Source organism: Typopeltis vanoorti, chromosome 21 (assembly GCF_054136105.1).
Source record: "Typopeltis vanoorti isolate ZY-2024b chromosome 21, IOZ_Tvanoo_1.0, whole genome shotgun sequence".
Taxonomy (NCBI): Eukaryota; Metazoa; Arthropoda; class Arachnida; order Uropygi; family Thelyphonidae; genus Typopeltis; species Typopeltis vanoorti.
In genome coordinates this window covers 43,528,903-43,600,991 of record NC_143569.1, presented here as the reverse complement: position 1 = coordinate 43,600,991, position 72,089 = coordinate 43,528,903, and the positions used below count along the sequence as shown (strand labels likewise).

General features: G+C 37.1%; 1 protein-coding gene across 1 annotated transcript; it reads right to left on the bottom strand.

Moving 5' to 3' along the window:
• Positions 1–21,682: 21,682 nt before the first annotated feature.
• On the bottom strand, positions 21,683–67,370 carry LOC150094798 (cilia- and flagella-associated protein 300-like). Its single transcript, XM_090411665.1, has 6 exons — positions 67,249–67,370; positions 65,740–65,821; positions 62,453–62,692; positions 48,561–48,733; positions 43,660–43,726; positions 21,683–21,816 (listed from the first exon to the last, which is right to left on the bottom strand). The coding sequence occupies exons 1-6, from the start codon at positions 67,368–67,370 to the stop codon at positions 21,700–21,702; spliced, it is 801 nt and encodes a 266-aa protein (XP_090267791.1). The 3' UTR covers positions 21,683–21,699.
• Between the last annotated feature and the right edge of the window lie 4,719 nt (positions 67,371–72,089).

Sequence of the window (72,089 nt, the reverse complement as noted above, 5' to 3'; positions counted from 1 at the left end):
AAGTCGGGCAGGAATGAGAAATTATTAAAACATTTCAGAAGAATGGTTGGTTAGCTCATTGGCACAAGAAATGCAAAGGTACAGCAATACATAAATAGTCAAAGAGTAAACTAGTAAATTATATGTATATACAAAACCAAGCCAAGCAATACAGTATCAACATATAAATAAAATTACAGCCAAGGTTACATCAGTACATAAATACTCAAACAGAAATTAATAAACAATATCCATGCACAAAAATTAAGTTTAGCAACATTATCTACATATAAACAAAAGTACAGCAATACACAAGGTCAAAGGTTACAGCAGTATATAAATAGTCAAAGACAAATTAGTAAACAATATGTATGCACAAAAATTAAGTTTAGCTTATGCAGTATCTGCATAAGCTAAACAGTATCTGCATATAAACAAATAACAGCAAAGTTCTTTTAAAGGATAAAATATATAGTGGTTAAACATGAATAGTATCAACCATCATATATTCATAGTCCAGCTTTAGATTCATTGAATTACACTTCTCATCTTTTCATTTACTTGTGCTACTGTAGAATCTTGCAGCATTTCTTATGAATTACAAAGCTTCGGAGTGAGCTTGCAGCCATCCCATGGCAGAACATATTGCAAGGGAAAGATGTTAGCAGTGCATGAGATAAAATCAGCGGGTATCTGAGGAAAGCAATATCAGATTGTGTCCCCATGGTCAGGAGGTCAAACAAGGCAGGCGTTAGATGGATGAGCAGTAGTATCAAGCTTGATCTGCAAAAAAAAGAAAATGTTATGGAGAATTTACAAGGAGAAAGGCGACCAGCATAGTAAGAAAAGCTAAATCAGATTATGAGAAGACCTTAGCCAAAGAGATCAAGGGTAATCCCAAAGAGTTCTTCTGCTATGTGGCAAGTAAGAGGAAGAATGACTTCGGAAGGATAACTTTAGTGGGTGATGATGGTATTGAGGTGACAAAATCAGATGTAATAGTCGAGTTACTGAGTGATCACTTTTCAAAAGTCTATCACCCAAGTGAGGATATCTCTATACCTGTAGCAATACCTAATGTGAGAATTGAAGCTAAAGAATCAGAGGTATTAAATATATTGCAAAATTTAAATGCAAACACTACTGTAGGCTTAGATGGAATATCAGCTCGGGTGTTGCATGAATGTGCAAATGAATTGTCAACCCCTCTTATTTGGATATTTAATTTAAGTTTGAACTCTGGTATGGTCCCTAGGGAGTGGAAGTTAGGCAAAGTGGTTCCTTTGCATAAGGGTGGCTCTAAAACTGCAGTAGTTAATTACAGACCAATCACCATCTCAGGAGTAGTGGTAAAAGTATTGGAAAAGTTGGTTAAAGACAAAATTCAAGAATGGGTGGATCAGGATATGATACTCTATAGAGGCCAACATGGTTTTGTTAAAGGTAGATCCTGCCTTAGCAATCTATTAACTATTCATAATAGAATAACATCTGAGTTGGACAAAGGAACAGGCTACACAGTGGTACTTCTGGATTTTGCTAAGGCTTTTGACAGGATACCCCATAGAACACTGTTACACAAATTGGAGCAGATGGGAATGGATATTAAATTGGTGATATGGATAGGAGAATGGCTCAGGGAGAGATACCATAAAGTGGTGTATGGAGGAGCTGAGTCCAGAATGAGGCAGGTGACCAGTGGTGTGCCTCAGGGCTCTGTGCTTGGGCCAATGTTGTTTAATTTGTATATAAATGATATAGGAAATGGCTTAAAGGGAGATATTCAGTTGTTTGCTGATGATGCGAAGTTGTGTGGCACGATAAAAAATCAAGCTGATGTTGAAAGTTTGCAGGATGATTTAAATAAGCTGGTAAAATGGTCAAAAGATAATGGATGTCAGTTCAATGTGGAAAAGTGTAAAGTCATGCATTTTGGGATTAAAAGATTACCAGCTGTGTACTACATTGATGGAAAGTTACTCCAAGAGATTGATGAGGCTAGGGACTTAGGGGGTATTGGTAGATAGGGAGATGAAGTTCAGAAGACACATTGCTAAGGTGTCCAAGATTGCACATAGGATTACTTGGTTGTTGAGGAACATACTGACATCCAGAGATAAAGAGGTTATTATTCTCCTTTATAAAGCATTGATACTTCCACATTTGGATTACTGTGCTCAGGTCTGGTCACCTGGATTCCTTGGTGATGAGGAGGCTGTGGAGAGGGTTCAGAGAAGAGTGACCAAGTTGGTGAGTGATGTAAAAAATGCTCCCTACATTGATAGATTGAGAGCTTGTGGATTGCAGAGATTGGTTGAAAGGCGAAGAAGAGGGGATATGATAGAAACATTTAAATTACTGAAAGGTTTTTATAGGATTGATGCAGGGGAAATGTTGCAGCTGTGTGATAGTGATGGAAGAACAAGAGGTCATCTCTGGAAATTAAAGAAGAGTGTGGTTAACAAAGGTGTCAGAACAAGGTTTTTTGCTTGGAGGGTGGTGAACGAGTGGAATTCATTGCCTGACTTAGTTGTGAGCTCTTCGTCTGTAAATGAATTCAAGAAGAGATATGACAGATATTGTTTTGGCTAGCTTGGGTCTCCCGCAATGAGTCTACTGATTCCATGGAGATACCCATAATAATAATAATAATAAACAAACCACCCTATAATAAATGTTACAGTTCCTTTTTCTAACCAGCCAGTAACAAGTAGCAGGTCACGCAGTTGGATTATTATTAAGAGAGACCTCCAGGGAATCAGAGACTTATCAAGTGAGGCCACTACACGCACACCAGCTATCATACTTACTCTTGAATTCATTCACGCTGCTTGCACTCACAACATCCAATGGCAATCCATTCCAATCACGCACCACCCTCTGAGAGAAAAATCTAGCCCTCACACCCTTCTTGGCGGCCTTCATTCTCAGCTTCCAAGGATGCCCTCTCGTCCTTTCCCTACCATCCATAGATTGAAAAATTCCATCAATTGGAATCCTGTATGACTCTTTCAGAAGTTTGTAAGTCTCAATCATATCACCCCCTCTTTCTCCTGTTTGCTAGTGTCTGTAGTCTACAAATTCTCAATCTGTCTTCATAATCAGCATTCCACAATCCTGATATCATTTTTAACACTTTCCTTTCCACTCTCTCCAATATATCAGAATCACAATGGAAACCAGGAGACCAGACCTGCACACAGTCCAAGAGAAGTCTTATCAAGGCCTTGTAAAGAGACAACATCCTTATCTTTACATGTGAACATTTGTTTCAGCATTGCAATTATCTTTTGAGTTTTATTTGCAATCTCTGCCACATGGCCCCCCAAAAACTTCTACTTCCTATCTATTAACACTCCAAGTTCCCTAGCCTCATCAGTTTCTTCTAGCCTAATTCCACCAATATAATACGATATTGGATATCTAATCATGCTGAAGTGAATGACTTTACGTTTACTGACATTGAACTGACACCCATTTTCCCATGCCCACGATTCCAGCCTATTCAAATCATTCTGCAAAGACTGCATATCAGCAGCATTCCTGATTACCCTAACTATCTTATCTTTGCATTATCAGCAAATAACTGTATGTCACTTGTCAAATCCTTCCCAATATCATTAATGTACAGATTGAATAACAGTGGACAAGCACTGATCCTTGTGGTACGCCACTTGTTACCTTAAACCTTGCAGACTCAGATCCCCCGTATACCACTTTTAGATATCTGTCAATCAGCCATCCTCTTATCCATGCTAATACTGTATAACCCAAACCCATTTTCTCCAATTTATGCAGCAGTCTGCCATGCTGTATTCTTTCAAAAGCTTTAGCAAAATCCAAAAGTATCATGGTGTATCCATTCCCCTTGTCTAGTTCAATGGTAACAATGTTATAGAATATGAGCAAGTTGCTAAAACATGACCTTCCCTTAGTAAACCCATGTTGTTCATTGCAAAGTAGAGATTCACTGTCAGCCCATTTCTGAATGTGGACCCTAACCAATTTTTCCAAAATCTTCACCACCACTCCTGAGATACTAATTGGTCAATAGTTGGATACATCGGGCTTTGCACCATCCTTGTGCAATGGAATTACCATACATTCCTGCAGAATCTTCCCTGTTCTGAGACTCATATTAAACATCCTGCTCAAAGGAATGGCCAATTCAGCTGAATACTCTTTTAGCATACATACTGATATTCCATCAGCTGCTGATATGCAGTCTTTGCAGAATGATTTGAATAGGCTGGAATTGTGAGCATGAGAAAATGGGTGTCAGTTCAATGTCAGTAAATATAAAGTCATTCACTTCGGCATGATTAGATATCCAATATCGTATTATATTGGTGAGATTAGGCTAGAAGAAACTGATGAGGCTAGGGAACCTAGGGTGTTAATAGATAGGAAGTTGAAGTTTCGGGGCCATGTGGAGATTGCAAATACAACTCAAAAGATAATTGCAATGCTGAAACGAATGTTCACATGTAAAGATAAGGATGTTGCTCTTTACAAGGCCTTGATAAGAATTCAGCAATAGTGCTGAATTCTTATTCAGTTTGTGCAACAGCTCTAATACCTTGGCCTCACACACCTGCGTTTCTTCATCTAGTGAAGAGGTAACAGTGAGCTCAATGTTGCATTCACCAGGTTGATAGCTTTTAATGAATTGAGCACTCATTAACTGAACAACCTCTTCTGCATCTGTAACCCTCACGTCCCCTTTAGAAGAGCTATTCTTTCATATTCATTCTTTCTTTTACTTGCAGCATATTGATAGAATTCTTGTGAGTTGTCGTTAGCATGCAGAGCCAGTTTCTTTTCATAATCAGACTTTGCTTTCCGTACAACAGTTGTGACTATTCTAGCCTGCTGCTTATAATGTTCATAACGGACGTCATCCTTATGCACATGGTATTCCTTCCACATCGTCCTTTTCTTACAAATCTCTCTCTCTCTTGTTAATGAGATTACACATCCATTTGACTCCTACTCTATTTATTCTTCGAACTCTTGGGACACATTCTGATATCTCATCATTTAAGTATTGTTTAAATCGACCTTTGCCGGCAAAGGTTGGTCAATTGGTAGAGCCTCTGCTACTAATGGCTCAGTTAAGTAAGTTTGAGCGCGGTTAGTGGTTGGAAAGGGACCAATCATTCGATGCTGTTGGCACACTCTCCCTCGATGAGTCTTTGGACTCCCTGGAGGTGTCAAATAATAATAATAATAAATGCTTCTCATGCACTGTCGGTATTCTTTCCATCCAGCAACTGATCCCATTCCGGTGAACTCAGTATACTCCTCAGTTGGTCATAATTTCCTGCTTTCTAGTTCAGTATGTAACCTTTTCTGAATGGAACATTCATAAACTTAGTCACTTCCCAAGTGAGTACTGCATGATCACTTTAGCCAACTGGAGGCAGAATAGTTACGTCTTTAACTGAAACGCCCTCTAACACTATAATTAAATCTAACAGTCTTTGACCTCGAGTTCCTTCTGTCACATGCTGCTTGGGTAAGTTGTCTCGCAACAGCTCAATAAATGCATTTTCATTCTTCTCATGAGATTCTACTGCTACCCAATTAATATTTGGATAATTCGAGTCTCCCATTATGATTACTCTTTTCGCGCTCACCTTTTCTATTTGGTGATGCATTTCTTCATCACCAGCAACCAATCCACCAGGTCTCTAACAACACCCCACTATGTAATTTGTCTTGTTAGATTCCACCTCACACCAGATGGCTTCAAACTCACTGCCACATGAAATATTGTTAGTAGTCTTACTACATTCATAGGTGTCTCAACTCTAACTGGATTTAAGTCATCCAATATCATTAGTAGCATGCTCCCTCCTCTTCTATCCACTCTATCCTTCCTAAAAATACTGTACCCATGACACTCGATACCAGTTAGTATGTCTGATTCTGATAGCCAGGTCTCACTGATTCCTACAATATGAGGTCGCAACATATTAACTAAGGCAACAAACTCTATCCCTTTGTTTCTGATACTCCTAGCATTCGTGTACAGACATAATCTATCTGCATGTTCTTTTGTATACTCTTGTTTGCAGTCTGCCTGACAACTTGCAGATCTCAATTCTTCTCTAATGCCTTACACGTGTAAACATCTTTGCACACATATGATGGGTCCGAAACGGACGAACATAAACCTGAAATTGTTCTCTCCTCGTCAACATTTCCATAACAAAGCTCATTCCCGTCATTAACACAGTTATATACCATTGTTGCACTTACACTCACATTCACACCATTTTTATTATTATTATTATTATTCCTGACACCTCCAAGGAGTCCGAAGACTCGTCGCGGGAGGACATTTACAACTGTCTCAACTGATACAACTGTCTTAACCACTACACCGAACCTCTACTACGGATCATCTCCATCAATGCCATCTACCGCCCACCTCCACCACCACCACCACAACTGGTATTCTATGTCTGTAAATTGTGTGTATTCTGAAGGGCTGATTTGTCTGTATGCGGGATTAAAAACCTGAGTTTCCGGGAGAAAAAACCCTGCTACTTCCGTATGAGATCGTCCAGATAAAGATTCCTCCCGTCGTGACGAGAATCAAACTTTGGCCTATTCCAATCAAAGGGCGCAATGTACCGTCATTCTTCCGATTGTGCTACGGAGGCGCTAATTTCTCCTCATTAACCATGAATCTTTCTCTAGAGACTAAATATAATCTCTTTCATGTTACTTCAGACCACTAGTAAGCAAGATGAAGTCAGTGATGAAAATCATCTGGTACCAGGATTATTATATCTTGTCTATATGATTGTTATATCATCAGTGAATTGATGGTATTTAAATCTACAGCCTGCTGGTAGTCAAGCAAGGTGCTATCCATTTGGCTTGTGTGACTGGTCGGCTTGAATAATGTGTTGTCCAAGTATTTTAACATTGTTTTGATTAAAGCAACCCTCAAATATGGTCCTCTTACTTATAATCGGATACTCTTCATTTATATATACAGTATACTCTTCATTTATTATTATTATTATTCAGGCCTCCATGGAGTCAAAAGACTCTTCGTGGAAGGTCCTTCCTAAGAACACAAAGTCTGTCAAGACTCATCGAGGGGAGGTTCCCCCTAAGAAACACAAAGTCTATCATACCACTCCTTAAACTCATTGACCGTTCTCACCCTCACCACTCTATCAGGCAATGCATTCCACAGCTCAACCACCCTCCATGCAAAGAAACCACTCCTTACCCTCTTGCTCACAGTTTCCTTTCGTGACTTCCAGGGATGGCCTCTTGTCATCACTCCTTCCCGCTGTTCAACCAAGTGAAAGAACTCCCCAGTGTTAACCCTGTAACCACCTCTCAACAGTTTAAAAGTCTCAATCATATCACCTCTCCTTCTTCTATCTGCCAAACTCTGCAGTCCACATTCCCGCAGCCGATTCTCATAACTATCCTTGTACAGTCCTGAGACCATCTTTGTCATCCGTCTTTGTATCTTTTCCACAGTTAATTTATCCCCTTTAAATCCTGGGGACCAGATCTGAGAACAATGGTCTAAGTGTGGTCTGATCAGAGTCTTATACAATGGAATGATAACCATTTTCTGCAGGTCAGTGTCCTTCTCATTATTGCAGCAATCCTGTGTGTTACCTTCACTACCTTTGCAATATGTCCCCTAAATTTCAGGTTTCTATCAATCATCAATCTCAGATCTCTTGTCTTCTCTACTTCCTCCAGTTTAACTCCTCCCATAGAGTATGCAGCAGCCCATTGATGTTTCCCAAACCTCAAGACCTTACATTTTGCCGCATTAAACTGACACCCCCATTCATTTGTTCATCTATCTAGCTTATTCAAATCCTCTTGCAGGGCTACCACATCTGCACTGTTACTAATAATCCTTCCCAGCTTTGCATCATCTGCAAACAACTGAATATCCCCTTGCAATCCACTGGCAACGTCATTGATATAAAGGTTAAACAATATAGGTCCTAGTACTGAGCCCTGTGGGACCCCACTTGTAACCTTCTGTCTCCTTGAAACTGCTCTACCATACACAACTCTCTGATACCTATCAGACAGCCAATCCTGAATCCAGTTGACCAATCTGACATCCAGACTCATGTGTTGCAACTTAAATATCAGCTTATCATGTGGCACCCTGTCAAATGCCTTTGCTAAGTCTAAGAAAATTGCAGTATATGCCTTTTCCTCATCTAATGTTCTTGTAACTTTATTATAAAAGGCTAGCATATTGCTAAAACAAGAGCGCCCTTTCACAAATCCATGTTGACTCTCACAGATAACATTACCCTCATCTGCCCAATGTTGTATACGGTCCCTCACTACTTTCTCCAAGATCTTAACAACTACTGATGACACACAGACTTGTCTATAATTAGACACTTCCAGTCTGTTACCACCCTTATGCAATGCCACTATCTTACCTTCATTCCATTCCCTGGGCACCTTTGCCGAAGCCAGACTTTCATTGAAAAGCCAGGTTAAAGGCACTGTCAGTTCCCTAGCACATTCTCTCAAAACTCATGGTGAAATACCATCCAGTCCAAAAGCTTTATTGACATCCAGAGTTCTCAGTATCTGAAACACACTCTCCTCCTGTACCTCTAAACCTTGAACCTGCCCTATCCCTCTAGCATTAAAACTGACTCCTCCAGGATGAAATACTCCAATAAAGTGGTCATTGAACAATTCCACTATGTCCTCTGCATCAGTCACTCTATTCCCATTTTTATCCCACAATATCATTCTTCCACAGTCATTTCTCCTCCTACTAGCCACATAGCTAAAAAATTCCCCAGGATTTTCTTTGGATCTTAGGGCCAATCTCCTCTCATATTCCAGTTTCGCTTTCCTTACCACACTAGTCACTCTTCTGGCCTGTGTCTTATATTCTTCACGCATCCTCTCTTCGCCTGTCTTCTTATATCTCTTCCATAGCCTCTTTTTCACATGCAATTCCTGTTTAATATTGTTTGTCATCCACTTTACTCCAAATTTTGTCCTCTTCTTCACTTGTAGTATACAACTTACCATTGCTGCTAACAAATATTCTTTCACAATTTCTCACGCACTAACGATATCCTGGCCTTCCAATTCCTCCCTCCATGAAACTTCCTGAAGTTGACGTCTAAGACTATTATAATCACCTGCATTATAATTCCACATAAGTTCCCGTCTCTTTGATACTCCTGCATGTCTCTTCATTTTCCAAGTCAAAACCATATGGTCACTCTCTCCAACTGGTGGGAGAGATGTCATCTCAGTTATTATCAACTCTTCTGATGCTATAACCAAATCTAAAACTCTTGAACCTCTTGTTCCCTCTGTTACATGTTGCCTAAGATATATATATATATATATATATATATATATATATATATATATATATGTTTTGTGATAGCTGTGGTTTGCAAAGGTTAAAATATTATATTTAACACAAGAGTCGCAATAACAACTTTGTTATTGGTGCAGTGCTTGCCCTTTGTGCTAATGTGCTATAATGTTTTACAACTTTTTGTGGGCAGATATGAAAATAAAATAAAAACTTAAAGTAAATTATACTTGACAAGAAATTATATTCTTGTTTTTATCTTTTACTCGAGTATGAGCAAACAAAAGTTTACATGTGAAATATTTTCACAATTAGGATAATTGTATAAGAGACTATTGACTTCACTTAGATTGCCTTGTTATCCCATAATGCATAGCACACACACACACACACACACACACACACCCTCTTTCAGGCATGTATATTGCCATATATTATAGGATAGGTGTATCTAGAACGTTTTTGACCTTTATTCAGTCTCATCAATAGAGCTAGATTCATGAAAATAATACCAAGAGTTAAATCAGTGCATGTGATATTTTCCATATACAGTAGCAAAACGTTGCATCATCATCATATTATTAAAATACCCTGGATGAGAGATTAAGATTTCAGTATTTCACTGATCTAGCACCTACTGATGAGTCCCTGATAAAGGCTGAAAATTGTCTGGATAGGGACCTTTCCCATAATGTATATCAACATACATCTTCAAATGGAGGTGCACTTTGCATTATGGGATACTCAGACAGTCTGAGGTGAATTCAGTTGCCTTTGTGTACAAGTAGCCTGGTTTCATGCATTCAAATTTTTGTTTGTTCATGCCTGTATGAAGAACAGCAAGAATATAATTTCCTGTTGAGTATTTACTTTCTACCTAAGCAAACAAACTTGCTATAAAAATAAATGCTTGTGCACTTTTTTGGAAAATTAAGTCTGCTGGAAGGTGATTTATTTTTTTATTTGAGCGTTTTTAAGGAACATACTTTACGTAAGGAGGGTTAATCATATAGGAGTAGATGGATGAGTAATATCATTAAGCACGAGTTGCAGAAGAAGAAAATGCTGTGGAAGGTATATAAAGAGAAAGATGGCCAGCAAACTCATCAGTACAAGGCTCAGGCAAGAAATGTGACCAGCACAGCAAGGAAGGCAAAATCGGATTATGAGAAGAATCTAGCTGAGCAGGCCAGAGCAAATTCAAAATAATTCTTTCATTATGTGGCAAGTAAGAGGAAGAATGACTCTGGAAGATTAATCTTAATGAGTGATGATGGTTGCAAAGTGACAGAAGCAGATAAAATAGTCAAATTACTGAGTGACCACTTTGCAAGGGTACATCCAAGTGAGGTTACTGCTTTAACATATGTAACAGATATTAATGTAGGAACAGAGGTGGATGAATTGGAGGTTCTTAGGATATTGCAAAATCTCACTGTAAATACAGCTGTGGGATTAGATGAGATATCAGCTCTGGTTTTGCAAGAATGTGCAAGGGAACTGACAATGCCTCTGACTAGACTCTTTAATTTTAGTTTCAGCTCTGGTAGAGTTGAAGAAAAGAAAAATAATTCCCTTGCATAAGGGAGGTTCTAGGACTGCAGTAGCAAATTATAGAGCAATCAGTATATCAGGTATGGGTGATAAAAGTACTGGAAAATGGGTCAAAAAGAGAATTCAAGAATGTGTAGATAAAAAATATGATACTGCATGAAGGGGCAACATGGCTTTGTGAAGGGTCAGTCATGCTTAGTAATTTACTATCTTTTTATATGGTGATTCTGGATTTGAAAAGGCATTTGATAAAATGTCACATGGAAACTCTGTTATGCAAATTAGAACAAATTAGAACACTGGTTAAATGGATAAGAGGGTGGCTGCTGGACAGATATCCAAAAGTGGTATATGAAGGGGCAGATTGAGGAGGCGAAAACAGGTGATTAGTGGTGTGCCACAAGGTTCAGTACTGGGACCATTGCTGTCTAATTTGTACATAAATGATATAGGAAATAACTTGAAAGGAAATACTCAGTTGTTTGCTGATGACAAAATTAGGTAGAGTAATAGTTAATTAAGGCATTGTGGAGAGCTTGCAGGACAATTTAAAGAGGCTGCAAATATTGGCAAAAGATAATGAGTGTCAGTTCAATGTGGAGAAATGTAAAGTAATGCATTTGGGGTAAACAGATTACAAGTTGTGTATCACATGATGGTAATATACTCCATGAAATAGAGGAAGCTAGAGATTTAGGGGTGGTGGAAGAGAGTTTAAGTTTAGAGGCCATATTGCTAAGGTAGCCCATAAGATTACTTGGCTATTGAAGAACATACTAACAATAGAGATAAGGAAGTTGTTATTCCTCTTTATAAGGCCTTGATACATCCACATCTGGATTACTGTGCTCAAGTCTGGTCTTGTGGGTTTCTTGGGGGATTAGGAAGTGGCAGAGAAGATTCGGAAGCTTGTGACCAAGATGGTGAGTTGTCTGTGGAATGTTCCCTATGAAGATAGATTGTGTGGACTGAAGAAGTTGGTTGATAGGAGATATGATAGAAACATTTAAGTTGCTTAAAGGGTTTTATAGGATTGATGCAGGGGAAATGTTTCTGCACTTGGCCGGAGTGGTCCTTGTGCTGGCCATCCCTGGAAGTTTAATAAAGGTGTGGTTAGTAGGTGTGTGAGGACTAGATTTTTTGCTTGGAGAGTTGTGAATGAGTAGAATGGGTTGCCAGAGTCAGTTGTGAGTGTTTTGTCTGTTAATGGGTTCAAAAGAGGTATGATAGATTGTGTGGATAGTTTGGGTCTTCCATGATGAGTCTTTGGACTCCATGGAGGTGCTCATACAATAATAGATACCTGTTTCCTTGTTACTTAAAAATGCATATGTATTTTAAGATTGTTCCAGTTAAAAGCAAACAGGAAGTGAGTTACAGTACAAAGATTCATTCATTTATTTACAGTTGAAGTTTTTATTTGTTTGCAGTAATTGCCAACTTACGTACATGTAAAAGCTACTGCCATTTAAATGTCCAGATATTCATAACAGGAAGGGAAGATTTTCAAACACAGCACATTTTTTTATTTTTTTTATTATTATTTTTTTATAAGGAAGCTTTATTGTTGAGTTTTTAATCCTATAATATATAATAATTAAGAGCAAAAAATTTAGAAGATAACACTACCATTCTAGTTATACAAAACTAACATTTTGTATAACTAGAAACCAGTTATACAAAATGCATTGATCTTTTTGTTGTCTAGAGAGGATTGCACCAGCTGATTGGCTACTATCACTATATTGTACAATTCCAGTTACTATCAGTTATGTTTGTCTGTGGATGTATTCAGTTTTTAATTTTTACAAAAAAAGCATATGCCCATTATGCTATTCATGTGCTATATATCACCAACCTTTCTTGGTCATGACACTTCAATTAACACAAAAAAACATAAGGAATAAATAATATTTATTCCTTATAAATAATATTATTTATAAGGAATAAATATTATTTATTTATTAAATAATATTTATTGGAGGTGTCACAAATAATAATAATAATAATATTTATCCTTTTTGCATGTGAATTAAAATCTGGATATGTTCATCAAAGAACATAGAATCTCAAATGCAATTTTGAAAAATTGCCTGTCCTTAGTTGAAACACTCACTACTGAGTTCCTCTGCATTACAGCTGTTCATTGGAAGGTGAAGAACATGGGTTTCATCAGCAATGGTAATGGCAAGCATTGGGTGGAATGGTGTAAAGCTCATTGCCTTTGAACTCATTGGATTCTGGAGCAGTGAAAATGCATTCTTTGGAGTGTGCTTCCATCTGACAGTCCAATGGGTGACAGTCCTACATACACCTTGTGTTAACTATCACACTTAATTTCAGAACTTGAAGAGCTATATTCAGTATAATTTGAACATTCTCAGGGATGTCTGCACACACTCACCTGGATCCCTCTACCCAAAAAAAACTTAAGTTTTCCTGGTTACACTTCTGAACTCTCACTGAATAGTGTGGGGTTTCATCCATAAACCCCACACTATTTTTCTTACACGACCTATACATTGACTCATTTACAATCATGGCCTGTCTTCTCAAATTGCCTTGATCTTATCATGGCAGCAAACTTCACTTTACATTACAATCTTTACTATCTCACTCTTCTTATTTCCTTGTGCCAGTAACTCATTTCATATTTTCTTGCATTCTACTCTTGTTGCATTCCAGATCATTTGTATCTGCTAAAATGATTATCTCTTTCGTTTTCCCTCTGTGCATCCTAAAAGCATCATCATCACACTCTCTTCAAGCATTCCTCTTATCATGGAGTTTCTACAGAAAACTCTCTCTCTCTCTCCTTTGCTCTTTCATACTTTCTGTCTCCCTCTTTTGCTTCTCTTTCATACCACTCACAAGGCATTTCTCCAACCATTCTGTCTCACATTTCGTTCTATGTATATGCATTATACATACCAAAAAGGAGAGTGATGTGCATTATGGGATACTAAGGCGACTAGATATGAAGTTGCTCTTTATCTACTGGTAGTCTAGTTGTGAAAATATTTCAAGTACAAACTTTTGTACTTGCTCATACCTGAGCAAAATAAGAATTAAAAAAAAAACATCGCTATGACTATAGTTTGTAGTTACAGCAATGCTGCTGTTTCCAAACACTTCTGTTAGATGTAACCATTTTAGTTTCCTAAAATCCACATATTATACATTTATTACAATAAATTATATATTTGGTTTAATCCTTTATCCAAGTGTAAACAAAGTTTGCACCTGAAGTATCTTCAGGACTGGGGCAACTTGTGGCAAAGGTGGACTAACTTCACATCACTTGCCTTAGTATCCCATAATGCAAACACATCTCCTTGCGGACATGTATAATGCTATGCATTATGGGAAGGGTCACTACCCAGACCGGTTTCCCTGTTTAAGTGTGGGGTTACCTCTCCAAAAACTCGTGCGATCACTGCAATCAACAAACAATAAGTGACCTGAGTGATCATTTAATTCAGCGTTGGCTCCCCCCCAGTGGCAGGCTCACCCCACCACCGAGCAGAGCCATAATCTCAACATGCCCCCACTCAGAGACTTGCCTTAGAGTCCTATCCTGGGCTGGGTAGTGACCCTTACCATAATACATAACATTATACATGTCTACAAAGAGATGTGCTTTGCATTATGGGATACTAAGGAAAGTGATGTGAAGTCAGTCCACCTTTGCCACTAGTTGTCCCAGTCCTGAAGATACTTCTGTTGCTTACACTTGGATAAAGGATTAAACCAAATAGTATAACCAAGTGAAAAAACTTCCAACATTTATTACACTTGGTTGGATAGCTTTTGGAAAACAACATGAAGCACTCAAAGGAAACATCTCAATCTGCCTTAAAAGAAAAATATTTGACAGTTGTATACTTCTGATCATGACATATGGAAGTGAAATGTGGACTTTGACTAAACAATTGACGAAAAAGTTGAGGATTACTGAGAGGAAAATGGAAAGATCGTTCCCTGGTATTACCATTCTAGATAGAAAGCACAATACCTGGATCGGAGCTCAGACTTGGGTGAGAGATATTATAACAGACAAACCATTAAAACAATCAAACAGCAATGCAGGTCATACTGCAAGAAGTAACACTCAAAAATGGTCAAAGTGATATCTGAAAATAGTATCCCAGAGAAGACCAAAGTCATGGTGAAAGGATGAGATTAAAGAGATGGCTGGAATTTAGTGGCATAGAAAAGCTGAAGATAGAGCTGAATGGAGGCCTTCATCCAGCAGTGAACAGAAAATGGCTGATGATGATGATAGTTTTGACTAATACTATACTGTATTAATCAAACTACTTTTTAATCATTTTTTTTCTATTTTCTACTATTTACTATATTTTTAAACTTTAGATTTATTACACTTGGAAATAAATCCAAGTGTAATAAATACTTACTTGGAATGAACTTAACACACCCCATATAGTGTGAAGAACAAACAGCCATGGCGTCCATCTTCATATGATGTAGGATCTCCTTTTGCTGCAACGACCAGCAATCCTACAAGCCATACTTTCTACAAGTGTATGATAGCGATCAATGGGAATTTTGGATCATTGTTCCTGTAGGCATGTAATGAGGTCCTGAACTGTTGTGGAACAGATGTCCTTTGACCTCACCCAACGCTCCAGTTCATCCCAATCATAATGTTACCACATGTAACCCAATCCCAGTCATGTGTGGTGATGTTCATGTCATTGTCTTGCTGAAAGAGACAATGGTCAGTTCCATAGAAATGCGACAAAGTAGGAAGCATTGCATTGTCCAGAATGTTCAGATACCTCTTGGAGTTCAATGTTTATGGCACCACTACCAACAGAGGTCCGAGGCCAAACCAGAAAAAACAGGACCATACTAGTCCTGTTTTTCATCACGCTACCACCTCTGAATTTCATAGTTGGGGTTATGCACTCTGGTAAGAGACGTTCATTGGGCATCATCCACACCCATCCATCTGCTCAGTAGAGGGTGTAACTTGCTTTGCTGCTCCATAACACAGCTTTCTGAGCTTCCACATCCCACTCTACATGCTCTTTGCACAACTGAAGACGATGCTGCATGTTGGCAGAGACGTTGTGAAGAATTCTGGCACCTATGGCCAGGAAAGAAAATTGCGCCGTTCTAAAAAAAACTCATATATTTTTATACTTTTTATTTCAATACAACAACACATTTTTACAATAATTTAATCATGTCAAAAATATTTTTTATGTCTATCATTTTCAATTTTTTTAAAAATGTTTTTTAATAATATATTTTGCAGTTAAAAATCTCAATTTTTGCACCTATGTAAAATTAGCGCCTATGGCCGGGGCTACATTGGCCATAGCCTCACTACATCTCTGCATGTTGGTTCAGGTAATGTGGTACTTGCATATTGCAGTCCTACTATGAAAACCCATGTTGTGAGCTTTGGTTCTGAATGTTTTTTGTGCAGATTAATGTTCCAGTTGATGCCTGAAATTCTGCATTCAACTTGTCTGCTGATAAATGGCAGTTTTTACATATTATCCTTTGTGACCCTATGGTTACATGTGGTGAGTTGTCCACTGTGGGTAGCACTTACAGTTGACTCCCTGCACTTCCTTTCATTACGGAATCTCTGATTGTTGAGTTGGAATGGCATAATTTGCCTGTAACATGGCATTCTGTTGCAACACCTATTTCAAACTCTGTTAGTTCCCTACTCACATCTATTTCACCTGGACACAGCTGCACTGACTTGGGTGCATAATATTCCTCCAATATATCCTAGCTACAAACACATGACTCATTACATAGTGATGCACCTTAACCATGAGGACATCCGTTGATTTCTTTTCAAGCAATATATCTCACTATCCAAGAGAGTATTTTATAACATTCACCTAGAAATATTTGTTTTCAAGCAAACAATAGCTAAGCATAATAATGATTCATCATATACAAGGGTGGACTGAAATATTCTCGGCCAAACAATGAAAAAACGAATTTATAATTTCAAAATTATTTTTATTTTTCAACATAATATCTTGTAAGATTAATACATTTATTCCAGCACCATCATCCCATCCCTGTAGTGGTTTTCAATAAGATCTGCAAAATACTCCTCTACAGCTGCAATCACCTCTTGATTTGAAGAAAAATACTGGCCAGTGAGGATGAATTTTAGTTTTGGGAAGAGATAGAAGTCAGAGGGAGCCAAATCTGGGGAATAGGGTGGATGTTCCAACAATTCATAGTGCAGATCCCTTAATTTTCCCATTGCCAAAACACCTTTGTGGGCAGGTGCATTGTCCTCAATTTTTTGTCTAGTATGGTTAAAAGATTGGAATAATATTCCCTGGTTATTGTTTTACCCTTTTCAAGAAAATTAAACAAAATGCCTTTAGCATCCCAAAACATCGATGCCATGACATTTCCTGCTGATGGAACCGACTTTATCTTCTTTGGCACTGAACAACCGGCTTCTGTCCACTGTTTTGACTGCTGTTTGGATTCTGGTGTGTAATGGTGAATCCAAGTCTCATCCATAGTAATAAATTGACACACAAAATTAGTTTTATTCTTGTTAAAATGCTCCAAGCACTGTTCAGAGATTTTCATGCAAGTGCATTTTTGATCTGCTGTGAGCAAGCATGACACCCATCTTGTGCAAAGCTTTTTTCATTTGCAATTCTTTATGCAAAATATATCCTACACGTTCTTTTGAAATGTCTATAGTCTCAGCAATTTCATGCACTTTGATTCGTCGGTCATCCAATACTATATCGTGCACTCGATCAATGATTTCTGGTGTTGTTACACTTTCTGGACGTCCTTCACGTGAATCATCTTCAAGGCTGGTACGGCCATGTTTAAACTCAGCAGCCCATTTCTTGTCGAAAATGAAGGAGAAGAGTGCCCATAAACTTTTACGAACTTCGAATGAATTTCTTTTGGCATTAAACCTTCTTTTACAAAGAATGTTATAACTGCAAGGGATACAGACAACACTTTTGCTTCAGACAGCTGTATAAAACAAACTACCTGATAGAATGACTTGCAATTTCGTATGGATGCTTATGACAGATGTACCAACTTAGAAAAAAAATCTTGCTGATAGTGTTACCATCTATGCTCGAGGCCTAACAATGAACTTTTCAGACCACCCTCATAGTAACATAAATTTTTTCTCTAAAACTGAAATTTAAGAAAAGGATAAGTTTGATGAGATCCGAGTTATGACTGATAAGAGTTATTAAGCAATAAATTATAACAAATTAAATACCAGTTATTTAGTTTCATTTATTTATACTTATATAGATACCACATAAAATAACGTTAATTAAATTGAATTATTATTTTTTTTATTATATTTCACTTTAAACTAATTTACTGACAAAACACACACAACTGCTTCTGGAAACAACATATGCCAACTCCCATTCACCACTTCTCAAGCAAAACATCTAGGTCTCATACCTTTGACCTTTGCTAACCACACTCTTAACACAATTTCTAGAGGTGACTCCTTGTTCTGTCCTTTCCTATCATCAGTAGCACTCCCCCTCCCTTTTTTGGATTGCTACTGTTTTCAACTTATTTGTTAATGGTATTTCATGTGAAGTAATAAGAAATATTCAGTTCTCTGCTGATGATGTTGAGGGAAGTTATATGGAGTGATGGAAATATTTCTTCAGCATCTACTCTATAATATAAAATTCTTTAGTAACTCATGTTTCTACATCATCTCTTTTCCACATTTCAACTGACAAATCTAAAATCTATCCTCACAAAAATATTTCAAAGACCTGTCACAATTTGTTCACTCATCTCTGGATCTCCTCACAATTTTCTTATCCCCAAGAAACTCAGTGATCAAATTTGTGTACAGTAATCCTGATGTAGCAATATGAAAGTCATATAAAGAGTAATAATAATCTTAGTGTGTTTTTGAACATCCAAATAATTCTATAAGTTATTTTGTCCACTTTTGCAATATGCTCTCTAAACTTCCAAATCCCATTCCATCATCACCCCAAAATCGCTAACTTCATCAATTTCCTCATCAGTGCAGTTCTATCAATGTAGTATGCTACTTGATCTTTTAATGTGAAAAGTGCATTAACCTTGCACTTTGCCACATTAAATTAGCAACCATTATCTATACTGTCAGTCTATTTAAGTCATTCTGTAGGATCTCTACATCACATTCATTAATTATTGTTCTATCCAGTTTTGCATCATCAGTACACAACTCGATATTCCTAACTATTCTAGATATAAAGATTCTATTTATTTCTATTGCTTCTGTCACCTCTCCTACTATCAGTATTTCTTAAAGTTATTTGTACTGATCATGAAGGTGCTGATCACTTTTCTTCTCATATATATATATATATATATATATATTATTATTATTCACATCTGACCTCCATGGATCAATGTGTCTACATTCACAACACACTCAGGTAATGTATTCCACTCACCAACCACTCTCTATGCAGAGAACCTTCTCCTCACTCCTCTGCTCACACCCTCCTTATACAGTTTCCAGGAATGGTCTCTTGTTCTACTTCCCTCTCCTATTCTATGAAAAATTTCTTCCATGTCAACCTAATAATGCCCGCCTGGTTGGCCGAGTGGTTAGCGTATCTGCTCTCCAGCCAAAAGGCGGCGGGTTCGAATCCCACAGTGGACATGGATGTTTGTGATTATCTGTGAAAATAGTAATATTGGTGGTGGTCAGCAGTAGATGGCATTGGTATAGATGATGAAGGTAGTTGCGGCTGGTGGATTGAGTGGTGGAGATGGAGAGTTGTAGAGTAGGTGCCCTCCCTCGATGAGTCTTTGGACTCCCTGAAGGTGTTACATAATAATAACAACCTCTGACTTACTTATATGTCTCAATCATATTACCCCCCCCTAACATATATACTCCACACATAACATATATACTCACCACATTTTATTTTTTTTTGCACTTCTTGCTTGAGGTGCTACTCTTCCATTTAACTCTTAAATGATTTATCCTCCTGATCCTGGAGAGCCTCAGGTAGCTCAGTAAGTATTGACAATGTCCTTTGGTTGAAACCATGTTTGATTCTAGTTAGGATGTGAAGAACCTTTCTCAAGACTTTTCAACTGAAAGTGAGTTAGCCAATCTCATACAATCTGAAATCAATCTGAAAAACAAGCAAACCAGTCAGAAGAACATGTAGTTAATAGACATAATATCCAGCTTCAAAGTCTTATTGGCTTTAATTCCAAACAAGTGAACCAGGTATACAGTTTGGTGCTGCTTCTTCAAATACTCTTTGATCACTTCCCATGCTGTGCTAACATCCTTTCCTTGCAGATTCTAAGCTTGTCATAATCACCTGCTCTGTAGTTCTTACATCCCTTATTAAGCATAAATGCTGAATGTTTTACAATCTTTCAGGTCATGGGTCATAATCACTTTCCCCAGTTGGAATAATATAGCTATCTTACTTGTGGAGAAATATTCATGCTATTGTTAGATCCAACACTCTGAAATCCAAAGTCCACTCTGTCATATGCTCTTATAGGTAATTATCTCTTAGCAGCTGCATAAATTCCATTTCCTCCTTCCAGTCTGTGTCCTCATAGTTAAAAGTTGAAGTTTCACAAATTAATTACTCGCTGTGAACTAATTGAACTAAGCTGCTGATGAATTCAAATCTTCCTTTGCAACCTTCCAAGCCTAATGGCAGCAACCAACAATATATATTGTCTTGTTGGCCTCTATCCCACACCAAATAACTCAAATGCACTGCCTCCACATTTTTGCCTTCCTATGCAATTATTCTGCTTTCATTAGTAGTAACTTTCCCATTCTGCTCTACTTTGCTATCCTCACTGAAAATTATTATTATTATCATGTGACACCTCCAGGGAGTCCAAAGACTTATCGAGAGAGGGCACCCACTCTACAACTCTCCGTCTCCACCAACTACAACGAACCACAACTACACTAACGCCATCTACTGCCCACCACCACCAGTATTTTCACAGACAATCACAAACATCCATGCCCATGGCGGGATTTGAACCCGCAGCCTTTTGGCTGGAGAGCAGATACGCTAACCACTCGGCCAACCAGGCCGGCACTACATCTCTTACATTTTCTCCCTGTGTCATCCTCTGCCAATGAAGTCTTACCAATGCCTATAACCTTCGGACACTCTGAGCTAACTTATGTCAAAAATTCTTCCCTCTTATCCTAGATATTCTGTTATTAGTATACATAAATTGCCATATTCCCTTGTGTACACGGCTACATTCGCATCTTGTATTGACTGTCCCATTTAAATCTGAGACCTGAGAAACTACACTCAATGAATTTCCATTAGCAGAGTATTGTACTAATGAAGATTGGGTTATGACTTTTTAGTAGTTTGTTATAACAGTGAGTGAGTTTTTCTAAGTTTTTACTATAGTGAGAGTCAAATGTATCAATTACTATTTTATTTTTAAGAATCTTTATTTTGAAGTGATAGATAATTAATTACAGCTATATTTCATTAATTATTATGTTTAAGAAAATTCATGGCTACCTATTTTCCTATTAGATGTAAAATTATAAAAATTAAAAATAAACACTTATTTCAGATAAGTGTATAATGACTGTAAACATTACAACTTATTGTGAGTATATTTAAATGTAATATAAAATAGCAGCACAAGAAAACGGTACCAGATTTTATTCAACAACAGACATTATATACATTATGGTTTTAACCATAAGAAACTAGTTCACAAAGTGAACTATAACAGTAAATAAATCAATCCTCATGAAAATGTTATCCCCATTTATGGTACATTACTTTAACATGACGTTTGAAAGGATCAATTATAAGATAAGCAAAATCTTGGATATGAAGATCTGATGATGGATAGTATGGCTTCTCGTTACTCAGCTAGAAGAGAATAAATAAAGATTTCAGAATTTTAGTTAAATACTATTTTAATAATTATAGTAATCCCTCAATTATTCAACTGCAATGGGAGAGCAATATGCCAATTGGATAATTATATAAATGAAGTTCCTTACTAACTTTTTTCGAAATGTTAATAAGGGCTAGAACACATTATGTACAATGTAATTATTATTATTATTATTATTATTATTATTTGACACCTCCAGGGAGTCCAAAGACTCATCGAGAGAGAGAGTGTGTGGTAACAGCATCGAACGATGGTTCTCCTTCCAACTACTAAACGCGCTCAAACTTACTTAACTGAGCCATTAGTAGCAAAGGCTCTACCAATTGACCAACCTTTGCTGGCTAAGGTAGTCTTTGTAAGCTAGTCACATGCTACAATATGTTAACAACTGTCAACAACAGGAATTTATATTACTGCATTTATATTATGGTAATTTTTTAGGTTTTGTAAAGGCATTTTATAGATTGCCATAGACAAAGTGATATTCAGTTGTGATAAACAGATATGAAGAATTGGTTAGTGAATTGAATTGAAGACAGACAGATAGATCAAAGATTTGTAAGTGGAGTAGTAGTTTACAAGGAGGAATGTGACAATTAAGGTTTAACAGGGCTCTGGTCTTGAGGCATTACTGGTTAATCTTGAGGTAAATATTCAGTTCTCTGCAGATCATGTTAGTGAGCAATGAAATAAGTAATCACTGAAAGTGAGCCTCATCTCTCCACAAAATCACCCACAACCATGCAGCATCCAACTCCACTTGAGCAAGGAACATTAAAGCGAATGTCAGCCGACTTTCAAAGTCCTGCAGGTGCAACTCTTGTCTAAGGGTTATCTTGAATGGGTAGAAATGCAGAATCTTCCATAGAATTTTCCAGATAGTTGTTTAAGGCACATCCATGTGTCTTGATGCAGCACATGCACTGAAGGAACCAACACTGTTACACATGGCCTGCTTCCCAACAGCAGTAGCAACTTCATTTACTTGTGAACTGATTGGTTTGTGACTTCTGCTAGGTCTAACTCCCAATGATCCCGTTTCTTTAAAAGGACTAATTATTTGGAAATAGTGGATCTCGTCGACATTTGTTCAGGTGACAAAATTCATGGAGTGCAGCAACATCATTGCAATTGTTTAGGTAGTACCACTTCACAAGCAAAGCACTTTGGGACAAGGTTAGTGCCATCACTGTGGATGGTATTAATACCAGAATGAAGGGAAAAATCCTTCTGTCCATCTTTTTAAACCCTTCTGGTGCCTGTGAAGTTAATAATGTGCAAATTCCATGCATTTGGAGTTTACAATGTCCCAGTGGTGAATTTTGGAACGACTTTTTTTTTGTCTCATATATCACTTTTGTATGATGCACAATGTATTCCTGCAAAGTTTTGCAGCATTTGTGTCACCCCACAAGGCCTTATAAACAGGGATAATTTAATTTTGATCACCCTGTATTATTCACATACACACATGAGAAATTGCAAGGCTGTAGTAGATAAATGCCATGAGTGGGTTGGTAGGTCAAAGAGCAAAGTTTGATATTATTTTTGATACCTGATTCACAATGCCTCTCAGGTCATTTGTACCAACCATCACCTTATTTGGCCCACATTTTGTCCTCTCTCTCTCTCTCTCTTCATTGCATGGTTACACCATCTAATTTAACTAATCTTCTACTCTGCCACCCAGGGAGGAGGCCTGGGGGGGCCCTTCCTCCCCCAAAAGAAAAAGTTAAAAAACACTAGAAAATTTTCCAAAATACTTTTCCTAATTAAAATTAATTTTTTATTTATATTGTGTCATGTCTTCTATTTCTATACTACTTATGAATTAGGGGTCACATAAGGTGAGAGACCCCTATAGCAGTGTTTCTCAACCTATGGTCCATGGACCACAGGTGGTCCACGACGATGGGACAGGTGGTCCACAGGCTTAAATTAACCAAATAAATCTATATATTTTAATTATCCAAACAAAACAAATTAAAATTGAATAAGTAAGTAAAAATTATTAAAATAAAATGAATACTTAAAAAAAAATATATATATATAGTGGCAGAATATTCATTCCATGAACATTCTGCCACTATTTTAATTTGTAGCGGCAGGATGACGAGTAATAAAAGAGGAGTGAAGTGAAAAACAATATGGTTTTATTGCTTCCACCTTCCCTTGCTGTTTTGTCAGATATGAAGTGAGCAGGTGTTATCCACATGACCACATTTCAACCAGTTGCTTGTTGTTTATTGATTTTTATTGCTGAAGGTTTTCCTCCTTCAACCAAGGCTCAATATATCTCCAGAAGTGCTAAGTAATACTTGGACAAAATGTGTTGTGAGTTAATTCCAGTATTTATATATTTTTCGGAAATCGCGCGAAAAGCAAGCTGACAATTGAGTTGAAATGCTAACTCTTTTCAACTGAATTCCAATAATATGTGAAACTGCCATAACATCATTCACTATATATATATCTTAGTTTTAACGCGTTTATGAATTTTAACAGTTTCGGTTGAATTTTATTGCTGCTGAGCGAACTCACACAATCTAATTAATAACAATAGTTTTTAGTTAGATACTGTGTTTGTCAGTGCAACATATGGTTTTGTTTGAGTCTATATATACAGCATAGTTTCTGTATGAGAGAACATGTGATTTATTAATTAGTGTTGTTTTTATCCCAGTTGTCTCTAATTACACTATTTGTTGAGAAATATATTACAGACTGCTTATACCTTATTCACTGACATAATAAAAGTACTTGTTTTTCTTGCCTCTGCAATATAGTGGCTATTGGGGAAGGGCGTGTTGTTTACCGCAGGAGCAAGTTACTATCGCCCTGCTCTGAACATGCTTCAGCTTTTTTCATTTGCAAAGTATATGCGAAACTTTTTAATTTCTTTTTTCGAAAAATAAAATCAGGGGTGAAAGTTATATGCAAGTAAGTATGGTATTTCAATTATGGATAAGTACATTGGTACCTTCTTTAAACGGAAAAATATCTTGGATGACAATACAAAATGGGGTGATAATGCAAAACGAGTTTGTAATGACAGTTTGTGTGTAGTTTCTGAAGAGAAAGAGGTCTGTAACGAATCTGCAGAAACACAGAATTTCCATCAGTTGCAATGCGATAATATTAATATGCTTAATGAAAGGAAAGATTTGCTGGCTTGCTGGACACTCGACCAGTGGATCGCATTCAAAGGTAAATACAATTGATTAGTTTGTAGGAACATTTTTCTGTTTTGTGACTTTTCTCCCTTTAAGGTAATTATGCCTACATTATTGTGTTATTATTCAACAAATGTTTACAGTTTTGAATGTGTATATAAAGTCAATATCAATAGTAGCCTGATTACGAACGTGTGATGAAAGGGACGGGGAGGTTTGGAGCTTCCCCGGATAGTATTCAAAAGGTAAATACAATTGGTTATTTTGTATAGGGCGCCGAAACTTATTAGTTTAGAATTTAACCACTGGGAAAGGGTTTGTGTCAACCTCAAAACTCTGAAACAGAATTTGGAAATATTTTCCGAATAACTTTCTATAAGAAATTTCTGTGATTTCACAATCCATTTCAGGCTTGCAGTCACGAGAACGACCTTTCGTTATCGAAAAAAGAGCAGCTAATTGAGATTTCAAGCGACAGTGGGGTTAAAATGCAATTCCGTGATTGTGGCTTGGCTCGATTCTGGATCTCGCCTTCAGTGAGAAGTGAATTTCCCGAATTTCTTTTTCACATGCGAGAAACGATTTTCATCGCTCCTTCAAATAAAAACAAAATACAGAATTCATCTTAGTGTGTGTACCGATCTTCAAATGAAGTTGACCAATATTGAGCCAGATATCCAGCAACTCTGCAGATAGAATCTGCAGAGTTGCTGGATATATTTTAATGAGATGAATCATCTCATTAAAAGTAAATAGTGACATAATTATATAATATTATTTATTTGTTTAATGAAACAAAATTAATCCAAAAATTAAATTTTTTATCTATATATCGGCCTGGTTGGCCACCTCTCCAGCCAAAAGGCTGCGAGTTCGAATCCCGCAGTGGTCATGGATGTTTGTGAAAATAGCAGTGGTAGTGGTCGGAGGTAGACAGCATTAGTGTAGATGATGATGATTGTAGTTGTGGCTGGTGAAGATGGAGAGTTGTAGAGTAGGTGCCTTGCTCGATATGTCTTTGGACTACCTGAAGGTGTTATGTAATAATGATATCAACAAGCTCTATATGTTCATTGTGCATCACACACTTGGAAATGCTATATCTGTGACAAATAAGAAATTGCATTGGCATAATTGAAAAGGTACACAATTTCTTCAATACCCCTAAAAGACGGGACATCTTGTTGTTTATAATATTATAATATTAATATTTTTTAAGATTTATAATATCTTTATTTAGCTTGCAAAAAATATTTGCGTGCACCTTACCATTTTATAAAATAATGCAAAAATCTGACAGTGACCTCTTAATTGCCCTAAATTTTGTTGATGATGTTGTGGCTCAATTAAATACCGTTCGTGAAACACCAGATTCTTCATTTAAAGATATTTACGATGAAGCATGTATAAAAGCCAATAATTTTAATATTGACATTAAAAAGCCAAGGATTTCATCAAAACAAACATTAAGGTCCAATGTTCCAGCCGATTCTGTAGAAGTGTATTTCAGGAGAACTATTTCATTCCATTTATTGACTCAAATTCATGAACGTTTCACTTGGCACCACAACAATTTGAAATATATTTTTTTCTCTTCTACCAAATAGAAAAGATGCTCCAACAGCAAGTGCAATGGAAGATTTTCATCAATTATGTGAATTTTATGCAGGTGATTTGCCTTATACAAATCCAGCAATTTTGAACGCCGAATTCAAGTTGTGGTATAAGAAATTTGAAAAACCGTTTGCAATAGCTCCATGAAAAAATGCCGTTGATGCAGTTTCAAGGTGTGACAAAATGATATATCCTAACATCTATAACTTATTAAAATTATTTGCAACACTTCCAGTAACAACATGCATCAGTGAAAGGTCATTTTTTAACTTGCGCCTTTTAAAAACCTATTTAAGATCTACCATGACACAATCACGATTGAACGGACTGGCTTTGCTATATATATAAACACATAGAGAGAGATTAATGTAACCACGACTGAAATAATTCAAGAGCTTTGTAAAAATAAAAGAAAACTGGATTTTATTCTTTAAATAAATTTTTATAATCATCTAATGAATTTTATTTAATGAAATGAAATTTAACGAATTTTAGTTGAACGGATAAAAATATTTTTAATGAAAATTCATTGTATTAAAAATATTTTTATCTGTTCAACTCGGCCCTCCCAAGATTAAATCCTGGGTGCGCCACTGCTGCCACCCCTGAATCATCAATTCTCTATTTATTACACTCCTCACAGCTTCCTAATTCCTCTTGCATTAGCACTCCTCACTCTTACTGCCAATATAGTCTCTCTCTCTCTTTTCTCACCTCTCCCTATTCTCCAGCTTTTCTATCCTTCTTATATCTCTTTCCCTTGGTCCTGCACTCTACTTCCTCCTTCATTTCCTTTCTATTTTAAATTCTTCTAAATTTTTCTCATTTCCTCTTGCTGCCTCTTTCCCTTACTCTTTTTCTCATTCTCTGGATTTCTTTGCACTCTTTGTTCTCTTGCTTTTTCGTTCTTGTGACTTTCTCTCACTTTCGCTCTTGTTCTCCTTTCATCAGTTAACTTTCCTAATCTTCACCATCCTCAACTCATTTTTTGAGCCACTGTAGCTTAAATATAGATGAAGCCATTTGGTCGGAAAGACATGGGTTTGATTCCCATCTATGATATGAGGTCTTTTCAACTAAAGGTGAGTAGAAGTTTTCTCCCTCATGGAAACTCAGGTTTTTCATTCCTCAAACACAGGTAAGCCAGCCCGTGACCACATATATACAAACATAGAACACTTCGAGAAATTATGGTCGCCTGCGCTAGCCCCCAGCTAGGAAGTAATATATTCCAACCAATACTTCATCTCAGATCCAAATGCTAATACTGCAATCCTAGATACTCCTATATGCTAAGAACTCATTCTTCAAGCTTTCTACCTCCCTTTTTTCCTTATGATCACCACCTCAGTTCCTCTCCAAGCAGGTCAACCAGCATTCATCCACATAACCAAAGCCATATTTCCTCAAGTCACACTAGCTAGGGTTAAATCCATTGACATTTCTTGCATCTTTTCCACACCCTACACATACTGCTCATATCTTTCTGCTGTCACCTGCTCATTTCCACTATTGGTAAAACCTGAGATACTAACACTCAGGTCAACCAATGCTTCTCATTGCATGCATGCTTACATTTCTCACCTGTCACAGTTTTAATTGGGTAGAAGCATACATGCAATAAGCATAGCATGCTACAAAATCTTGTATTATATTATGATATGATATGCAAAATGTAGCCATTAAATGGTGTGAGCTGAGTAACAATGAGCTAGGCGATGGAGATGTGGTAGCTGTGAATACCCATAATTTCCTAGTATGGGCTACACATACCTGAGATACTAACACTCAGGTCATCCAATGCTTCTCATTGCATGCATGCTTACATTTCTCACCTGTCACAGTTTTAATCGGGTAGAAGCATACATGCAATAAGCATAGCATGCTACAAAATACAGTTTGTGGCATATCAGAAAGGACAACACATTGAACAGTATAGCCCAGGCATGGGCAACCTTTCCTAGTTTGGGAGCCAAATTATCATTCTGTCTCTGAGTCAAGGGCCGGACCAAATTATTAAATAAAATAAATTAATATTAAATTAATTAAAAAACTTGCTACTTCATATTTCATTTATTTATAATATAATGCTTTGGTATAAAGCTCTACATAAATTTTATAATATAATGAACGACATAACAATTTAATGTGAAGATTGGCCTTGTACTTTAACTATGAGACTATCAATATTGACGTTAATATTACTAAAGGATAATCACATAGGATTTTCGAGGTTTCATCTGTTATTCTTGTCCGAATTTTTTATTTATTGTATTTCATCCTAGAAAAAAACTGTTCACACATATATGTGCTGTCGAAAAGACAAATGATTTTTCTTGGAAAGGCGCTTAATTTGTATATTTTTCTTCCACCAAATAAAATTTATAAAAATCCATCAAAGCAATGTTGTTAAATTGTGATTTTAGCACTAAATCCACCTGAAGCTCAATAAGTTCCATCTGTAAGTTTTCTGGTACATTATTTACATCAGCATCCATCGGACGAGCAAATATAGCGAATGTGGTCTTTGTTTTTGAAGTCGGCAAACCTTGTATCATATTGTTCTATTAGTGCCTTCAGTTCATCTTGATAACAATTATAAGGGATATTTTTATAAGTTGCTAGAGTAGGAAAACGATAACAATTTTTAGCTCTTATCTGACTTTCCAACAATTTTAATTAATTATTATTATTATTTATTATTATTATTGTTCCGGGAAACTCCAAGGAGTCGACAGATTCATCTAGGAAGGCCCTAACATCATGTCAAGAACAACTATTCAACATTCATACAGTATCTATCATACCTTGCCTTGAACTCATTCACGGTCGTAGCACCCACAACAGACTCTGGAAGCTTATTCCACTCATTTACCACTCTCCAAGTAAAGAACCTAGCTCTAACACCCTTGTCAACCACGCTCTTGCCCAGCTTCCATGCATGGCCCCTAGTCCTCCCACCCCAGTCATATTATCAAAAATATCTTCTGGATCAATCTTATAAAAACCCTTCAGTAATTTGAATGTCTCAATCATATCACCCCTCCTTCGCCTATCGTCCAATTTCTGCAACCCACAAATCTTCAACCTATTCTCATAAGGTTCATTCCACAGACATGCTATCATCTTGGTCACTCGTCTCTGGACCCTCTCCACTTCCTCCCCATCACAAAGAAACCCTGGTGCCCATAGCTGGGCAGAGAAGTCCAGATGGGGTCTTATCAAGGCTCGATACAGAGGAACAACAACTTGTTCGTCTCTGCATGTTAAAGTATTTTTCAGAAGCCAAGTGATTTGGTGAGCTGTTTTAGTTACTTTTGCAATGTGCCCCCTAAACTTCAACTCCCTATCCACCAACACTCCCAAATCCCTGGCCTCATCAATCTCCTGGAGTATGATTCCACCAATGTGATATACTGCTGCTATTCTTTTCACCCCAAAATGCATAACCTTACACTTTGCCACATTAAATTGACATCCATTTTTCCTAGCCCAGTCCTCCAAACTATCCAAATCATCCTGTAAAATTTTGATATCATGTGCACTCACAATTGCTCTACCCAACTTTGCATCATCAGCAAACAAGTGAACACTTCCTCTCAGATCCTTTCCAATATCATTGATGAACAAATTGAAAAGCAGTGGTCCAAGAACAGAGCCCTGTGGCACTCCACTAGTCACAAGACGTCTTTTAGACTCCACTCCTGAATAAACCACTCTTTGATATCTCTCCTTCAACCACCCTCTTATCCATCTCACCAACCCTATATCTATACCCATCTGCTCCAGTTTACTGATTAGGGTTCCATGTGGTATCCTATCAAAGGCCTTGGCAAGGTCCAGTAGTATCACTGTAAACCCATTACCCCTATCCAGTTCAGCCGTCACTGTGTTATAAAACGTGAGCAAGTTACTGAGGCATGATCTACCTTTCACAAAACCATGTTGTCCTCCATACAATATCCCATTTTCATCTATCCAATCCTGTATTCTTTTCTTGACTAATTTCTCTAAGACCTTGACAATGATTCCTGATATGCTAATCGGTCGGTAATTTACAACAGCAGTCTTGGAACCACCTTTATGCAGTGGAACTATTTTCCCCTCTTTCCACCCGCTCGGGACTAACCCAGACCCGAGACTCAAATTAAACAATATGGTCAAGGGTACTGACAATTCTTTAGCTGCTTCTCATACAACACGAGCTGGTATACCATCCAATCCCACAGATGTATTGACATTGAGGTTATGCAATAGACTACTCACCTCCACTTCATTAACCACAATTCCCGTATAATCTACTGGTTTATTCGTTTCTGCAATGTCACCACCTGGATGATATACTTTTGCAAAGTGCTCACTCAGTAACTCAACTATCTCAACTGATTCAGTTACCTCCCTACCATCGGCATTCTTTAAAATCAATCTGCCATGTACATTTTTCCTTTTACTTGCTAGATATCTAAAAAACTGTTTAGGATTCTCTTTAGCCTGCATGGCCAATGTTCTTTCGTAATCCTTTTTTGCTTTTCTTACCACACTCGTCACCCTTCTGGCCTGCGCTTTATACCGTTCATGTGCCTGCCAGTCACCCTTCTCCTTAAATTCCCTCCATAGTTGTTTCTTTTTTTGCAACTCAAGCTTAATGGTGTTATTCATCCATTTAACCCCTACTTGATTTATTATTCAGACTCTAGGTATACAGTCAGCCATTGCTTCATACAAGCACTTCTTAACTACCTCCCATGCACTATCAACTTCTAGTCCTTGCAGTTGTACATGCCATGGCACTGAACCAATCAAACTCCTAAGCTTGTCATACTTTCCAGCCCGATAATTCCACATGTACCCTGTCTTAATTGAAAATTCTACACCTTTAGCCACCTCCCAAGTTAAGACCCTATGATCACTCTCACCGATTGGTGGCAATGTGGTCATATTTGTTACAGCCAAATCCTCAGATGTAATTACTAGGTCAAGCACTCTCTGACCCCTAGTATTTTCCATTACATGCTGTCGCAGATAGTTATCCCCTAATAATCGCATAAAATCCAGTTCCTTCCTCCCGTGTGTCCTCTCCTCACTCCAATCAATGCGACCATAGTTGAAATCTCCCATAATAATCACCCTCCTTCCACCCATTTCTTCTATTTGCTTGTGCATACTGTCACCACCATCTTTTCCATCACCTGGTCTATAGCAGCACCCAATTGTATATTTAGTTCTGCTAGCCACAATATTTAGTTCTGCTAACACACCTTGTCAAATGTGCTCTTTTCTCTATCCTGCAATTCAACTTCTATTCTCCTTGGCTGGAGCTCATCAACTATCATCAACAATACTCCTCCCCCCCATTTTATTCTCTCTGTCATTCCTGAACACACTATACCCATCACATTCAATCCCACTAGTTATATCATCTACAGTCAGCCATGTTTCACTAATACCTATAACCTGTGGTCTGGAAGTGCCAACCATGGCCAAAAACTCTTCCTTCTTGTTCCTAATACTCCTAGTATTAGTGTACATGAATTTTAGACCCCCATTAGCCCCAACCCTACCTTGATGCCTTATATTAACTATCCCACTCAGATTTGTTGTCCTTATTTGCTCTGGCATATTATATTCGTTCTTACATTCAACTGCCTCCATAAGGCCTGTATCTCTACTCCCCCCCCCCTAACAAATCTAGTTTCCCTGAATTTGCACATCCACTACATTCAGCAACACTTTCTCAAGTCTTCTTACACCGTAACCATTCAAATGCAAGCCATCCATCTTATATAGATCCTTTCGCCCATCAAACTCACTCCACACATCCACACCACTCGTCATACATAACCAACGCATAAAGTCATTCACAATTATAGCCCTCCTTTTAAACATTTCACTGTCATACCGTGGCAAAAGACTAATCATTCTAACTCTCTCACTGTTTTCTTTTGCTACCTCAAAAAATTCATTCAGGTCTTCTATCATTTCCATTTTATCTCCTTTCAAATCATTCGTACCTGCCACAACAATCATTTCTTTCACCGTTTCCTTTTGCTCTCTAATAGACGCAGTTACGTCCTTTATGGTCGCACCAGGTTGGTACGATTTTGTCAAATCCTCTACTAACACACCTCGTACTAACGAGTCTCCATACAGCACTCTATCCTTCATTTTGTTCATGTTCACATTCATACGTCTATTTTTCCTGTCATACCTTTTATTATTGGTTGGTTCATTCAGTCTACTTTTGTTCATGCACTCTAGCTGCTGTTTTGCTCTTTATATCGCACTATTCAACAACGCGATCTCACTCAATGCATCTATCTCATCTTTTTTGTTCTCTGAGAAACCATTTATACTATCATTCACACTTTCTACATTCACACTCTCACAATTTTCATGTACAACCTTGCCGTTTCTTGTCATATCCCTATTTCCTTCATTCTGAAGGTTGACAAATATCACACTCACGATCTGAAATACACTTCAATTCCTCATTCTCCCTACATTTTCTACACACATTCAATCCTTTATTATCATCTAACCACACTCCGACCGCACTCCGCAAAGCGTACATTTCACAGCTAGTACACTGACTCATTTCTTTTATGCTACCGTTCTTTGATATAGTTCGCCCACCGTTTCCAGGTCCCTGCTTCGCGTCTTTCCAAGAATAGTCGATTCATGCTGAAGGGAAGAAAAAAATGAAGGACGTCCGAATTGGTCGCCAACACGCGAAATCACGTGCTTTATAGGTAAAATTTTCCAACTGTTATACAAGCAACATAGTTAACTACAATAATCATAAAAGAGAAGTTAATTTTCCGACCGGTAATAATAAACAACTCATCCCACTATACGGACTGATTACCCTATTATCGGAATGGATTCTTCTTTTTCTGAGATGCGCAGAAGTGTCGAGGGACCTCAAATCGGTGGGCGAACTATAACGATGGCGAACCTTCATTACTGGCCGCCATTTTCCTTCGCACAGGTGCCATAATTATTTGCAACGTGTTTTGTCAAATTATACGTTATAACACACCAAAATACGCAAGGCAAACAAAACAAAACTACACAATGTTAAGTAATTTGTATCGATAACTGAAAATGATACTTATCTTATCTGGAGCTTGCACGAACACTACACATTACGAATTCATCTAGCGGCGACTTCCCGACATAGATTATGTTATAAAACACTTTAGTACACTAACCACGCTAATAAAGCTCCAATAATATACCAAAATTACACACTTAAGTCCATTAAATTGAATCCAAAACACCAATAAATCAACAAAAAACACAAATCTCTCAGGAGCTCTCCAATAGCACGTCCGTTCACCAGCTAGCCTCGACACCAGCCTTATTACAAAAAGCTTTGGCATGTCCATGCAGTTCATGAACCAATTGTCCTTGTTTTTGCAATTTAAGATTCAGTTCGTTTAGGTATCTAGTGACATCTACAAGGAATGCTAAATCACACACCCACTCATCTTTTACTTCGTTAATTGTGTTTCCTTTTATGTTCATAAAATCTGCAATGTCTTGTCTCAGATCATAAAATCGTTTCAACATTTTACCTTTACTCAACCACCTCACTTCACAATAATAAGACACACCTTCATAATCCGAAAATAGGTCTGCCAAATACTCCTTAAATTGGTCACTATCTGGCATATGCTCCATCAGAGCATATGCCAGATAGTGAACTCCATTTAAGCCCAAATCTCTCAAAGACTGTTGACTGTTTCAAATATATCTTCACCGGTAGTTGTTCCTTTTTGACGGCCGAAGCGCCAATAATTCTTCTGTGATGTTGAAATCCGCATCAACTCCTCAAATAAATATTGCTAGTTGTGATGTATCGGAGGCATCAGTGCTGTCATCCAATTGAAAAGCAATTGAAAATGCTTCCAATCTAGCAATCTTCTCTTTTAAACTTTTTTTGATATCATCAGCCATAATTTCTATCTGTCAGACAACAGTACGTCTCGACAAATGAATATTCTCAAAGTATTTTTTCTTTTCAGGACATATTATACTTGCAACATCCAGCAGACATTCTTTGATAAATTCTCCTTCACCAAATGACTTAGAATGCTTAGCGATTTTTTCACTTACCACAAAGCTGGCTTTGACAATGCTGTGGTGCTGCGTTCTTTGCTTATTGAACATTTGCTGCTGGGTATCCAAGTTCTTCTTCAAATTCTGTATTTCATCTTTTCGTAGTTGTCCATCAATTTTTGGGTGATCCTCATGTCTCAAAGTAGTGTCTCTTCAAGTTGTATTCTTTGTTGATGGATACGGATATCATTGCACAGCAAACATACAGGCAAACCTTTATTCAGAATAAAATAATAATCCTCTGTCCAGTTGTCTTGAAATTGACGATTCGCTGCATCTACTTTTCTTTTTTTTGCAATAACCCCTGACATTGTCCCAAATTTATAAGCGATATTCAGAACTGTCAAACAAAACTGTCTTCTACACCGCAGGCACTGAACAGAACACAACATCAACGCTGGCACTGAACAGAACATAACATCAATGCAGGCACTGAACAAAGCAAAACACCAACGCAAGTACCGAACTGACACGTTATAACACGTTCGCACATGCCGCTAGTCAAAGTGAGAAAGAGACCTTGGTTGGAGAAAACAGTTTGTTTTGTGTGTTTTGCGCAGGTCATATGACGTCAGCTTAATGTGAGTTAGTAGAACACACCTTGTTTTCTTCCACCATGAATCAGACAAACTTCGCTGAAATAGATTAGGGCTGGATCAAAAGAAGTAGAGGGCTGGATCCGGCCCATGGGTTGCCCATATGTGATATAGCCCATAAATCTATAAAGGAAATTAATAAAAGTGTGTTGTTTTTGCTTGTGTTGCACTACGACTACTTCTTTTTTTTTTTTTTCCTCAGCTATCACTTCTGCATGATGCATAATGTATTCTTGTAAAGTTTTACAGTAGGTGGATCACTGGGTGGCACTCCATAAAGCTTTAAACAGGGATACTTTAATTTTGATCACCCTGTATTCTGGAGTCTTGAGATAACAGATTAATTTGGAAGAAAATTGTTGAGTGGAAGTTAGTAATGGTGTAACTTTTTCATGTAGTACTATCATAATATCCTGTACATTTCCTGAGGGTACATATTAGGAATTTGATGATGATGATGCCGAAGAAGTTAGGGATTGTTGCAGATTAATGTAAAAAAATATGTTTCAATGAATTGATGCAGACAGGAGTAGAACAAGAGTCTATCTCTGGAATCTCTATAGGCAGGGCATGAGCAAGGGGATAATGCACAGGTTCTTCATATAGAGAGTAGTTGGTGAGTGTAGAAATGGTGAACAAGTTTAAGGCATGGTTCAATGATCCCTTTGTGTGACAGTGGGGAATCCCTACATTTAGTCTTTTGACTTCATGAAAGTCTAATGTTAATAATAATAATTAACTTATACAATTAATCACTGCTTGTTAGCATTTCATCATAACAATTTGCAAAGAACTATTGTATAAGAGAGAGAGGACGAGAATGAGGTGGGTAACTTAAAGGTCTATTTTCACAAAATGCAAAACAAATTTTTTTTCTAGATTATACATAAAAAATTAAATGACAAAAAAATGCAATCATGTAATAAAATAGTACACAAAAGTAAGTTAACTATTTGCACCCATACTGTAATTGCATCTTTATGTGAATTATTATGTTAATTAATAAGAAGTGTTTACTTCCTTTCAAACAGATTTGAACTGAAATATCACAGAATACACATTATTTCTAAAGATAATCTTATGAGTTAAGAAAACAAAGTGAGTTGCAGTATTTTTACATGATGACACTTGAATGATCTCATAATTACAAAATTTTTTATTTATATGCATATCTTCTTCTTCTTTGAGTGCCATCTCCTATCAAAGATTGACAACCACCTTGGCAAATTTTGAGTGATCTTCAGCCACTCTGAACAGTCCCCTCAGAGCTCATGCCAGTCCACTGTCTAATGTCTGCCAGCCAAGATTTTCTTTGTCTTCCTTGTCCTTTTCTTCTATTTATCTTCCCTTTTATAATCAGTTAAAGTAGCGCAATTGGAAGAACGATGGTACATTGCACCCTTCGATTGGAAAAGGCCTAAGTTCAATTCTCGTCGGAATGAGAGGAATCTTTATCTGGGAATTTTTGCAATTGAAGATGAGTTAGTCGATCTCATATGGAGGTAGCAGGGTTTTTTCTCCTGGAAACTCGGTTTTTTAATCACAAATACAGACAAATCAGGCCTTCAGAACACATGCAATTTACAGACAAAAAATACTAGTGGTGGTGGTGGTGGGCAGTAGATGGCATTGGTGAAGCGATGATGGTAGCAGCCATTTGGTGTAGTTGGTTAATTAAGGTGGAGATAGAGAGTTGTTGAGTAGGTATCCTCCCTCGATGAGTCTTTGGACTCCCTGGAGGTGTCACGAAATAAAAAAATTTTTATTTCGTGATATTTATTTCATGATTTTTATTTCGTGAATAAATTAGTAAAAACGAAATTTTTATATGATCTGTGTTGATCCACGAGAGAAAGAATTTTGTCAGTTATCCAATCTTTCTTTTTTACTGCTCTATTAGGACACAAAGTATTAGTACATTTCTCTATGAAGACAGATTTTAATTTGTCCCATGATTCATCACCCCCTCATGAAGTCATCATTCTTGACAAATGTCTCTTGATTCATATCTTGACTCAGTTGTTTTCTTATCTCTGTTTTTTTTTAACTTTCCTAGATTAAACCTTTTTTGTTGATGTTTCTTAAGTATAGCTTTTAGTCTAAGTTTTAGCTCTGTCACCAGTAGATTATGATTAGAAGTAATATTCGTGCTAGAATAGGTTTTTGTACTCTTTATGGAACTTTGAAATCATTGATTAGTTAGCAAGTGATTAATTTGATTTCTGACTATATTTGTATTATTATCCTGTGGTGATTGTCAAGTATATAGCCTTCGGGCTATAACTTAAACCATGAGTTTGTGATTATTAGTTATTCTTCTTGGCAGAATTGAATAAGACAGTCTCCTCTCTCATTTCTTGTTCCCAGTCCATGTTCGCCAACTATATTTTCACTTCTGTTCTTTTAATTGATCATAAAATTCTTCGATCTTAGTATCATCCTTGTCAGTAGTAGAGACATAGACCTGTACATTATTGATATCTAGTAGTTGACTTTTCAGTTTTAATAACATCATCCTATCTGAGTAGGGGATGAAAGTCAACAGTGACTTATTGGCATCTTTGTTTAATATTATTCCAATTCTGTTTTGATGATTGTTTTCACTTCTTCACTTTCCTTGATGACAATATTTTCACTACATTGCCATCGACTTGAGTTTTGCCCAATTCTGGGCACCCAACTTCACTCATTTCTAAAATCCCAATTCCAAGTCTTTTTATTTCCTGGATAGCATTTCTTAACTTACCTGCTTCATACAGGGTTATTATTATTATTATTATTCAGGCTTCCATGGAGTCAAAAGACTCATCGTGGGAGGTCCTTTCTAAGAAACACAAGGCTATCAAGACTCATCGAGTGAGGTCCCTCCTAGGAAACACAAAATCTATCATACCACCCCTTAAAAGCATTGACCGTTCTCGCTCTCACCACTCTATCAGGCAATGCATTCCATGGTTCAACCACCCTCCGTGCAAAGAAACCACTCCTCACCTTCTTTCTCACAGTTTCCTTTCATAACTTCCAGGGATGGCCCCTTGTCATGACTCCTTCCTGCTGTTCAACCAAGTGAAAGAACTCCTCAGTGTCAACCCTGTAACCTCCTCTCAACAGTTTAAAAGTCTCAATCATATCACCTCTCCTTCTTCTATCCACCAAGCTCTGCAGTCCACACTCCTTTAGCCAATCCTCATAACTAACATTGTACAGCCCTGACACCATCTTTGTTATCTGCCTTTGTATCCTTTCCACAGTTAATTTATCCCCTTTAAATCCTGGGGACCAGATCTGAGAACAATAGTTTAAGCGTGGTCTGATCAGAGTCTTATACAATGGAATGATAACCATTTTATCTCTGCAGGTCAGTGTCCTTCTCATTATTGCAGCAATCCTGTGTGTTACCTTCACTACCTTTGCAATATGTCCCCTAAATTTCAGGTTTCTATCAATCATCAATCCCAGATCTCTTGTCTCCTCTACTTCCTCCAGTTTAACTCCTCCCATAGAGTATGCAGCAGCCCATTGATGTTTCCCAAACCTCAAGACCTTACATTTTGCCGCATTAAACTGACACCCCCATTCATTTGCCCATCTATCTAGCTTATTCAAATCCTCTTGCAGGGCTACCACATCTGCACTATTACTAATAACCCTTCCCAGCTTCGCATCATCTGCAAACAACTGAATATCCCCTTGCAATCCACAGACAATGTCACTGATATAAAGGTTAAACAATATAGGTTCCAGCACTGAGCCCCGTGGAACCCCCACTTGTAACCTTCTGCCTCTTTGATATTGCTCCACCATACACAACACTCTGATACCTATCGGACAGCCAATCCTGAATCCAGTTGACCAATCTGACATCCAGACCCATGTGCTGCAACTTGAATATCATATTATCATGTGGCATCCTGTCAAATGCCTTTGCTAAGTCTAGGAAAATTGCAATATATGCCTTTCCCTCATCTAATACTCTTGTAACTTTATCATAAAAGGCTAGTATATTGCTAAAACAAGAGCGCCCCTTCACAAATCCATGTTGACTCTCACAGATAACATTACCCTCATCTGCCCAATGCTGTATATGGTCCCTCACTACTTTCTCCAAGATCTTACTAACTACTGATGACACACAAACTGGCCTATAATTAGGCACTTCCAGTCTGCTACTGCCCTTATGCAATCTTACCTTCTTTCCATTCCATGGGCACCTTTCCCACAGCCAGAATTTCATTGAAAAGCCAGGTGAAAGGCACTGCCAGTTCCTTGGTACATTCTCTCAAAACTCGTGGTGAAATACTATCCAGTCCCACAGCTTTACCTCTTGCACCTCTAAACCTCGAACCTGCCCTGTCCCCAGTGTTCAAATTGACTCCTCTAGGATGAAATACTCCAATAAAATGTTCACTGAACAATTCCCCACTATGTCCTCTGCATCTTTCACTCTATTCCCATTTTTATCCCACAACGTCATTCTTCCGCAGTCATTTCTCCTCCTAATGGCCACATAGCTAAAATATTCCCTAGGATTTTCCTTGGATCTAAGGGCCAATCTTTTCTCATATTCTGGTTTCACCTTCCTTACCATACTTGTCACTCTCCTGGACTGTGTCTTATACTGGGTTCTGACATTTCAAGTTCCTAGTTTTAGTGGACTTTGAGCCTGGGTATTCTTCGCACCCCTATCCCATTTAAGGGACGGCAGAAACTTGGGGACATTTGTAAAGATTTGCTCACCATGGTGGTTAGTCTGGAGAGAATAGAGTAGTTTCTCCATTTGCTTTCTACTCTGTACTATTACAGACATACACACAATAAACTGTATTGCCATCTGCAATTTTCTAATCACAAGCTTTACCGTCATCATGAGACTTCAACCTTGTGTCAGTACTGAAAAAGCTGCTTCCCTTTGTCAGAGAATTGAATCCTTTAATTTTCCTTGTCCTAGACAGGGACCCTAACCAGGTACTGACAGCCAGAGTCAGCTGAGCTCAGGATGTTTATAGAGGTCTACTCCTCTAAAGATTCTTCCACACATTTCACCATTGGGATATGAATCCTCTTCTACTGATTTGTCTGTGGTTCACAGAGGTCTGTTAGCATCCTTGTTGAGAATGTACCCTACAGAAGGTTCCAGAGAGCACAACAGGGATATGGACTTTCCTCACTCCCCTATATGCCATATCTTCTTCTTCTTGAGTATTCTGCAATTGAGCAGGTTCTTTTTTTAGGAGCAGAAACTTTCCTTCCACTCTCTTCTGTTCTGAGCCTTCTCTTTCAAGGTTGTGTACCTGTCTCCATTCAGCATGACATCTAACATTGTTTTCCTTACTCTTCCTTCCTCTGGGTCTTTTTCCATTTATTTTTCCTTCATTGGCATCTCTGATGATTCCATCCCTCTCAGAATATGTCCGATCCAGTTTCCCTTGCTTCTTTTTATCCTCCTTAACAGACTTCTTTCTTCTTCTACTATTTTTAAGACCTCTTCATTAGTTATTTTATTTGTCCATTTGATTTTTTCCTTCCTTCTTCAAATCCACATCCCAAAGCTTTCCAAAATCTTAATTTCTTCTTTCTTCAATATCCAAGTTTTAGCTGCATAGAGGGCAACACTCCACACATAACATTTTATTAGTCTTTTCTTTAGGTTTCTATCCATTTTACTTCTGAATAAATTCCATTTTCTATTAAAGGCATCTCTTTCCATCGCTATTCTTGCTCTTATGTCACTTTTACATCTTCCATCACTGCTAATAACACTTCCTAGATATTTAAATGTCTTTACTTGATTCAATTTTTCCCCATTTATTCTGATATCCATATTTGCCTCTTTCCTTGTTATTTTCATTACCTTTGTTTTTCTGCTGTTAATTTTCATTCCATAATTAATACAGGATTCCAGTAATCTGTTCAACAGATGTTGTAGTTCTGTTTCAGTATTTGATAATAATGTCTTCATCTGCGTATCTTATTGCAAATATCTGTCTACCCCCAATCTTTATTCCTTCTTCAGAATTCTCTAGTGCTTTTTTAAACATTGCTTCAGAATACACGTTAAACAAAATTGGTGACAGAGAACAGCCTCGTCTTACTCCTCATCCAATGATACCTGGTTCTGTTGTACCATATATGTCTCTCACCATGGCAGTTTGTCCCATTGTTGGATCGTCCTTCTTCCTTGTATTCAATCCTCCATCTTGTTTTAACTTAGTTTTTAAACAAGTAATTAGTTGCTGGTTGATTACTAATTTTAATATAGAGAAATTTATAGTTTTAGACTGCGCCACTCTATATCTAGATTAGTCTATTGGAATATAGTGGAACCAACCAATAACTAATTTTTTTATAGTAACTTTATTTCTTATACAGGCCGAGTTTATCTCTTAATTTTAAGGCTCCCGCTAGGTCCGATAATTTTATGAACGGTACAATAAACAAGTCAGGCAAACACAAATTTAAAATCAATAAAACAAAACATTTAATTCAGGGTCATATAATATACACTTAAGCTCAACTCTGACAAGAAAATAATATAAATATCTTAGCATATAGGTCACAACATCTTATAGATTCAATCTATGATCACTCTGCTGTCAAACTTACAGCTTTCACAACATTGAATTAACTTCTAATAGAGTTCAATATCACAAAATCTCTTAATAACAATTTTTACTATTATCACAATAGTCAGCAAAGTCTCAATACATTAATAGTGGAAACAACTGCTTCACAAGTATTCACTTTCATACTTCTTACTCTGGCTGATTTCAGCAAAAAATGTTATAGTTAATGTGGGGAATAACAGGAGGAATCACACATATATTTCTGCACTGAAGTAACACATAAATGGACAGTTCTTACTGGGTAAATCCATTGCTCATCAACTTCACTATGGGCCCACTTAATAGCTGTATTTATTTAGCACACTATGGCAGCACTAATTAGAATAAATCTTCTCAATGATAACTGAACTTTTAACGGTCACACTTTACATGTATGGACGTATTTGGATAAAGGAAAATGCTCATTCCTTCCTTAACACTATTTGATTAATTTAGCACTCTGTTAAAGTTCCATGAAACTAAAGGAACACGCAGTAATTCTTTAACTTCTAGAATTATTCTCAGTTGCCTAATACTTTCCCGGTAATTTAATAGCGTAATTACAGCACTAAGGCTCTAGTTACAGCAATCCTTTGCATTCCTTTTCTGCTACTCCGTATTTTCCTCGTCTGCCTATGCTATACTAAAATGCTCTCCTATCTCTGAGTGGTCCATCCTGATAAAGAAAAGAGCCCCGGTTTTCTCCACTCTTAGCTTATATACCTCCCTTCTATTTTCCTGCCAAAATGTTTCTCGTGCTCTTGTTTATGTCAAATTCCTTCTCTCAGTTCAATAAATATCTTGCCATTCACGCATGCGCCAGCTATTTCTCGCCTGTCTCCATAGTAACAAACAAAATAAAATAAAAACAGAAGTATTGCATAACATTATACCTTTACACACTGGTAATAATAAATAAAAACTAAAATATTATATTTCATATAAGGCATATTAAATTTATATATACAGTTTCTCATAATATTAAATCAGAAATAAACAAAATAAACAGAGTGATATTTCAATACAGAGTTCTATTATTGCTAACACATATTTTAGATTAATTAATAAAACTTAATAAATAAACTCAAGGCAATTACATGAATAATAATTTATAACAAGAGATTTACATAAAATAATATTTACAAATGTAGCCTTTGCCATGGTGGATTATGTTGGATTCTGAAAGGAATATTAATAATTTAAATTTCTCTTCATTCAGAATCCAACACCATATATAGTGAAATAATTAGCCTTCTGTCTTTCCAATCTATACCAATCTTTTCCATTAGTTCCACCATCTTATCCAATTTTGCAAAGTCAAAAGCTTTTTCAAAATCTATATAACAGATATTAACTTCTTTATTCACTTCCAGACTTCTTTCATTTACTATTCTTAAGTCCAATCACATCTCTTGTTCTCCTACCCTTCCTGAAACCAAACTGATCTTCTCCAAGAAATTCTTGCACTTTAGGAGCAATTCTTCACCATTTCTTATATTCCATATAAGAAATGAAAAACAGAAGGAGAGGCTCAACAAATATGTTTACTCTGTGGCTTCAAACTTGAATTATACTACTGGTTCTCACACTAGTGTTTTAATATTTGTTTGATCCGTTTTGCTAAAAATGTGATTAAAACTTTACTTATGAGATATTTACTTTTGCAAAAATTGAAATGTTTATTAAAAAATTATTAAAAGATAACTCACATATGCTGTGATCTTCAGGACTATAGAAGTAGGCTGGATTTCTTTAGTGTCAGGATTTCTTTGGACACTGAAAAATAATATGTCATGGCATTAATATTTTAAATGCTCATCTTATTATAACCTTTATATAAATGCAGATTTAGAAAATAAAGATTGATTTTCTATATACCTAAATCCAAAATAAAAATCCTATTATTTGGACTGGATTAGAGATTGAGGAGTGTTGTTGATGGTAGCAGAGAAGTTATGCCTATCCGTGGTGGAGATGGAAGGGGCAAACAGTGGTAGTGGTTTTGAAGTTGCATGGTGTAAGTGGGGATAGACAGGATGAAATATTTAGTTGGGTGTTACTATCAGCTATCTAACTTTTGGAGACTGAGTGGGCAGTTCAATCTCCACTGGTACCAATCAGAGATAGATGGCCCAAGGCTATCATTAATTAAGCGGTACTCAGTGAAGAGAGATGGCTCAAATGTGCCGCCATCTCGTGGTCCCTAACACAATATATTTAATGTCTGAAATAATGTGGGTTCTATGGTCGATTTTCTTGAGTTTACAGGACGAAAAACCTGAGTTTCCGGGAGGAAAAACCTGCTTGCCCATGCCAGAGATCGACTAACTCGGGAACCGGTCGAAAAAAGGTTTAGAAAAATTTCCTCTAGTCGCCGACTAGACTCGAAACCAAGTCTTCCTTCGTGCGGCCAAGCGCCGTGGTTGGCAAACGCCACATCCACTGAGCTACACAGGCTCTGGGTGTTACTATAGACCTGGTAATTGGAGAAGGAAATGTATAGGAAAATTGACCTGGCTAACAAGAAAAGGGAAATTATTATGAATGATTTAATTATGGTAATATAGATTGGAATGAAGAGGCAAAATCTGGGGACAAAGAGAATGACTTTCTGGAATTTTTATGTACCAGAGGGTACACAAGGATCAAGGATTTGGAATTTGATTATTTCATCAGAGGATGTTATTATTATCCATAAGGTATCAAATCCTCCTTCAGTTGGTGAAAGTGAAATGATTACTTGGGTGGTGACCAGCCATATGAGGGGCTTCTGTGAGAAGAGGATATATGTATGGAACTATAAAGCTGGTGATTATATCAAACTCAGGAGACAAAGTGCAGCTATATCATGGAATGAGGAATTGGATAGAAAGAAGATCAATGCTGCTTGGGACTTGTTCAGGAACTGTTTGGTAGAGGTAATATCTGAATGCATTCCCAAGGTCAGGAGGTCAAATAAGATAGGTGTGAAGTGGATGAATGAAGAGGTGAGGAATGCAATTTGGAAGCAGGCATTATGGAGGCAGAACAATCTTATTACTATTAACATCTGATTTCCATGGAGTCAGAGACTCATTGTAAGAGGTAAACACTATCACAGACAAAGCTCATCCAACTGTGCCTTAAACTGATTCAACGTGTCTACAATTATAACACACTAGGGCAATGCATTCAACTCACCGACCACTCTCCACGTAAAGAACCTGCTCCTCACTCCCCTGCTCACACCCTCCTTATACAGTTTCCATTGGCCTCTTGTTCTATCCACCTCTCCCATTCTATGAAAAATCTCTTCCATGTCAACCTGATAACAATCCCTGACTAACTTATATGTCTTAATCATATCCCCCCCCTCCTCCTTCTTCTATTCATAAGGCTTTGCAATTTACATTCTCTCAATCTGTTCTCATACTCTACATTCCAAAGACCACTGACCATCTTTGTGAATCTTCTATACCCTTTCTAAGATATCCTCGTCACCATGAAAACCCGATGACCAAATCTATGTATAATAATCCATAAGAGGCCTTATATAACCGTATCATAATCTCTTTATTTCTGCACATCAGGGACCTCTGCATCATTGCCATTATCAAATGTGATGTCTGCACAACTTGTGCAATATGGCCCTGAATTTCAGGTCCTTGTCCACCACCACCACTCTCATATCTCTCATCTTCTTTAAAGTTTCCCCACCAAGTGTATGCTTTGCATCCCATTGTTGCTTACTAAATATCAAACCTTACACTTTGCAACACTGAACTGACAGTTCCACTTACTTGCCTATTCATACAATCTATTCAAGTCCTCCTGAAAGGCCATAACATGTCCTTGTCTCTGCATTCATCTCCCCAATTCTGCATAATTTGCAAACAGCTGCATATTACCAGTTAAGTGAACAACAATAGTCATAAAACTGACCCCCTGCAGAATATCACTAGTGACCTTCCTCTTTCAGGAAGGTCACTAGTAATATGCTACTTTCTCAGAAGTCTGTTATCCAATCCCATCCATTTCAATTTATTTAACAGCTTGTCATGTGGCAGTCTATCAAAAGTTTTTACAAAATCTAAGTATACCACTGTATATGCATTTGCCATGCCCAAGACATTTGTCACCTTGTTATAATATATAAGTAAGGTTGGTCGATTGGTAGAGCTTCTGCTACTAATGGCTCAGTTAAGTAGGTTTGAGCGCGGTTAGTAGTTGGAAGGAGACCAATCGTTCGATGCTGTTGGCACACCCTTCCTCGATGAGTCTTTGGACTCCCTGGAGGTGTCAAATCATCATCATCATCATCATCATAATAAGTAAGTTAGTAAAACATGATCACCCTTTAACAAACCCATGCTGACAACCACAGAGAAAACTACTACTGTTATCAACCCATTTCAGTATCCTAGGTCTCACAATCTTTCTAATACCTTCACTATGGCTCCAGATATACAGATTGGCATATAATTTGTAGCCACAGCCTTATCACCATCTTTGTGCAGTGGAACAATTTTTACCTTCTTTCCACTCTCTTGGAACTTGTGCTGTTGTAATTATCTTGTTAAACAGGCATGCCAATGCTACTGTCAAATTAATGGTCACTTGCATGAGAAGTATGAAGAGCAAGCACGAAAGATGACTCTTTTGGTATGGGTAACAAAAGTACAGTATGAGCAGTATTATCTAATGAGGCCAAAAGAAATCCTAAGGATTTTTTTTTTTTTTTGATACATGGCCAGTAGAAGGAATGATTATGGAAAATGATACGGTTAGTGAAAATGAGAGTAGTGGAAAGGGAGAAGGAGGCATTGATGGTGAGTGCATAGGAGTTTTATGAGGAAATGAGTAAACTTGATGTCAATAAGGCTGTAGGACTTCATGGTATATGTGTCTTGAAGGAATGTTCCATGGGGTTAACAAGAGCATTAATGTACTTCTTTAACATGCCTAAGATTGGCACAAATTTCAAAGGAGTGGAAAGAGGGAAAAATCGTTCCACTTCATAACAGGGGATGATAAGACTAAGCCTTCAAATTATAGGCTAATCTGTTTGTCTGGAGTTGTGGTAAATGTTTTAGAGTGGCTAGTGATGACCAGAATTTAGAACTGGGTTGACAGCATCAGTAGCTTTCTCTTTAATGATCAGCATGTGTTTGCTAAAGGAAGATCATGTTTCATTGATCTGATTGCTTATTATAGCAAAGTGACAAATGCATTGGACAAGATGGGGGGATGGGAATGTATACACAGTATTATATTTAGATTTTGCAAAAGCCTTTGATGTACTGCCACATGACAAGCTAATAATTAAATTGTAACAGATAGAGTCAGAGAGTAGATCAGTGCTGGATTAGACACTGGCTATCTGATAGGTATCAGAAAGTTATGTACGGAAGAGCAATATTCCAGAAGAGGAAAGTCACTAGTGGTTGCCATACCCAGTGCATAACTAGGCAGGTGCAATGGGTATACAGGCACAGGGTCCATGACAAAGTGGGCCTGAAATGGAGTATCAAAAAAAAGAATCAGTATTATATTTTCATTTTCAAATTTTAAATTTTGCTGCTGTGGGGACTGATTCCATTTTGTTTTTGGTTAAAGTTAAAAATTAACTGATCTATTTCTATCATATTTGGGTTTTTTTATTTATTTTTTTCAAAAAAGACGGAGGTCAAAAATAAAATCTTGCACAGGACCCTTGAAAAACTAGTGATGGCACTGGCCATACATACAAACTAAATAGTAATGGCTCCAAAACGGAGCTTGAAGGATGCTTTGGCACCATTGCTGTTTAATTTGCATGTAAATGTGATTGGGAAGGTTTTGAAATGGTGATATTTGTTTGCAGATGATGATGATGATGTAAAGGTTGGGAAGAGGTATGAATATACATGAATAAATGTTGTGGCCTTGCAAGAGAACTTAGACTGGGTGAGTGGGCAAATATGGCGAGGTGTAAAGTTTTACTATTTGGGAAGCAGAGATGGGATTCAGCCTGAAGAAGTGAAGGAAATAAGGGATATAGGAATGATAATAGATAGGAACCTTTAGTTTCAGGGACAATTTGCTAAAATTGTGAGGGAGGCAGCACAGAGACTGCAGGATTGAGCAAATGCAAACTGCAGAGTCTAGTGGATAGAAGTAGGAGAGGGAATGTGATCAAGACAAAGTTGGTAAGGGGTTATTATTGATAATGTGGATGAGAATTTTCAGACCACCACCACCACTTCCACCAGAATGGGTGGAAGTGGTGGTGGTAATAGTGTGTGTGTATGGGGGGGGGGGGGGAAACAAGAGGTGATCCATGGGAACTGTATAAGGAAGGGGTGAGGAGTAGAGGTTTTTTGTGTGGAAAGTGGCAAGTGATTGAAATACATTGCCTGAAAGTGTGATGAAGGCAAAAATAATGGATGCATTGAAGTCATTGTATGCTGAGCTGTATGTGTGTTTGTGTGTGTGAGAGAGAGAAAGACCTCTCATGATATCTTTTGACTCAACCAACTCCTGATTCAGTTTGATAATAATAATAATAATAATAATAATAATAATAATAATAATAATAATTATTATTATTATTATTATTATTATTATTATCTAAACAGGAAACAATACTTGCCTTACAAGAGTTTTGTACATTTTCTTAGTTACATCTAAATAAGGTTGGATGTTATCCTCGTATTGGCAAATCTCACCACCAAGACAAATATGTTGAAACAGCTTAAAAAGAAATTCTTTCCTTTCATTAAAGCTGAATAGATCATAAAAGTATGACTCATCTGACAACAGCATCTACAAAAAATACATAAATAAAATAAATTAAAAGCAATGACTGCATGTACAGATAAAGCACTGTCTGTGATTTAAAGTGTGTTTAAAGAATCATTAGTTATCCATATGTAGAACTAGCTTAATAAAATACACAGTGTTGTGCAAGTCAAAATGTGCCAAAATTAAAATAGGCAGAGATCCAAAAAATAATATTACTATTAATAATAAGTTTTATTATCTTGACATCCCTATGTAGTCCAAAGATTCATTGTGAGAGGCCCACACTAGCCATTATTCACATAATGCCTATCAATACCTCTCCTTAAAACCAATCACCAACAGAGCAATTACAACTACCTTTGGCAACTCATTCCACTTATTCACCATTCTGTAAACAAAAAATCTAGTCCTGTTGACTCCTTTATTAATTATACACTTACAAAACTTTAAGGAATGCTACTCTTTGCTCTCTGCCCTCTTTTCATGTTTTGAACAATTTCTTCTATCTAAAGTTAGTGATAAGGGGGTCGACGAAAGCATAAATGAGGAAAAGGAAGTAAAGTGTGGCTGAATGAGAGGTAGCGAGACAGAGAGAGTGAAATTGTCGGAATGCAAGATTTAATGAAACAGATATTGAAAATGAAAAATGAAATGAAGAATATGTTGAGTGATATTAGGCGTCTAGCGGAAACTAATGAAAGTATGCAGGAAAACAGAATGAAAGAACAAAGAGTAAAAGAAGTGACGAGTGATTTCAGGATAGCAGTATATGGAGACTCCATAATTAGAGGGCTAGTTACTGACAGAGTCCATAAGGTCTGCTATCCGGGTAGGAGAAGGAGTATGATAATTAAAGCATTGGACATGAGGAAGAAAGGAGCGAGAGAGTTAGTTGTGATTGTAGGAACAAATGATCTAACTGGACATAAGAAAGATGTGAGGACGAATATCAGGAGACTATTGAGAAGAGTAAAAGATAATAGTGTAGTAGGAAAGGTTGTCAGTGTGTTACCCAGGTATGATGATGATGAGTTGCGACGGAGAGCCAAAATCATGAATGGTATGCTGGCGGAGCTGTGTGAGGAGAAGGGAGCGGAATTTGTGGATGTCTGGCATGTGTTTGAGGGAAGAATGAAATTATACAGGTGTGATGGGTTACATTCAAATGGCTTTGGAGTGAGTGTGCTGGAGAAAGTGTTGCTGGATGAAAGTATAGTGTGTGGAAGTACAGTATGTGATGCATACCAGATATCAAAAGGAACAGATGAAGAGAAAAATCAGGAGAGTGGTACTGAAAAGACAGAAGTGCTTGGCAGTGGAAACAGTAGTAGTGTGAGAGAAGAAAAGGTGAATGTTGAAAGTGGCAGTGAATGTGTGTATGAAGATGGAGTATATTGCAATGTGGGTGGGAGAAGTGGAGACTGAGCAGGTATATGTGGTAAGTGGTGATAAAGGTGATTTGGTAAGTGTAGTTGGGAAATCACAACCAACATATGGTTTGGATAGGACTGGCTATAGACCTAAAAATGAACTGTTATGTTTGTTTACAAATGCCAGAAGTATCAGAAATAAAGGGGATGAAATGGTTTCAGTGATTGAGTTTAATCATCCCCAAATCATCGGAATAAGTGAAACATGGTTGAATGAGGATGATATTAACAGGAAGAGAAATGGAAGGGTACAGTATTTTTCGTGAGGATAGAACAGGCAGGAAGGGAGGGGGGAGTGCTGCTGATGATAGCAGGTGAATTAAGTCCACATAAGGTAGACATGAAAGGGGAAATAGTGGCAATGGTTATGAGGCAGTGTGGTGTAACGTGGAGGTTGAGAGGAAGACATATTTAGGTGGATGTTGCTATAGGCCTGGGAATGTGGAAGGTGGTGATGAAGAAATGTATAAACAACTTGGATTATTGAACAAAGGAAGGGTAATTATTATGGTGGTATAGATTGGAATGAAGAGATAGCATTTGGGAATAAGGAAAATGAATTTCTTGAGTTCTTGAGAGATAACTATCTCAGGCAGCATGTAAAGAAAGGCACGCAAGGATCAAGAGTTCTAGATCTCATAATTTCATCAGGGGATGTAATAGTGACAAAGGTTTCGCATTTTCCTCCAGTTGGTGAAAGTGATCATGAAGTAATCACCTGTGTTGTGGCTAGTCATATGCAGACTTTTGCGAGGAAAGGATATATGTATGGGGAATTATAAGGCTGGTGATTATGACAAACTTAGGAGACAACTTTGAGCTATAACATGGAACGAGGAGTTCAGCGGTAAGGAAATAAATGCTGCATAAGAACTTACAAAGAAATACATAACAGCATCAATGTACGAATGTATCCCAAAGGCCAAAAGGCTCAATAAGGTAGGTGTAAAATGGATGAATGTGGAGCTTAAGCATGAAATCTGGAAAAAGCAAGTACTTTGGGGAAAGTACAAGATGAATAACGGTAATCAGTCACATGAAGAATATAAAGAACAAGCCAGAGTGACTCAGTTAGTAATGAAAACAAAAGTAGAGTATGAGCAGAAACTGGCAAATCAGGCTAAGAAAAACCCTAGAGAGTTTTTTAGATATGCGGCAAGTAGAAGGAAAGAAAAACCCTAGAGAGTTTTTTTAGATATGTGGCAAGTAGAAGGAAGACTGATCATGGAAAGATGAAGTTAAGGGATGAAAGTGGTAGAAGGTAACTGCTGCAGACGACATTGTTGAGGTATTCAGTGATCAGTTTATAAGGGTGTTTCATCCTGATCAGGATGGAATCATGAGGAACTTAAGTGTAGAGGACATAGGAGAGGATAGCTTAAGCATCTTAAGAAGAGCATCTTAAGGGACTGTTCCAGGGAACTGGCATGTCTGTTTAATAAGAGTTTTGCAACAGCACAGGTTCCAAAGGAGTGGAAAGAGGGTAAAAATTGTTCCACTGCATAAAGGCGGTGATAAGGCTGTAGCTGCGGATTATAGGCCGGTCTGTATATCTGGAGTTGTGGTGAAGGTCCTGGAGAGATTGCTGAGAAGTAGGATACAGAAATGAGGTGATAACAGCAGTATTCTCTGTGGTTATCAGCATGGGTTTGTTAAGAGGAAATCATGTTTCACTAACTTATGTACCATAACAAGGTGACAAATACCTTGGACAAGGGAGATACATATATAGTGGTGTACTTGGATTTTGCAAAGGCTTTTGATAGACTGCCACATGACAAGCTCTTAAATAAATTGAAATAGATGGGATTGGATAACAGACTTCTGTGTTGGATCAATGATTGGCTGTCAGATAGGTATCAGAAAGTTGCATATGGGAGTGCAGTATCACGAAAGAGAAAAGTCACCAGTGGTGTGCCGCAGGGATCAGTTTTGGGGCCATCCATTGTTGTTCAGTTTGTATGTTAATGATATTGGGTCGAGTTTAACTAGTGATATATCCAGCTGTTTGCGGATGATGCAAAACTGGGGAGAGCAATGCACAGTCAGGCTGATGTTAATGCCTTACAAGAGGACTTGAATAGATTGCATGAATGGACAGGTAAATGGAACTGTCAGTTCAATGTTGCCAAGTGTAAGGGTTTGAGATTTGGTAAGCAACGATGGGATGCAAAGTATACACTTGGTGGGGAAACTTTAACAGAAGTAGAGGAGATGAGAGATCTAGGAGTGATGGTGGACAAGGACCTGAAATTCAAGGACAACATTGCACAAGTTGTGAACACGTCACATCGAATAATAGCAATGACGGAGAACTCTGACATGCAGAAATAGAGAGGTTATGATTCCATTGTATAAGGCCTTAATCAGGCCTCATATGGATTATTGCGCACAGATTTGGTTGTGTGGTTTTCATGGTGATGAGGATATGTTGGAAAGGGTACAGAGAAAATTCACAAAGTCAGTGATCTTTTGAATGTGGTGTACGAGAACAGATTGAGAGAATGTAAGTTGCAGAGCCTTGTGAATAGGAGGAAGTGTGGGGAGATATGATTGTGACATATAACTGGTCTGGGGTTGTTATCAGGTAGACATGGAAGAAATTTTTCATAGAATAGGAGAGGGGGAGTAGAACGAGAGGCCATTGCTGGAAACTGTATAAGGAGGGTGTGAGCAAAGGAGTGATAAGCAGGTTCTTTGCATGGAGGGTGGCTGGTGAGCGGAATGCATTACCTGAGTGTGTTGTGGATGTGGACATATTGAATCAGTTTAAGATGCAGTTGGATGAGCATTGTATGCCTCCCACAATGAGTCTCTGACTCCATGAAGGTCAAATGTTAATAATAATAATAATAATAATAAGATTTTACAAATTCCCTTAGTAACTCATATGTTTCTATCAGATTCCCTCTTTTCTGCCTATTGATCCAATTTTGTAAGCTACAAACTTATTGGTTACAAAATTTCTATCCTGATAGATACAATTCCACAGAGCTGTCAACATCTTTGTCATCTACCTTCTGAATCTTCTCCACTACTTCCTCATTTCTAAAAAAACAAGGAATGAAATCTGTGCACAGTAGTCCAGATGTAGATTGTATCAGAGTCTTATAAAAAGGAATAATAACTTACTTATTTCTATTTCTCATCATAGTTTTTGAAATCCAAGTGACCCTTTGAGGTACTTTTGCAATTTTTCCACTGTTCTGTGAACTTCAACTCCTTGTCTCCCATCACATCTAAATCGTTTCCTCATCAGTTTCTTGCATGAATATAATACACAGCTTATCTTTTTTATCCCAAAATATTAACTATTAAATAAATAAGAGAAAGGCATCACAGACACTTGCTTTTTTTTTTTTTTTTTTTTGTAATTCCTATCCATGGAAAAGCTGTAAACCTAAAGTACATCAGTGTTGTGAGTAGACTAAGGTTTTATTTTTTTATTTCATTTCATTTTTTTTTTTTACATAATCCAGAAACCTTGCTCTGATACCAAACATGGAACAAAAGTTCCATATTTGGTCCCAGAAGCATAAGCAGAACAGTGATCTTGCATTGGACAACAAAATTCATCCCCATGCACATATAATCACAAGCATTTATGCCAATTATTGGATTTAAACATAGCCTGTTGATTTGAAAGTATGCACACTATTCATTCAATCAAACAAGCCAGTGATTTCTTCTCTAAAAACTTCCTAACCCCTCTGACTGTGATTATATTCAGCACTGTATTTATTATGGTTAACTTGAAGCTAATGCCACATTTTGAATCTTCTTTTTTTATTTTCTATTGAGTTATGATTACCAGAGACAGACACATTAAAAGGATTACTTAAAGTCAAAGCTGGATAACTGGGAGAACACCTATATATCACTTGTAAGGAATACGAAGAGCTGACTAAAGCTTCTGACTGAATATTCAATTTGAACCATCATGTAATGCACCTTGTTATAAAGTACTGACCCAGATAGTGAATAAATGAGGATAGGTGGAAAGTTGGGACATAACCAACCAAACTGTATCCTATATTGGCTTAAACCGCAAACAAAAATTATGGTACATAATGAAATATTATTATTATTATTATGGGCAACTCTGAGGAGTCCTTAGACTCACTGAGAGAGTCCCCTAAACATCATGTCAAGAACTATCCAGCATTTGTGCAGTATCTGTCATACTTTGCTTTGAACTCATTCACAGTCATGGCACCCATAACAGACTCTGGCAACCTATTTCACTCATTCACTACTTTCCAAGCAAAAAATCTAGATCTAACACCCTTGCTAACTACACTCTTGCTCAGTTTCCATGGATTTCCCCTAGTTCTCCCACCAATACACCTGTTCTGAAAAAGTTCCTCTTAATTAATCTTGTAAAAACCCCTCAGGAATTTGTATGTCTCAATCATATCACCCCTTTTCTGCCTATCAACCAGTTTCTGTAACCCACAAATTTTCAACCTGTTCTCATAATGTTCATTCCATAGACCTGCTTTCATCTTGGTCACTCGCCTCTGGATTCTCTCCATCTCTCCTCATCACTAAGAAACTTTGGTGAAGATCTGGGCATAAGGCTCGATAAAGAGGAACAATAACCTGCTTGTCAAAGTGTTCTTCAGTAACCACATGATCTGATGAGCTGCTTTGGCCACTTTTTGCTATGTACTGTTACATCCTGAATGAGGAACTTTTAAAAGGAAACAATTCATTCGGGATTTAACAAGTCAGAAAAATCAGCTGAGAAAAAAAACTTGTACTCGAGCAGAAGAAATAAAGTACTAACTGTAAATAGAAATAGAAATACCTCCTTTTAGTAGAATTGTAATACCATGTAAAGAACTTTATGTATAAATTAGTATTATATGAATGCATCATGTATACAATGAATGGGTAAATTAGATGTAAACAATAGTCCAAAGGTCATGGGCAGGCCTGAGGCATTGGCAATCTTGGAAAGCGACGCACATTCGTTTCCCGGAAGACGCTGCTAGAGATCCCCGTGGACAAAGAAAGTAGCGGGGGAAAAGATTGCAGAAAGTAAGAGGGCACTATCTCAGCTAGTAACAGGGTGCTAAAAAGAGGGAAGTGAACGGAGAATAAAAAGGGTTTGCACCCCTTTCTCAAGGCTTTTTTTGCCTATTTTGCTGGATGATGATTCGACTTCTCCCATGGACCGGAAGTTCCTGATGGCGTTTCTTGACAATAGTATGATATCGGATGGTGCGCTTTTCCCTTCGATGTCTGAATTTCTGCAGTACTAAAGCATGAGATGTCGGCATATGCTGTCTTCACTCCTTCGCTGAAAGTTCCGACGGAATAATATCGTGGATGTATCCTGTAGAAACAAGGATGGCCCAAAACAGATCGAGAATAGACGAGGAAAAAATGCCAGGTGCAGAGCATAGCTTAATCTGATGACCATATTGACCCATCACGTGGATGCAGGCTTATGGAAGTATCGAGAGGTAATCCAAACAAAGAAGGACAGTTCAGACGGACCTGGAGATCCTGCCCCAAAAAATGGTAAAGTACAGATTTTGTTGTATAATTACCCAGTCGGAAAAAGGGAAAGATCATTGTAGTATAATAATCAAGTATGGACAGTATTTAAGAACTTTAAGTGATTATTTAGCACTGGCTAATGTCCATAAGACAAATTGTGACTAGCTTAATGCGCAAGACTAACATAGTAGGTAGAAAATTGATTAGAAGTGTATAATGTGTATATTATGTGTGTTTAATCTCTAACTTAAAAGAAGGATTTATTGTTCATGCATTACAGTATTAATCAGTTTGATTTAGCATGTCATTGAACTAATTGAAAGTGAGATTGGTCTAAGTGTATATGTCTTTAGATTCCAATAAATATGATTTTTCTTCTATACCTGAGTTTGCCTGTGATATGAATCAAAACTACCACTCATTAATCTGAACCATAGCAGGGGAAGGGGGGGGGATTGAAAGAAAGGTATAACATGTTGTTATAGAGGTTACGACTGCAAACCAGAATTTACTTAGCCACAGTAAAGCATTTAATTTATGAGTTTAAGCACTAAATTTATTCACCTATGTGCACCAAAAGTCTGGAAAAGTCTCCCTGAATAAGAGTCCCCTCTATTCTAAGATATTGGCTGGTGCAGCTTTAAAAAAATAAATTTGTCAATATCTGAAGAGGAGATGGTCCCAGAAAGAAATTAGAGGATTCGTTTCTTTTAGCAAGGAATAACCGTCTCCTCTTCAGATATTGACAAATTTATTTTTTTAAAGCTGCGCCAGCCAATATCTTAGAATAGAGGGGACTCTTATTCAGGGAGACTTTTTCAGGGTAAGCACGTGAGTAAAATTAGGAATCGGCTAGATATATAGAATTTGCTTTCCTTATAGAATGAACACGTAAGAAGTGATACAGATATTAGAGTCAGGGAGATTCTGCAAGTCTTGTAGTTAGTGTAGAGAGGTAAATTAATTTAGGAAAAGTCATAACTATATAACAATAGCACAGAGTAAATATTTAACAGTACCCACTAAACTTTAACTCCCTATCCACTAACACTTCCAGGTCTCTGGCTTCATCAATGTGGTATACAGTTGGTAATCTTTTCACTCCAAAATGCATAACCTCACACTTTGCCACATTAAACTGACCATTTTCCTTTGCCCAGTCTACAAATCTATCCAAATCATCCTGCAAAATTTTGACATTGTCTGTATTAACTATTGCTCTACCCAATTTTGCATCATCAGCAAATAACTCAATAGTTCCTCTCAGATCCTTTTCTATATGGTTAACAAATTAAACAGTAGTGGTCCAAGAGCAGAACCCTGCAACACACCACTAGCTTAAATATCAAGCTGACTGGGTACTTCTCAGTTAAACAAGGGGCCCCCACAGTTTTCATCATGAAACCAAGGCAAACAGAGAAAAAATCAGCTGCCAAAACAAACTCAACTTCAGCAGAAATGAGAATAGGCACCACCAACAAAAGAAGCATCAGTGAATAAGAAGTGGAACTAGGCGAAGAATTTGATAAATATCATGTTAATATAACTGGTGTGTTGCAGGTAATATGTTAACAGGCAAGATATTGCTAAATATTAGCTATAAGAATCAGCAATCATGGTTGAAGAAAAAATGAATAATCTATAATTTTTAACACTAAACACAAAAATAAAGATCTTAAATAGGAGGCAATTTCAAATATGAAATTGGACAAGTGAGATTTATTTGTTCCCAAGTTCCCACAGAAAGAAGTATAAGTATTTTTTTGAGTTATTAGAGAATGTAGCTGATATAAAGAAAAATAAAGTAAAAAGCTGGTTCTTGTCAGAGATCAAAACAAGAGAGTAAGATGCAAATTCCAGACATAGAAATTTTTTAAGAAAAATTAGGAGAAAGGAGAAAAACTAATAATAATGCTAAGCACCTGTTGGATTTCTGTTTTGGACATAGACTAGTCATTAATAACAGCAATGTCCAACATAAAGATGTGCCTAAATTCATATGGAAAGAATACACAAGAAATGTCTTATTGACAGAGTTTCACACTGGTTCAAGATTTAAGAGCATACAAGGGATTTGAAATAGGAAGGGATCACGATTCAGTTTTGAGCAGGATAAAAACGAATACTGGAAAGTAAAATATGTATGAAAGTTTTAAAATGTATCAAAGTTGGGCAGCTTTCAGAGGTGAACTATAGACTGAAGTATATACCTATTATTGTATAAAAAGGATGAAAGAGTATGAAAAGGAGAACCAAACCTTGGATATTCAGTGGAAAAATCTGGAAAAAAAACTGATCGAAAAACATTTATTGATAATAGTACATCAATAAAGAGTATTACAGTTGCTAGTTATATTTGAATGAAAATGTTCATATTTCTAAACAATTTTTTATTGTCTTCTTTATTTATCATCAAGTTCCAATAAGACTAGAAATAAATTTGTTTTTTTTTGGCGCCAGTCATACTTTGAGGTCCAGATCTATAGCTCAGTTGTGCACAAGTCTGGCACTGACTAAAATTGCTCAGTGATGTCCGTAATTTTGCTTTGAATAAACCAGCAACAGAAATAGCTGTTTAATTTGATTGAAATAGGAGGAGGAATTGCTAAGATGGCATCAAATGAGTTACTGTTACACTGCTGATAAATCTGTCTTATATGGAATTTACAAACAATCTTAAACTCCTTTGATGCTGTTTTAAAATCATTAATTTCTTTGGTTATGTTTATTAGTAAGAAACTATTATGGAAATATTTTTCTTAATTTCAGAGTCTTATGGCAAATGTCCTTATAGGTGGTAATAAAATACTGCATAACAACACAACTCAAGATCAAGGATTATTGACTGTAGTGAAAGACAGAAGAGAGAGAGAGAAAGAGAGAGAGAGAGACTAAAATTCAAGGACAATTTGTAAGAATTCAACTGAAGATAAGTTAGTTCAGTCTAATGGAGATACTAGAGTTTGCCCTCCTCAAAACTCAGGAGTTTGTTTTGCAGGTTTCCCCACCTGCAAAACAAACAAATATGCCTAAGAACATGCCCACCTTCCAGATACACATATCATGCAAGACGGGATTAACTGTTCTGTTGACAATTAAGGCATTAACTGGAGATAATGATAAAAATAGTACATTTTTGCCAATCAGAGTTCAACTATTGTGATAATGACATCAGTCATTATCACAACACTTGAAATCAGAGTTGTTTTCGATATGTACTGTATCCATGTATTAGTGTTTGTCTAATTTTTCACCTAAAATAGGAAATATTGAAGTCAAAGTTAAAGATGCACTGACAAATTTTAGTGGAGATCCTAAGTACATAATTCACTGAGTACAGTTATAAATGATTAACAGTGTATGGAGGAAGAAAGAAATGGAAGTATTGTCTGACCAAAGATTCGAGACCCTAGTCTGGAAACTTGCCAAGAAGAGTCAATTCATGTTGAAGGAGGGGAAAAGAAATAAGCTGATGTATGAATTGGTCACCAACACGCAAAATCATGTGCTTTATATGTAAAATTTTCCAACTGTTATACAAGCAAAATAGTTACACTTTAAAAACTACAATGTTCATAAAAGAAAAGTTAATTTTCTGATGTGTAATAATAAACAATTCATTCTACGAGACAAATTGATTACTCTATTATCAGAATGGATTCTCCTTCTTTTGACATGCACAGAAGTGTCGAAGGATCTCGTATCTGTGGGCATACAGTATCTGTAGGACAGTAATATGATCAAATGGTGACCCATACAAATTTGGCTCTCAACGTGTTCTCATTAAATCTACAGAGAGAATGATGCATTTGGTATAAGTAGTGATTCCTTATTCAACATTTGTTTTGAACATTTGTTCAAAAATTAATCATTTGTTTTCTTTGCAATTGATGTATGTGTGTTACAAGAAGGAAACATTTAATGCAATAACTAGTTTTTCTTATAAATTTTTTATTTAGTTTAATCCTTTATCCAAGTGTAAGCAAACAAAATTTGCACCTGAAGTATCTTCAGGACTGGGGCAACTTGTAGCAAAGGTGGACAAAGCTTCACATCACTTGCCTTAGTATCCCATAATGCAAAGCACATTTACTTGCAGACATGTATAATGCTATGCATTATGGGAAGGGTCACTACCCAGACTGGTTTTGACCTTTATTGAATGTTTAAGAACAGGTCAAACTCCAAGAACTTAGTGTTGTTTCCCTCAGTAACAGGCTCACCCTGCCACTGAGAAGAACTTTCACTGGTTGGCTCTACACCGTGGCAGGCTCACCCCATCACCAAGTAGAGCCGCTCATTTGCTCATATCTCACCTGAGGGGTAACAGCAGCAGCAACAGCCGTGCCTCAGTTAACTTCATGAGCTACAGCATTGCCATTCATTACTCCCCCCTACCCAGGACCTGGTTGACAGCAACAGCCGAGCCCCAGTTAAAACTTCATGGACTACAGCATTACCATTCATCACCCAAGCTTCCAACTGGTTTCGACCTTTATTGAGGTCTGTTCAGTGGGAGCCAGATCCAGAGGTGTACCAAGGTTGAAGCAATGCAGAAGTCATATTTACCAATACGAGTTGCCAAAAGGTGTCACACCTTATTATTAAATTACTCTGGATTAGAGGATTAGAGATGTTGGAAATTTTTTTCCACTTGGTTAGACTATAAATTATATATTTAGTTTAATCCTTTATTTAAGTGTAAGCAAACAAAGTTTGCGCCCGAAGTATCTTCAGGACTGAGGAAACTCGTAGCAAAGGTGGACAAAGCTTCACATCACTTACCTTAGTATCCCATAATGCAAAGCACATTTACTTGCAGACATGTATAATGCTATGCATTATGGGAAGGGTCACTATCCAGACTGGTTTCGACCTTTACTGAGGTCTCCTCAGTGGGAGCCAGACCTAGAGGTGTACCAAGGTTGAAGCAATGCAGAAGTCATATTTACCTATATGAGTTGCCAAAAGGTGTCACACCTTATTATTAAATAGTCTAACCATATTACATAACCATATTAAATAGTCTAACCAAGTGGAAAAATATTTCCAACAATTTAATAATAAGGTGTAACACCTTTTGGCAACTCATACACCTCTGGGTCTGGCTCCCACTAAAGAGACCTCAATAAAGTAGAAACTGGTCTGAGTAGTGACCTTTCCCATAATGCATAGCATTATACATGTCTGCAAGGAAATGTGCTTTGCATTATGGGATACTAAGGCAAGTGATGTGAAGCTTTGTCCACCTTTGCTACGAGTTTCCCCAGTCCTGAAGATACTTCAGGTGCAAACATTGTTTGCTTACACTTAGATAAAGGATTAAACTAAATATATAATTTATAGTCTAGCCAAATGGAAAAAAATTTCCAACATCTTTCTCTAATCCAGAGTAATTTAATAATAAGGTGTGACACCTTTTGGCAACTCGTATTGGTAAATATGACTTCTGCATTGCTTCAACCTTGGTACACCTCTGGGTCTGGCTCCCGCTGACAAGACCTCAATAAAGGTCGAAACTGGTTGGAAGCTTGGGTGATGAATGGTAATGCTGTAGCCCATGAAGTTTTAACTGAGGCTCGGCTGTTGCTGTCACCCAGGTCCTTGGTGGGAGAGTAATGAATGGCAATGCTGTAGCCCATGAAGTTAACTGAGGCACGGCTTTTGATGTTACACCTCAGATGACATATGAGCAAATGAGTAGCTCTGCTCAGTGGTGGGTGAGCCTGCCACGAGGTAGAGCCAATGCTGAGAGTTCTTCTCAGTGGCTGGGTGAGCATGTTACTGAGGGGAACAACACTTTTTTTTTTTTTTGAGTTTGACCTGTACTTGAACATTCAATAAAGATCGAAACTGGTCTGGGTAGTGACCCCTCCCATAATGCATAGCATTATACATGTCTGCAAGGAGATGTGCTTGGCATTATGGGACACTAAGGCAAGTGATGTGAAGCTTTGTCCACCTTTGCTACGAGTTGCCCCAGTCCTGAAGATCCTTCAGGTGCAAACATTGTTTGCTTACACTTGGATAAAGGATTAAACTAAATATATAATTTATAGTCTAACCAAATGAAAAAAAACTTCCAACATAGTTTTTCTTATGAATATAAATAATAATATTTATTGGGGGGAATAATAATCCTCCCCCACTTCAAAGCTATAATGTATTGCTTTTTGATCTGGAAATCTAGTAATTCCGTCTGGCTTGCTGCCATCCTGAATGATAGAAAACTTGTCACGAGTAAGAGCTTCCCCTCCTCCTCAGAAATTAATAACCATAAGATGGTGACTGATGCTATAGAAGATTGTTGCATTCAGGAGGATATCAATTATCCTAACATGCCTATTCCACTAGGCACTGTATTTAATTATGTTCTGGGTAAAGGAAAAGGTGAATTAAAATTCTTCAGGAAAGCTGACATTTTTTTACAACTCTGCCTGGAATATATTTACAAATATTTTTATCTCTGGCTGCATATTATTGCAACTGATGCATATTATACAGGTTTTAGTTCATGTAACAGATAACTCTGAACTTTAATGGCATATGTGTGGTAATTTTTAATAGGGACCTCCCATAATGAGTCTTCGACTCCATGGCGGTCTGAGGATAATAATAATAATAACAGTTAGAATTTATTGGGAAAAAGATCACCATTTTACATGTAACTGATTATTAGAAAAATACATATATGCATAAATAAATGATAATAGAAGTGTGAATCTTAATTATTGAAAAATGTTATCTGAAAATAAACTTTTAATAACAAAATTGACAATGCAGTATTTGATGTTGAATTTACCTTTCGTAACTCATCAGCAATAACAATATTCTCACAGTAGTCATCAAAGCACTTCTTAATACTTCCATTTTTTTGTACAATGTCTTCATTATAAAGGCGATCAAAAAAATCCATGGATACCAATGTACATGGTACATCTTCAGCAACCACTTTAGTTGGAGAAATACCTATAGAACCCCATGTGTTAGATGATGATAAAATTTGTAGGTTGCTTAATACCACAGGATCATTCATGAAACACTAAAAAAAAAAAAAAAAAAAAAAAGCTTTTCAAATTTGATGATGCTTAGCAATACAACAAAACATTTTCATACTAGAGTGAATCAGCAGTGCGATAAAAAATCTATCATTGAAACAGTGATCTAATGGATCTAATAGCAGGTTATTACAGTACTTTGAACTTTACATTACTGCCTTCCAAGAAAGCCATGAAATCTTGGACTGTATGATTCAACAGCAATGCATGTAAGTTCTTTAGGTAAATAATTATAATCTACAAGGTGAAAGGATTTCTAAATACTACATACAAGTAATAATAGTAATACAATCAACTCGTACTACAGCAAACTCATAGGGACCATAGGAATAATTTGTTATAGTGGTTAGTTTGCTACAGTGAATTTCCTTTAGCTTAGCATTACTTATGGAACTACTAATACTTACTGTAGTGAGCGTCAACTGTAGCTTTCAGTCGAAAGAGTGTAAATCAGTTAACTGATTCACCTGTTTTTCACATACATATAAAAGCATGCAGCACTCTGGTTGAATGAATTTATTGCACAGTTCAATTTTGATTTAAATTGGCTGGTATATAACATTTGTTATAATTAAGTAATAAGTATATTAAGTATATAAGTAAACTATAATGCAAATACAACATGAGAAATTTTAATAAACTTCTACATTTGTATTTATATTATAGCTTGCTATTCAACAACTTATTAGACCCTTTCTTTTAGAGAAATTTGTGCCATAGTTATATGAATTATTTACATGAAAACACAAGGCAAAGGAAATAGCTACAGCTAACACCTTTTTATTCCCATCTAGGGAGTAGGCGAGGCTGTTTTAGCCATATCTAATTTTTGGAGACTGAGTGGGCAGTTCAATATCTGCTGGTACCCAATCAGAGATAGCTGTCCCAAGGCTATCAGTAATTAAGCAGCATGCAGCGAAGAGAAGGCTCAACAAGTGCTGCCATCTCGGCACTTGTTGAGTTGATCTCTGTCACATTGTGACAGAGATCGACTAACTCAGGAATTAGTTGAAAAAAGGCTAAAATTTCCTCTAGTTGCTGACTAGATTCGAAACAAAGTCTTCCTTTGTGCAGTCAAGTGTCATGGTGTGCAAACGCCACATCCACTGAGCTACACAGACTCTGCAAAGGAAATATTCATTTGATTATAAGGCCATATATTTCGGTCTGAAACTTACAGTTTCAATGAAGATGGTTTGTAAGTTTCAGACCGAAATATATGGCCTTATAATCAAATAAATATTACCTTTGTAATATTTATGTTAAATATGTTTTCATGTAAATAATTCATATAACTTATTTGGTGAGCAAATAGGGTCACTAATTGGCAAGGATGCACAACATACAGCCTCTCCCTGTCAAGTCAACGCTGCTTTCCCGTGGTCACAAAAGGAACTCTGGCAAAACATCGATTCCTGCTACAAAGAGATACCTTCCTAGTTGGAGGAACTGCCAACTAGACACCAGGTGGTAGATGTCTTTCATCACTCAGTGAAATACCACCTCTCCTGGCTTACTGGAGGTCTGAGGTGGCAAGCCATATATTTGGTCACCAGAGCAAGGATCCCAGTTTGTCCACCCCCTCTTCTCCATTCAGTGTAAGTGATACCCTTCAAAGCAATGATGAACATATTTAGAGACCTATAACTGTCCATGGTGGCGGTGCCACAGACCAGCTGCCAGTTTGTGCATGGGCTTGAACCTGTCAGTAACAAGATAGGAAACATCCTGTTCAACTGGTGAATAATCTCACTGTTACATACTCTGTTGGATCATGCCTGGAGAAGGAGTCCAAGTAGTGGCATGTGGGGAATACTGTTGAGGTCATGTCATGCCCTAACTACTCAACCCACCAGGCCGAGGTATTTATCATATTAACAATGGGAAGATTTTCGTATGTTAGAACAAGGAGAAGGTACAAAGACAAGCAGCCATCCCTGAAAGTTGTGAAAGGAAGGCAAGTAAGCCGATAAGAAATAAGTTTTCTGTATGGAGAGTGGCAAAACCATGGAATGTATTGCCTGAGAGAGTGGTGAAAGTGCAGCTAGTGTGTCAGTTAAGAAATGGTATAACAGAATTTGTGTTGGCCAAGGTGGACCTCCAACAATGAGTCTTATGACCCACTGGAAATCTGGAATAATACTAATAACAATACAGAAATTTTCTGCATTGTTATTATTATTATTTATTAATTTAATATTTGTTATTAGTGATGAGTTGTCTTCATCACTGCAGTGTGTCTCCTGATTCATTCCCCCCTCCCCCCCTAGCATTATATCAAGATCCTTACCTCTTCCATTACATCTGATGATATACTGTAGTTCCACTAAAAGAATACTTGGCCTTCTATCTGCCACTCCAAAAGTTCAAAACCTTAACTATATTAAATTGATATCTCCACTATTTACTTGCTTTGCCAGCCTATTCAAATCCTCTGGAAAAAACTATATTCGTATCATTTCTAAAAATCCTTCTCAGCTTCACATATATCATCAGTAAACAACTGAACTTGCAATCCATTCACAAAATCAGTGACATAAAGAATGTGTGATAATGGTCCAAGTACTGAGCCCTGCAGAAACCTTACTCCATTAAAAAAAAAAAAAATTATGTTCAAGCAGAATTCATATCCTGGATCCTTCAGTTAAAACTTTAATATTTTATAGAATGAGCTATTTATACAACATAATGTACCAGTTTGAAATATGCACCCTTGTAATCAATGGGGTACCAATCTTTCTCTATTGAGAGGGCAGGCCATTTCATGTGCAAAGTTTGGCTTTCCTTAACTCATCCTCTAAAGGATAAGGATTTTCCAAGAGTATAATAATAAAAATATATGATAGATGTGAATGTGTGTGTGTGTGTGTGTGCACATGCATGCATGTGCAGAGAAGGAGGAACAACAAACTTTTTGAACTTCTCGATATCTATAAACTAGGTAAATTCTAGTATACAGAAAATTTAATAATTTTAAACATTTCAGAGACACATTTGCTTATTTATTTCTAGTATAAAATTCTGTACTTACAGATGTAAAATCATTCTTAAGCAAAGTAGTGTATGGTTGGTCATACTCAAATATTTGAAGACTTAATCCTCCTTTTATTGCCCTTAAAAATCAAAAACTATTAATACTGAATATAATAAAATATCAAATATAATATAAAAGCATGTGAGCAACAGATTTTATAACATATAACAACATTTATATAACATATTTTATAACATATAACAGTATTTATTCAACATTTTTGAAAACCTTTTGCCAACCTGGTTAAAGTATCTGTTTACCAACCAATAGGCTGGAGGTTTGAATCTTGCCATGCACATGGATGTGTTAGTAATTGTTTTCAGTGGAAGATCACCACCCTGTTTACCTGAAGTGGGTGCCTGAAGTGGCTTGAAAAAGTTTCTGGAACATGATCCAGAAGGTTTTTAAACCTATCTACACAATAAGAATAAGTGTCATCACATCATCTGTTCATTGGACATCCACAGATGCCGTATGGTCACTCCAATGCTCAGTGATGTACCACACCAATCCTTGCCAAGTAGTCCTGTTGTATGCTTTTCTCGAGGCTTCAACTCTCTGAAGATCAGTCACTCCACATGCACTATCCATCCATCTCATTGACAGTCTATCCCCGTCCTTTTTTTCCAGAAACTTTACCTTCTATTACTGTTCTGAGAAGTCCTCCTCTCATCCTATCAATGTGTCCAAAGTATTTTAACTTTCTTCTGTCAATATCCTTAACGAGCCTTAAAGTTCTACTGATCTTTTCTAACACCATTCATTTGTATGCCCTTCAGTATATGATATCCTCAACCAATAGCGCACTCAGGATTCAATCTTGAGGGGGGTGGGGTCCGAGTTAAGTAGATGATTTGAGAATACACAATATGCATCACATACAACCTATGACCAAGCATCTGCAATGATTGCTAATTCATAATTAGTATAGAAATAGAAGACATGACACAACATAAATAAAAAAAAGGAATTTTAATTAGGAAAAGATTTTTGGAAAATTTTCTAGTGTTTTTTTTCCCTTTTTCTTTGGGGGAGGGGGCAGGTCACCTTCCCCCCCCCCCCCCATCTGGGTGCGCCACTGTCCTCAACAGCCTTCAGTAATACCAAATTTCAAAAGTAGCTATCTTTTTCTTATCTGACTTCTTTAGGTTCCAAGTCTCACATCCATAAATTGCTGTTGGAAAAACAACTGCATCCAAAATATCTTCAACTTTGTTCCCATGGGGATAGATTGATCTTTCCAGAAAATAAATGAAAATTAAAAGTATAAATGAAAATAAGTAAATATATAAAAATCCTTTAAAAATGATTTATCATTTTTATTATATTAGAATTCCTTTTTCACAAGTTTGAGAATGAAACAGGAATAGTGACATTACAAGGAGTTATAATAAATTATTTAATTAATGTTTTTTTTTTTTTAATCAGTCAGTTTATTTCACACACACACACATTTCTGCACTGGAATGCTAAAAAAGATAAAATCAGAAATAAAACAAAAGCTACCACTTCTTTAGAAGCTCATCAAATGTTCTCTCTTCCAGCGTTTCGAATACTTTCTTGCCGAGGTACGAGAATGTGAAAATGGGCCGATTTTCACTAAGCTCTTGTAAGAACTGGAAAGCCATATTTGTTTGTTTGGTTTCTATAGCAACTCTGTCATCCACAGGTTACTGTAGACTGTCAAAAATACACATTTATTTAATTTTTATAATATGCAATTTTTTTTCTTTTATAAATAGCCTTCATTGCGCCAAAATATAACCTACAGCATTTTAACTTGGAATTCGCAAAAAAAAAAATAAAATAAAAATGAATAATAATAAAAAAAGAAAAGAAAAAAGAAAAAAAATTACGGATAAAGTTGGAGTTGAACGAAAAACGTTTTCATTTTTGCAGAAATGCAGATAACGACCTGTGTGAGTCTGTTTACGGTACACATTGAGAGAAATGCTTTCGTCTGCTTGTTTCGTAATTTAAATGTCCAGAAAAGGTAATTTTCCTTCATTCTCAAGTTCTAAGGTAAATTTGATTTTATGGTGAAACGAGTTTATGGATGCTATAAAATCAAACAATTAATAGGTTCCTTATTAATTGTTTGATTACATTTGTATTTGCTACACTGTGTTTCCATATTATGGATATGTCTTCAACATATCTCCACCAAATTGGCGGTTTAGGATTTGTATGTAATAAGATGTAATTTTGAACTTTTCCCTGAATAATTCCGCACAGGGAGGAGATAGAGGCTTCCCAACGCAAGGTCCGAAAGTTGTCTGTAGATTTTTCCATTCCATCGAAAATGTTTATAGAGCAATGTTTATAGAGTTGGGAAATGTCTTGAGGAAACAAATTATCTATAAGAGCCATAACTTCATTCGCTGGGACATTAATAAAGACACATTTAAATTAGCTATAATGTTGTTCTTGAGATGGATAATAAGTTTAGTTTAATCCTTTATCCAAGTGTGAGCAAACAATCTTATTATTATTATTATTATTTTAACGGTGTCTCCATGGAGTCAAAAGACTCATCGCGGGAGACCCGACATTGACACTCTAACCATTATTTACACAATACCTGTCATACCTCTCCTTAAATTCATTCACAGTTGAAGCATTCACAACCAGTTCTGGCAAAGCATTCCACCCATTCACAACCCTCCAAGTAAAAAATCTAGTCCTAACACCCTTGTTAACCACTCTTACACAATCTCCAGGGATGGCCCCTCGTTCTCTCACATCCTGCATTGGTCTTAAGAATATCATCAGTATCAATCCTGTAAAATCCCTTTAACAATTTAAATAACTCTATCATATCTCCTCTCCTACGTCTATCAGCTAGTGTTTGGAGCCCACAGATCATCAATCTATCCTCATAGGGAACATCCCACAGACCTGCAACAATCTTTGTAACCCGCCTCTGAATCCTCTCTACCACTTCCGCATCACCAAGAAATCCTGGCGACCAGATCTGTGCACAATAGTCCAAATGCGGCCTTATTAATGCCTTATAGAGTGGAATAATAACTTCCCTATCCCTGCTAGTTAGTGTGTTCCTCAACAACCATGTAATTTGATGTGATGTTTTGGCAATCTTAGCAATATGCCCTTTAAACTTAAGTTCTCTGTCCACAATAACTCCCAAGTCTCTTGTCTCATCAACTTCCTGCAGTTCAGTTCCGTTAATATAGTAAACAGCATGCGATGTCATCCTCCCGAAGTGCATCACCTTACACTTAGCCACGTTGAACTGACAGCCATTTACCTCAGTCCATAGCGTCAGCCTATTTAAGTCATCCTGTAAAATATCCACATCATTTGAATTGATTATCGCTCTTCCCAATTTTGCATCATCAGCAAACAAGTGGATATTTCCATTCAAGGTATTTCCAATATCATTGATGTACAAATTAAACAATAGAGGGCCAAGAACTGAGCCCTGAGGTACACCACTAGTCACTTGCCTTTTCCTGGACTCAACTCCTCCGTAAACCACTCTTTGATATCTGTCCGCAGCCATCCTTTAATCCAAATCACCATCTTCGGATCCAAACCCATTTGCTCTAATTTATGTAACAGAGTTCCATGTGGAATCCTGTCAAAAGCCTTTGCAAAGTCAAGCAGTATCACTAAGTAAGGATTTCCTTTATCCAACTCCACTGTTACTTTATTATAGAACGTAAGCAAATTACTTAGGCAAGACCTATCTTTCACAAAACCATGTTGCCCCTTATAAAGTATCATATTGCTGTCCACCCAGTCCTGAATTCTAATTTTAACTAATTTCTCCAAAATCTTAACCACCACTCCAGATATATTGATTGGTCTATAATTTGCAACATCAGTCTTAGAGCCTCCCTTGTGCAATGGAACTATTTTCCCCTCTTTCCACTCTATTGGCACTTTACCAGAACTGAGGCTTAAATTAAACATCCTGGTTAGAGGAGTTGCTAATTCTCTTGCACATTCTCGTAACACATGGTCCGATATGCCATCTAACCCAATGGCAGTGTTAGCATTAAGGTTCTTTAATATATTAAGCACCTCAATTTCATCTATCTCTATACTCTCATCAGTCAATGGCACATCTGACACTGCACTATCACTATGAAGATGGTACACTTTTGCAAAATGATCACTAAGCAACTCAACTATTTGATTAGCTTCAGTAATTTCCTTACCATCAACACTTTTTAAAGTAACTTTCCATGGACATTCTTCCTTTTACTAGCCACACAGCGAAAGAACTCTTTAGGGTTGCTTTTGGATTCATCAGCTAGCTTCCTCTCATTATTAGCTTTGGCTTTCCTTACCATACAGGTTACTCTCTTTGCCTGTACCTTATATTGCTCATTGGAACGCTCATCACCTTTTTCTTTATGTCTTCCACAACCTTTTCTTTATCTGCAACTCTTGTTTAATAGTATTAGTCATCCATTTTACTCCTACTTGATTTCTCCTTCTGACTCTGGGAATACAGTCTGATACAGCTTTCTTCAAATACTCCTTGAGAATCTCCCACGCACCATCAACATCTCTCTCCTTGAATTTCTCATGCCATAATACAGCTGAAAGCTGATTTCTCAGCTTGCCATAATCACCAGCCTTGTAATTCCACATATACCCATTCTTAATAGAATATTCAGTACGTCTTTCAATCTCCCAGGTCAAGACCATATGATCGCTTTCCCCAAGTGGAGACATTGTAACTAAATTACTTATTGATATGTTCTCCGATGTTATGACCAGATCTAACACTCTAGAATCTCTTGTCCCTTCCATCACATGCTATCTCAGGTAATTATCTCTTAACAATTGTATAAACTCCATTTCCTTTGTTCTTTGTGACCATTCCTTCCCCCAATCTATGTCCCCAAAGTTAAAATCCCCCATAATAATTACTTGACCTTTACTCATCGTTCTAATTTGCCAATACATGCTATCTACATTCTCTCTTATTCCCCTTGGATTATAGCAACAACAAATTACATATTTCGCCTTGTTAATCTCTATCTCACACCAATCAGCCTCTAATGAACTGCCCTCTACATACCTGTCACAGTGAGGTACTTCTATCTTTTTTGGCTTTAATGTTTCGTCAATCATTAATAAAACCCCTCCCCCCATTCTGTCATCTCTGTCCTGCCTGAAAATACTGTACCCCTTGCATTCAATCCCAATAACTATATCATTCTTGGTTAACCAAGTTTCGCTAATTCCTATAATTTTTGGCCATGTTGTACTAAGTAATGACAAAAATTCTTCACACTTATTCCTAATACTTCGAGCATTGGTATACATAAATTGCAATACACCCTTCCTCCCATAATATCCCTGTGTGCAAATAACCCCACTCTGTCTACTGTTAACATTCTGCGAACAATTAATCCCAGTTTCACAACGATTAATGACCTTAGTACTATTTACAGCTAACTCTATCACCTGCCTCCCTAGCAAATCCCATTTCCCTGTTTATGACCCTTTACTCTGTCCTTTATCAATAAATGTTCTAAATGCCAAGCTCCTAATCCATTTAAGTGCAAACCATCTCTCTTAAAATACTCCTTCCTTTTATCATACTCATCCCAGACATTCATAAAATGAATATTCAGTTTCATTTCTTTGCAAAACCTTTTACACAATCTGGACACCATTCCATTTACTATAATTGCTCTTCTGTTCATTTCATCAGAATCAAATCGTGGTAGCACGCTCATGATCTTTCCACTCTCACTCTTTGCATTCATTAAATTCTTCAAATCCCGTCTTACAGAAAATCTTTCGCTACGTAGATCATTCGTCCCTATATAACTGCAATAATCTCACTCACTCTATCTTTCTGCAATTTCACAGCCCTAGTTATATCCTTAATCTTTGACCCTAACACACTTTAATTTAATCACACCCTTAATTATAGAATTCCCATACAGCACAACATCTTTTTTGCTTCTTAACTTGACATCGTTTACTCCCACTGATGCTTGTTTTTGTTCCTGAACCTCTCTCATATTCTTTAGTATATCACTCAGCAATATGTATCTATTTCTGCACTATTTATTCCATGCACATATTCACTTCTGTCATTCTCATACTTTGTCATTCTTAATCCCCCCATACTTCCTATTCCATAAAAAATATTAGAACATATTGGAATTCTAAAAGATAGATTATACAATTTGGTCTGATCAAAATTATAAAATATATTACAGTCATTTAAAAATGTCCGTTCATTTGTTTCAGGAGAACTTGCACAACACAGTCTATTCCACATGCTTCTATCCGATACATTGGGACATGGCTGTATAAAACATGTATGTTCCCTATGTGACTGATGGTAGCTAACT

Excerpts from the sequence above, each read along its gene's own strand:
- LOC150094798 (XM_090411665.1), bottom strand. The coding sequence starts at position 67,370 with ATGGCTTTCCAGTTCTTACAAGAGCTTAGTGAAAATCGGCCCATTTTC. Across the intron at positions 65,822-67,248 it reads GATGAGCTTCTAAAGAAGTG|GGCAATAAAAGGAGGATTAA; the intron begins GTAGCTTTTGTT and ends TTGATTTTTAAG. Across the intron at positions 62,693-65,739 it reads TTAAGAATGATTTTACATCT|TGTTTCATGAATGATCCTGT; the intron begins GTAAGTACAGAA and ends TTTTTTTTTTAG.